General features: G+C 42.6%; 2 protein-coding genes and 2 long non-coding RNA genes across 5 annotated transcripts in view; 3 read left to right on the top strand and 1 right to left on the bottom strand.

Moving 5' to 3' along the window:
• Positions 1-1213: 1213 nt before the first annotated feature.
• Positions 1214-3172, top strand: EGR2 (early growth response 2; the record flags this gene model as incomplete). Its single annotated transcript, XM_084632845.1, has 2 exons — positions 1214-1391; positions 1977-3172. The coding sequence occupies 2 exons, from the start codon at positions 1214-1216 to the stop codon at positions 3170-3172; spliced, it is 1374 nt and encodes a 457-aa protein (XP_084488971.1).
• A 4189-nt stretch (positions 3173-7361) lies between these two features.
• ADO (2-aminoethanethiol dioxygenase) lies at positions 7362-11456 on the bottom strand. The gene has a single exon (XM_084634103.1). The coding sequence runs from the start codon at positions 11180-11182 to the stop codon at positions 10454-10456; it is 729 nt and encodes a 242-aa protein (XP_084490229.1). The 5' UTR covers positions 11183-11456; the 3' UTR covers positions 7362-10453.
• A 14-nt stretch (positions 11457-11470) lies between these two features.
• Positions 11471-34709, top strand: LOC311523771. Of its 2 annotated transcripts, none has more exons than XR_014712416.1 (5): positions 11471-11748; positions 13175-13319; positions 14276-14824; positions 30929-31038; positions 34047-34709. It is a non-coding gene; the product is annotated as an uncharacterized lncRNA (long non-coding RNA). The 2 variants fall into 2 exon arrangements; XR_014712417.1 differs by lacking the exon at positions 11471-11748 and adding an exon at positions 11784-11904.
• Positions 34710-58125: 23416 nt separating this feature from the next.
• LOC311523697 overlaps positions 58126-60948 on the top strand; it is a 6143-nt gene continuing 3320 nt past the window's right edge. The window contains exon 1 of the long non-coding RNA XR_014712407.1: positions 58126-58236. This is a non-coding gene — a long non-coding RNA (uncharacterized lncRNA). The remainder of the gene's footprint in view (positions 58237-60948) is intronic.

The raw sequence follows: 60948 nt of genomic DNA, 5'->3' as shown, positions 1-60948 counted from the left end.
TTATGTAGCATGTGTTTCCCAACTGCAGTTACCAGAGAAGTATACAGATTTATAACAGTGCGAAGGCTTCTCAACTAGTTACAACTAAGAGAAATCTATTACTTCAGAGGACGTTTGGAGGAGATCATTCCGGAGAATGACCCAGAGTCCGAGTGGTCCATCTCCTAAAGAAACTGAGCACCCCTATCTAGGACACGAGCCAGATTCATTGGAAATACAGGGATCCTATAATTGCACGGTTGGGTTAAGAGGCCTCCGCTCTTTCTGCTGGGACAAAACTACATTAAGCTCAGCCTTGTTGTTATTCTGTTACTCTCCTTCAGTGGCAGCCACAACAACAACAAGAAAAAGTTCCGTTTTCGCTACCGTATAAATAGATCACACACTTTCCAAAAAAGCAATACCACATTCACTCTTATCAGTGTCTCTTTCCACCAGCAATTCAGAAAAAAGAAGTCAGATTCCGTGAATGTAGCTATTTTCTGATTCGTCGCTTGCGGTTAAAAGCTGCTAAGAAAGTGAGTAGGGGTTTGACTGTACTGTCTCGGCTCCGCTCGTTTTCTTTCCGAAGTTTAATTTTCCGGAACGACTCCTAAAAAGGCATGGAGAGGCGGAACCCTCAGGGACCGGATCCTCGCCTTTTTAGGCAAGAGCCTGAGAAACCGGAATATCCCTCGTTCGGTGCTTCGTGCTCTGCAAGTGAGACAAGCACCTCCCACAGGCTTTCCCACTTTGCGTGCACTGGATCTATTACTATCTTTATAAAAAGTTACGGTCTGTTGCCGAAAATCCGCGGCCAAGCACCAGCCTGCCTGTGAGAGGAGCAGCTGCAGCGGGCGCGGATGCGACTACAGAGGGACCGCATGCTAATCTTCCATGTGATGATTCCGCCCGGCTCGCCCGTCCCTGTTCCTCAGTCCTTATATGGGCAGTGACGTCCTGGGCATTCAGGGCCTCCCCATAAATACTTACTGCAACACTTTCCATCTACTGAGAGCTGCAAGTGATTAACAGCTCTGCAAGGGACACTGACTGTTACAATAACACTACAGCAACTACTGGGCTTTTACAGAGCAACACAGAGGCAGTGACAGAGTTTAAGTATAAACTTACTTGATTTTTTTTTAGAGTGGAAGAAACAAATAACCCTCACCCTATACAGTATTAACACTACAAGCAGCGAAAGTTGTTTTCAAGGTTGTTTGTTGACCAAATGATGACTGCCAAGACCGTAGACAAAATTCCAGTAACTCTCAGTGGTTTTGTGCACCAGCTATCTGAAAACATTTATCCTGTGGATGACATCGCTACCACATTGCCAACTTCGGTCACAATTTTCCCCAATGCTGACTTAGGAGGACCGTATGACCAGATGAGCAGTGTGACAGGAGGTAAGCATCACTTTTTAACCTGTGCATGTGCAGGGTGTTTACTTGTCTGACTTGCGGTCCGATTGCACATTGCTGATCACATTTCAGCGAAACAGAAAGAAAACTAGAAAGGAATTTTCTGATTTGGACAATGGCAACATGTGTTAATGTATACATAAATCTGAGTGCTTCTTTCTAATTTGATTAATGTCTGAATGCTGAGAGATAACAGTGTAAAGGGACTACAGCAAGTTGTCCGCTGCAATGTGGTTAGGCTAGTTCGGGGCACGACACTCTAAGGCATCCTGTATTCATTGTGTGTGTGCATTAAACTAAGATAAAGTTGGGACTGGCGAGCCTTGAAATTAGTGCAATATATGTCACTTGTAAATTAAAGCGTCCAGAGAGGGAGCGAGAGAGAACCCCCGCCCCATATAGGCAGGTGGACACTGGGAAGTGAACTACAAGACAGTATTTGGCCATGTTGATAACATGCTTCTTAGTAGGGCGAAGAACTTGGTGAAGCCATAGTCCTGAAAGCAGCCAGGTGTCCTTGGGAGTAGAGGGTGGCCGTGCACTGACCGATCGCCTTTCTTTAATTCCCAGATGGAATGATCAATGTTGACATGAGTGACAAGAGGTCCCTGGATCTGCCTTATGCCAGCAGTTTTGCCCCAGCAGTTTCTGCTTCCCGCAATCAGACTTTTACCTACATGGGCAAATTTTCCATCGACCCTCAGTACCCAGGAGCCGGCTGCTATCCGGAGGGGATCATTAACATCGTGAGCGCTGGGATCTTGCAGGGGGTCAGCACCCCCTCTTCATCGGCCACTTCTTCCTCCACGGCATCTTGTGCCTCCCCCAACCCGCTGGCCAGCAGCGCCCTGAGCTGCAGCATGGCTCAGAACCAGCCCGGGGACCTGGAGCACCTGTACTCACCTCCGCCTCCCTACTCGGGCTGCGGGGAGCTCTACCAGCAGGACCCCGCCTCTGCTTTCCTGCCCGCCTCGGCCGGGGGCTCTCTGCCCTACCACCCGCCCCCGTCCTACCCTTCCCCTAAAGCGGCAGCGGACGGCGGGATCTTCTCCATGATCCCGGATTACCCGGGCTTCTTCCCGCCCGCCCAGTGCCAGCGGGAGCTGCACGCCGCGCCCGAGCGCAAGCCCTTCCCGTGCCCCCTGGACTCCCTCAGGGTCCCGCCGCCGCTCACGCCGCTCTCCACCATCCGCAACTTCACCCTGGGCGGGCCGGGGGCCGGGCCGGCGGGCGGAGGCGGGGAAGGCGGCCGGCTGCCCGCCAGCGCCTACAGCCCGCACAACCTGCCCCTGCGGCCCATCCTGCGGCCCCGCAAGTACCCGAACCGGCCCAGCAAGACGCCGGTGCACGAGCGGCCCTACCCGTGCCCGGCCGAGGGCTGCGACCGCCGCTTCTCCCGCTCGGACGAGCTGACGCGGCACATCCGCATCCACACCGGCCACAAGCCCTTCCAGTGCCGCATCTGCATGCGCAACTTCAGCCGCAGCGACCACCTCACCACCCACATCCGCACGCACACCGGCGAGAAGCCCTTCGCCTGCGACTTCTGCGGCCGCAAGTTCGCCCGCAGCGACGAGAGGAAGCGCCACACCAAGATCCACCTGCGCCAGAAGGAGAGGAAGGGCGCGGCCACCCCCTCCTCCTCCAGCGGGGCCAGCGCCCCGGCCGCGCCCCCGCCAGGCGCCGCGTGCGGCGGCGGCAGCAGCAGCAGCGCCGCGGGTGCCGGGGGCCTGGCTGCCTGCGCCTCCAGGACCAGGACGCCCTGAGGCAGCCCCCCTGCGCGCGCACTGCCGCCTGCTCCCCTGGCGCCACGGACTAGCGCCGAGCGCGGCCCGGCCCTCACACCTCCGGAGCCTGCCGCCGGAGCGGGGCGAAGAGGGGCTGGGGACTGGCTCTGCAGAGCGCGGCCTGGCCAGCAGGGCGGGTGCCGTGGGTGCTCGGCTGGCTGAACCGCTGTGCACTTTATGGCTTCGTTGGCTGCTCCGAGGCCGTGAGGAGGAAGCGGGGACGGGCACACGCTCTGGGGCCCTTGACTAATAGTCCAAGCGGTCGTGTGTCAGGCTGAATCCTTTCAGCACTATCAGTGCAACTAACGTGGAGCACAGAAGTGCAATCTGATGGGACGGGCCAATGGACAGGTGGTTTCCAGAGTTTTAAATGGCTATTTTTCAGCGTCTACTCACTCCGATTTTGTGTATTTTTTGATGTGCACTGTTGAGTTCTCAGCCTTTGGGGAGGGAGAGGCAAAGCGTTTATGTGCTCTATCAAAATGAGCGTCAGAGAAGTTAATTTATTGAAGGTGGGATGTACGTATATTCTCTGCTGTTAGGATGCATGCAAACGTGTTGAAGTGTCCTTGGTGCCTTGTGTGATGTAGACAATGTTTCAGTCTGCATGTAAATGGGTTGCCTTATTAATTACGACAGAAACGTGTTCAGTCGCTGATCTTAGTATGGCTGTACATTTCTGCCCATTAATATTTGGATTTTTTAGAAACTATATTTTTGTACGCACTGTTTTATGTGACTTCAAAGTGTTACATTTGTAGTCAGATTTCAGATGAGGATGTAAATAGTCTTGCTAGAGCTGGCACATCAATTGTCCGTTCGGAACAACAGCTGAAATAGAAATGGTATAGTCTAATAATGCACAACCACTAACCAGAGCTCAAAGGAGAGATGGTTTCTTTATGAGTATTCTGTAAATAAATACTTTTCCAACAATAGGTTCGGTGCTTAAATCGTTTATAAAAGAAGAGGAGAAATATCTTAATTATGCTAAGTTGAAAACTGTTTCTTTAGACCAAAGCACTGGTTAGTCACCTCCAATAGGTATAGAACATTTATTTTAGGTGACCCACAGTACAGTCCTATTGTAAAATACATCACCCACTCATCTGTATTTTAGATTTTGGGTGAAATACTGGCCCAGTTGAAGCCAATGACAGCTCCCCCCCCCCCCCCCCGTGATTCCAATGAAGCCAGGATTTCACCCTGTATGTCTGTAGCTCTCCCTCTTCAAAAGAGCACGGGACGAGTGGTTTGGGTACGTACACTTTGTACTGATTGTGAGTTTCCTGGAGTCGGCTCAAATAATAGACGCTATTTCCGACTAGGGAGACTCGCCAGTACAAACCGCCCCCCCCCGCCCTTTTTTTTTTTTTTGCACTGTGCAAACTGTCCCTTACGGAAATGCAAACACTCCCCCGTCCCCAGTGTACAAACAAGCAACTGGTAGAGCGGTGGGGACTTCCCCTAGGAATAAATAGAAATGCTAATCTAAACCGGTGAGCTGTATTTTGACTCATTATTGTTCCGTGATTTAAAGCAGGCTAATTAAAACTCCCAAAGTGGGCTCTGGAAAATAAATACCATCATCTCAGTGCCCACTCGGAGAAAGCTACTCTCAGAGCTGAGATCCGAGTCAAGATGCGTGCGGCTTTGTGGAAAGTGCTCAAGAGCGGTCACGGTGTAAAGAGCTTTCAGTTTCCACAAACAAGTGCGGCAACCGAGTAGCATTTGTTTAGAACAAAGTGCGCTGGTATCAGCTACGGCAGGCCTGAATAATAACAAACTTGAAAAGATTAGCTGTAAGTACCACTGTTAAACACTTGCCAAGTTCACCCTGTGTGTAAAGTCATTAAAAGTGAAATTGCACCAGGGCAGAGCTTATAGATACTGATGGCTTAGAGATCACCTGTTTCGGTGGATTTGTGGCACCCATCACTGGCACAGTCCATCTGTGGGCTACATTCACCAAACACAGCCAACCTGCAAGTCCCTATCCAATGGTCACATAAGTGTTTCTTAAATTCTCTTGCCATACTGCTGGGTAGAGCGTGGCTACAGAATCAAAGACCTGTGATGGTTCTCCCCAGTATTTACTCAAATAATTGCCAAAGACTCACACAACTTCATACACCAGGCAAGCATGTCTAGTACTTATTTGAATTTATTCAGGTGACTCAAATTTCAAAACCAAGCTGATATTGTTCAATCAGAATTGAGCCTTTTGCTGTCAGAGGCAGCAAACTGCTCCTGAAAGTAACTCTTAGCTGTATGTATATTCATGTGTATGATAGTGAAAATCTTGATGTAGATCTTTGCAGAAGGAAAATCACATAACATTTAAGGCTACTATGTAGTTTTTCTTCTGTTATACAGATAGGTTAGGTTATACTATATGCTTGTTGAGGCTGATCTTAAGAGATGCTGACTACCCACATCTCCCATTTACTTTAGCCATCTTTAATTTCCCTATCCCAAAGTTCTGTGTGACTGCCTCCATATGTTGGATACATACTTAGGTGGAACTGAGTTCCTTTGGCATACATTATGAGGTCCTAATTCAGCTCTTTATGCTGGCAAACCCTTCAATTTTATATGGGAGTTAGCCACAGTGGGAAGTGCTGAACTGGGTGTACTGGGTTCAGGTGATCAAGTAACACGCATAATACACAAAGCATATCTTTATATGAAATGTGTTGCTGCTATGTATTTTCTCTGATTCAGGGAGATATAGATTTGTAAAAGCTGCCAAAGATGCAGTAATTCTGCAAAAGTTAACAGAATACATTATAGCCAGGCCTACCAACTTCACTTATTTGCTTGAAGTATATTAAGAGTTTAAAGTGCGGGTGGGAAGAAACAGGACCACTAATTGTTTTACACTCCAATACTTCAAGAGGTGGTTAACAGAATAGATACTGTATAATTGGTTTTTTAAAAAAACCTTGCTTAAAAGGCTCTACCACAAGACAGATGTATGCAACTTTCAGCTCAATGCAGCTTTTTGACACTGTAAACTGCTCAGCATATCCCAGAATAAAAAGGCTGCTGATCTCCACTAGAACAGAGCTGAACATTGAAAGATGTTTCTTTTTCTCCTGAGACTGGTCTTTTCCTTAGCAGCTCACACCATGCACCTGAAAGACCAGGACCTCTTTGTGTGTGACTTAACAAAATCAAACTTATTTCATGTTCAAGTTTTCAGCTTTGACTATTTACAATCAGTTCTCTATTTGCTAATAACTGAGAACAACTACACAGCTGTAAGAAAACATAGCTGCCACCATTAAGTACCAGATCATAGGTACACAAGAGGGAATTCATTTTTCATTGCTCCATGGCTCTCAGTATACTTCAGCATTGCTATCTTTTACCATATCCAGGTGGTTTCCAAAAGACTGTTTAGTGACTGATTTAACATAGGAGCTCCAAGATCTGTATGGATGTTGAATGCCGCCGTATGGGAAACGAAGCTTTCTTGTTTAGCATCAGTAGCTCACTGTATTAGAAATGGTCAGTTATCTGGTTCTTTCAATGTGCTAAAGTTCCAAAGTCCCATTGATTCATGGTCATGGCAGGGCAGCTCTCCTACTATGACTGCAGCTCAGCAATGGCTAGTTTGTCCAAAACGTACCACAGATCTAACTGCAGATGTATTAGTGTAAAATTATAAACTCTTGAGTAAGAACAATTTAACATGTTAGAAAATTACATTCCTAGTTAAAAGGAGAAGAGAGGCATAGACCTGACAGAAAAAGGATGCATAATAAATAGGTTGATTTAAGAAAATTACAGATGAATCAATGTGGCTACAATAGAAACTTTAAGACAGCTGACACTACATTCTTAAGTCCATGTCTTTGACTTAGATTTACATCTGTCTTCAAATGTCAAAATATTGAGATTGGACAGCACTTTGACTATATGGGGAGCGTAGAAGGTTTATGAAAGGAAGCCACAGATACAGCTAGATTAATGTCACAGTGGCCTGGCATTTTCACTGACATAAGGAGGAGTCTTTCCTGTTATATATAAACTATACAGGAATTAATTTAAAAATAATTCATAAGAGGCCTTTGTGTGACTACAAAAGAAAAAAAAATTTCTTTTCACCCAACTGGGTTCATAAGACTTTTACACTTAGAAGGGAAAATAATCAGAGGCCAACTGTGAAATATCCTGTATTTATTCTATAGTTCATCAACAGCACTAATTTTCCTGTTATGAAAACACAATACTCAGGCTGCAGTGGGAAAGAACAGCAATACAGACTTGAGCCTTTTGTTTAAAGATAGTAAATTCTAATGATTAAGTATATGAAAGTTCAAGCAAAAACTGTTAAACAAAAAGGCTTTTCTTTAATGCATCTTAGTTTGTTTTCTCCTTGTAGTAGAACTTGTTTTGATACTGGTCCTTTTAGCTCCACTTTATTAAAGATTCTTCTGTAATTGTTGTCAGAACATCCTGCAATGTAAGGGACCACTACCATTAAAGATGCATTAAAGTCACATCCCATTAAACATCCTGACTAGTTTTTACATATGGTGTAAAACTGACAGCAAAGAGAGAGAGTAGAAAGACTAAAACAGGTTAAATAAAAATTCTCTTTGGAGCAGTTTGTATTTCCAGTAGAGCTGCTTGCATCCTACACGCTGTTTTCCATAAGGAATTCTGAAAAAAAAAGGTCTTCATTAGTGTTACAGACAGAGAATTAGACTCAGATATTAAAGAACTGCATTACAACTAAATATAATAGAGAACATGTGATCTCACTGCATAATTATTTATTTAAAGCTGAGCTGTAGTGGAATTCCAGGAGAAGCAGGTATGGCAGCTGTAGAAATCAGGCACTTTGAAGTACCAAAAAATAAATGCAAACTGCATGAAATAACTTCTTCCATTTTTCAGAAAACTGAGATTTGAAAATGTAGTGTGTGTACTTTATATCCAATCTTCTGCAGGCAAGAACAAGCTCCTTGAAGTATTGTTAAACACAGAGCCACAAAATGATTATTTTAAAACTCACACACAAGCAACTATGCAGGAAAAACAAATCTGCTTTTAAAATGCACAAAGCAAAGAAGAAATAGTCAAGGGAAAACTTCCAGAACAGGTTGGTGTATCAATTATGAAGTGGTTAAGTCAATATTTTTTCTGTTCAAGTCACTACTACAAGACGAGGAGAGTCAAGGCTACCCAAGTTTGGGTCTCTGGTATAAAGTGTGTATTAAGATATGCAGGCACATAAAATCTTTCCCTGTCATATAAACAGAATATTTCACTAATAGAAAAAGTACCTCCATTGTTAGAAGGGTCATACCCTCTACCATAGGCAAATTAAACCTCAAGATTGCTTACACCAAAGCAAAGTAAAATTCACTGTTTTCTTTACACTATGTTTATGAAAACCTTAAGAAAAAGCAATTTTTATAAATAGTATAAAGAGGGAAAACAAGGCTTATAAAGCCTGTAATGTTCTGTTATGTATCAAAATGTAGGCCTCACTTTCAAGGGATGGCCTCAGGTCAAATCTAGTCCCAAATTTAGAAGATTATGTTTATTTATATACAGCTCTAAGACTACTAGAATAATTCCCACAAAACATTTAAATAGCAATGAAGTTTTAAAACAACAACAACAAATTCTGTGCAGTGTTTCCACCTAACACATGGCTGGCTGAGCGTTTTAAAGTGAAATTGATTAGAAGTTGACTATTCTATTTTCATTAATTAAAGAAATGTATAAACATAAACAAAGAATTTTCCAAGTTTTCAGTTTTAATTTTATGTTTTATGTAACTTAAGAAAAGTTTAAAGTAGTTTATCTGACAGTGTCCCTTTATAATGTGACAAACCTTAATTTATAATTAACTGTAACCCTAGAAATGGCTAGTGTTAACTCTAGGAGCATTTCCTGGCCCAAGAGTTGTTCCGTGTCTTGCTAGTTCCATATAGATCTTCTTGACGCTCATTTCAGGGACAATCCCCAACAAACATGGAAGATTCCCCATTTGTTTATTACCTTGGGTTGTGGGGACAGACTCCCTATTCCTACCCACAAGCTGGGTTTGAGGAGACACTGTCAGTGGGACTAGACAGGCTGGAAATACCACCTCATGAGTTTTCAGAGCACTTACAAACGTGCCTTATTGAAGAGTGAAGTGTTTCTTATTACATTTATTCTCTTAACTTTAGGAAGGAGGGGGGATAAAAGAGGGGTGTCAAACTAAACAGTGGCCCTAAGTGGTTAGACAGAATACTGGTATTTACTTTAACATTCAGTTGTGTGGAAGTTTAAACAGCGCTACTCTTCCATGTCTTCACATCAGTCAAAAGGAGAAAAAAAAACCACTTGATTGTTTAGTGCCCTCAACTCAAAAAGCTTGGCAGTAAGCACAGAGAGGTCTTAGTTTTGTAGCTTTCCTGCAAATACAGTCTATGTCATTAACAGCAGTAGTTCTGGCTGGATATTGCTATTCTTGTTAGCCAGGAGGAGTAGATGCTCAGCCACCATAAAGTCTGTATAACTGCCCTGATCAAGCACACCAAATCACTCAGGGTTATGATTTGGGTTCCCTGTGTGAGAGTTAATTGGCTGCTGTCTTTCTGATGATTTGGACAGGGAAGTGGTACCTAATCTGCCCCAGAAACTGCTCTCCTGTGTGCATCATTGGCAGAAACACACAAAAGATTTTTCCACCCTTAGTTTAGCAGCAATCAGCTCCTCTGGGGCAGAGTGTGTGTATAAAAAGTTGTTTCTACTGCAATTATCCATTGGTAGAGAAGCAGTACCCTAGAAGAGTGCAGCCCATGGCACCAGCAGATGGATGCTTCATTGTCAGAACTGATGCTCTGAACCAAGAAAAGGACAGCCCAAGACGTGCACACAAATACTCTCCCAAAGCAGCCGGGGAGGGCTGGGGAGTGGCTTTCCGCACCCCGAGACTAGGAGCTGGGCCTGCTGTAGTGACTAGCATTACTTCAAAGGCGGCTGGGAAGGGAATCGTAGCTATGGCTTTTGTACAGCGAATGTAGCCGCTGCGACATCTCGAGTGAGCCACGGCACAAGCCAGATCCTCCAGTCCCGCTGCTGGCGGCTCTTTGACCTTCCGCTAGCGGAGGAGGAGGAGGAGGAGGAGGGCGGGCCCCCTACTCCAGCGGGCCCCACACGATCCCTGCAGGGGAAGAAGGGGGACGGGGGGGACGGTCCGCCCTCAGAGGGCTCTGGCGCAGCCTCGCCCCGAGGGGGGCCGCGCCGGCTTCAAGGGGAGACCTTGGGCCCGGGGTAGGGCTCTCCGCCGCACCAGAAATCCGCCGCCTGCGGGGTCTCCAGCAGCCACACCTCCCGGGGCAGGGCGTGGGGATCGGCGGCGGGGCCGGCCGGCGCCTCCAGCAGGCGGTAGTAGTGGCAGTCCCGGCCGTTCTCGGGGTCGTAGGGGGGCGCCAGGATGTCGAGGAAGGCGGCGGGCCCGTCCACGGCGTCGATCTGGTGCAGGTTGTCGGCGTGCGGCGAGAGCAGGCAGGGCGGCGAGGCGGGCGTGTAGAGCTGGCGCGAGCGGAGCAGGGCGCGGCGGCGGGCGCCGGGCGGCGCGGCGGGGGGCAGCGGGTCCAGGCAGGCGATGCGCAGGCTGCCGTAGAGCACCTTGAGCATGCCGTTCATGCCCGGGTGGTCGTGCAGCGGGATGCAGGCCCCGCTCCGCAGCAGGAACACGCCCATGCTGAAGCTCTCCGTCTCGCAGATGTGCATGTAGCTCACCGGCGGCACCGCCCCGGCCCCGGCCCCGGCCCCGGCCCGCGAGCAGCCTGCCCCCGGCACGGCCGCCGGGCCCCGCGGGGCGAGGTGCAGGTCCTCGGCCTGCACCTCATTCAGCAGCTGCTGCAGCCGGTGCAGGTTCTCGCCGAAGCCGGGCCCCGGCGCCGGGCCCCGGAAGGTGATGCGGGCCTGTTTGGCTACCCGCTGGATCAAGGAGGCCATGTTGTCCCGAGGCATGGTCCCGCCTAGGTAATCACGCTCGGCACTGCCCGCCCGGCCACTGCTCTCCGCCGCGCTCCAGGGCAGGGCAGGGCAGGGCGCGCCCCTCTGCGCCGGCGCGTACGGCCCCTTGCATCCTGGGGCTTGTAGTCTCCCCCCGCCCAGTAGGCTCTGCCCAGTACCCAATCCTGTCCCTGCCGGAGGGGCAACGCTGGGCTAGGCCGGGGGCTGGAGGCTGGGAACTGCCTGGCCCTGCTGAGCTGCCCGCGTTCGCAGACATAGGCACTGCCAGGTATGGAGGCTTTCAGGGTGGAAGAGAAAACTACATCTCCCAGGGGACTGGGGCGGTGCGTTTCCTGCTGCGGAAAGAGGGCTGTGGCGCTCATGGTCCTCAAGGGCCTAGAAGGCACTGAAGCGCTGAAAGAACGGGCGATGCAAGCGCTTAGCCGGGGGTGCGGCCGCCTGTGTTCCCTGCTGTTGCAATCGGGACACGGCAGGGCTGGGGGTGCAGAGCAGGACACGTGCTGCACAGCACAGCAAAGGTTCCACCGTGAAGAAAAGCTCTAAAGCTGGCTGCGTGCGCGGTACGCCCTTTCTCTTGATGTGTTGCAGCCTGAAACATATGCAGACATAAATAACTTCAAAAACTCAGGAGGAGAGACGTGGTTCAATTTTTTTCAATAGCCCCGGGAGCTCTACAATCCTACAGTTGCAATGCCTGGACCTGTTCTTTCAGTCAGGTGATGGCAAAGTCAGGGATTATTGGACATGCATAAATATTTACAATACTGTATATACATATACATGCTCTTACTAAAGCTGTGTTTTTCTGTGAGCAGCTCTCTGTTCTCCCAGTTAGGAATTCGGCATTTTTTTCAAATGCTTAATATTTGAGACACCCAAAGGCCTGATTTTTATTGTTCAGGCCCTAAATATCTCAAGATAGGCACCCAAAATTAGGGATCTTTATTTAAAACTTTTGGCAGTAAACTGTTTTTCTCAGTTTTACGATCTATAAAATGGGGAAACAGTATTTATCTATCTATTTCACAGTGGTGTTATGAGGCTTAAATTCTCAATCTTGCAAATTCTTGTGTGCAACTGTACCTGTGCAGAGTCCTATTGACTTCAAGTCAGAGATCTTCTTGTGCAGTTACTTATAAGATCAGGGCCTACTTCATTAAAGAGACGACAACAACTTAAAAATCACATATGTCTGAACTTTTTTTTACCTGATGTTGTTATAGGTAACACCTAAATTGACTACAAATAAAAGATACAACAGAACAAATATTCTCTCTTTTCAGTTTATGTACTCTGTGCAATGCACAACACTTTATGTACAGTCACTTGCACTGTTTCCTCTGCATAGTCTGTCACCAGTCCTGCATTGTGATCAGTTTTTCTAATAGCAGACTCCCTTTGTGGATCACAATGTAGGATCAAGAGTCCAAACAAATATGCAGATGAAAACTTGATACATTTTAAAACAATTATTCAGGTGAATAAGTTTTTGCAGGACTGGTCCCTTAGTTACTTCCCCCTTTTGTTTATGTCGTTCTTTCTCAAAACAATGGGGGAGAGTATTCTTTTTAAACATAAGAAAATGTAATTGTAAATCTAGAAAAAATTGGCAAAGGGCTTAGGAGAGGGTGCAGTCCCTGAAACTACTTTTTATTTCATTTTTGAAATTTAATGACTTAAAGTTGATATGTCATTTAATGTTTGCAAATTGCTGTGATTCTGCAAACCACTAAGCAGATATTATTATTAGTCCCTATTCCTTTGTTATAACTAAACTATTTTATTCTATAAGCTTTATTGCTAAGAACTTCAGGTTTGTTGCTTTTTAAAAAATCTAACACAGTTTGTCTTCTTTTAGAGAATCTGATTGTCTGCTTAGTACAGCTAGCTGGCAACTGCAACATTTTTTCTTTCTTTTCTCTTCATGGGTGTCGCTACCCTCTTTTTTATGTCTGATTGGTTAAATTGTTTGCCTGTCATTAACAGAAGCTAATCATCAAGAGCATCGATTCCAAATGATGACCTTTGAAGATTCTGAATATTGTCGAATGGGGATGAGTGGCAATCCTTTTACCCAGTCATGGCATGGTGGTACAGAAGTGGGACAGTCTCACAAACTGTTGTAAAACAGGTACAACTTGATAACAGGCAGAAAGTATATGTGTTTTCAGTGAACACATTTACACTAATATTTGTTTTATTACCTTCTTAGCATTACACGTGCACAGGAGAATATATCTTCTGCCTAGAGAATATTGTAAAGTTCTTTGAATGCTTTTGAACTTAAAAAAAAAAGATTATTTTTATGTTTAGAATATAATAAAGAAGACAAGCTGATTTTGATTTGCTGCAAAGATTGGCTGAATGGTAAAAATTTTATGAAAGTTAATGTTAAAAAAATTATATAATATATAGGTTGGGGAAAGAGTGTCTGTACATCTCGGTATGGTGCTTAGATTATCCACAAATACGAAGTTTGTTTTTAAGAGTCATTATTACATTGAATAAGAACCCAGTGGATACAGCTTGTCAAATTCAACTATTTAATTTAAAAATGAACAACATGTTTTGTGGGGGAATGATACACTTACACAATGAGATATGATTTTAGCAATAAGTTATATGATATCTGTCCTGCCTGGGGTATTGCATTGTGCATGGTGTAAAGTTAGGTACAAGTCTGAAGGCCAAGTATTGCAGGCTTGCAATGACCAAGAAAGGTAAGATACTGTTGTGTGCACACAAATCATTGTGTTAAAAAATTCCATCAAAACCACAATTTTATTTTTCCTTGAGTAATTCAGTTTATTATATAGCTAAAAATACTTGCCCAAAGTTAATGAGATATTAAATCCTTTACTTTCTTAGTTAATGTTCTGACAGCTTCCTTTTTCGTAACTAGCAGCATTTGCCCTCCCCTCTCCTTTCTCGTCTGTCCTTCACGGCTAGGGTGTGAGAGATTTTAAAGTGTATTTTTTTATTCACAGTATCTCACCTAAAGTTTAGAAGTACTCTGATTCCAAGGTGTTTCTTAACCAGATAATGTGAGTGAGTTTTGAACATGTTCCTCTTCTCTCCAATGTCAAGTAAGTGCTGTTTGAGGCACTGGATGGAGATCAGGTGGGCATATTCCACATCTTTCCATTTAGAAGAGAAGGAGCTGCTGACAGGATATTCTGCAGAAGGCTGCTCGACTTTGGAGTTTGCTCATGTCTTACAGGTCATGTTGCAAAGCCCTTTTTTCTGAATTAGGCTCTGGGGTGGGCTGAGGAATCTGAGTTTGGTGGGCTTTGGGATTTCAACTGAAGTTGAGTGCTTCGTGGGAATCGAGATGGGATGTTTTACTTATGAATTTACTGATAGGTTGTTTTGTTGTTGGGGAGGGGGAAAAGTGGTCACTAGTTTGTTGGTGCTTGAATTGCTGTTATGGATGGTGAGTTTAAATATCCGCCAGAGTGCCTACAGCCCATGAACAGTCATCTTTCTTTCTTTGTGTTTAGGAGATGCGTGATGGCAGGCATTAGAGGCGCTGGATCCTTTCTGTCTGTATTCATAGTATGTGGTTTAGCAAGCAGACAATCCATTCATCAGAAAGTTGGTTGGCATATGGAACTCTGCTAGAAGCCAAAAGGGTCGGTACGTGCCATACTGAAGCCCCCCTCCTACTCAGCTCTATTCTGCAGGACCAAACAATTATGGAGGTGTAAAAGCAATTATTATTAGAAGTTACTCCAACCAAGAGCACAGTATTAATGACAGATCCTTTCAGTCATAGACATGCTAACTCAGGACAAACATTTGTTTGGACATTTACGCTCTCAGCGATCACATGTTATGCTCATAGATAATTGCTTGAATGCTTATTCTTCTACCCACCAGTTCCTATTGTGTGTGGCCAGGTGAAACAGTTTCACTGGAGTAGAGATGCCAAGTTTGTAGGGTCATTTTAGAAGTCTGCGTAATGTGTCTGGTATAAGGAAGGAATTGGTTAGCACAGACATCCAGGACCCCTGGGTTCTAATCTCAGCTCTGCTACTGATTTAACTTTTCTGTACCTCACTTTATCAGTCTGTAAACCTGTGTATAATACTTGCCTACTGTGATGCTTCTCAGGGGTACCTAAGGCTGTGAGGCACCTTGCTACCCCTGCCCTTAAATCAAGGAAGCCTTGTCCTGTGTCTGCCATAGGTCAGCTCCGCAACTCCACTGTCCACAGGCAACACAAGCACTTCCCTCTAGGTCTCGCAGGCCCTGCTGTCACTCCACAGGTTAGTGATGGGCACATTCCAACCCTCAAGCCCTCTGAACGTCTGGAGTGTCCAGCCCCTGGTCCACTGGATGCTCACAGTATTCACAGATTCACTTCTTCCAATGAAACAATACACCTCAGCTTACCACTTGCGCCTCAGATCACTGCTCTGCTTTACACACAGCACTTAGATCTATTTATAGTGAAATCAAGCCTCAGTTTATTTAACAGAGCATAGAGAATCAAGTGTAGCAAGTAGAAGTATGCATTGTGGAGCCTATACTTAATTAACCAGGTACTCTCATGGCTTGTAGAAAGTTGCTCACCCAAAATTCTTGCAGCGCTTTTCAGTCAGGCTGGCTGTGATTCTCCTTTCCTGAGACAAACTCGCTGTCGGTTTGCCTTCTAAGTGAAGAATTCATTGTGTCTTATTGCACTCCAAGAAACAGCAGACATGTCCTTTGTCTTTATTCATATACAGGACACCCCCTGGTTGTTTGTTTGTTCCTGTAGATTTCTTCTTGTAGATTTCACATTCACTCAGTCCACACCTGGCTGCGTATACAAATAGGCATGTAGTGTGAGGCACACAGTACACAAATGGCCAGACAGGGAGATGGGTGTCAGTTACCTTCTGCCTGAAAGGAACATTTCAGAGGTATGTCACCTCCTGGTGACCTGCCTTAACTCCAAGACCTTAAGACCATAATTTTCAATATAGATACATTACTTCTTAAATATTATCTATGCCTACATTTCATAATGTTTATGATGACCAATGGGATCTTGGCTCTTGGTAGAGACCTGGCATGCCCCCTTTTCGTGAACTATTGTGCAAATATCCAACCCATGGAATCCTTGTAAAACCCTATGCACCTTCTGTGTCCTCTGCCAAATTAATTTGGCATCAAGTGGTCATTGGGTCACACCTACTTTACAGAGAGGTTGTGAACCTTAAGTGATGTTTGTAAATTTCTGTGAGCTCTTTGGATGAAAGACGCTACAGAAGTGTATATTATTATTATTATTATTTAATATTAGTTTATTATTGTTACCATTTTATAATGCCTCATCTTTGTAGCAGCAGTTGTATTGGATTCCCAGGCCATATTGATGATAAATTTTACTTTCTACAATTGACCACCTTTTGATGCTTAATATTTTTATTTATATATTTATTTCAGTTTCTAACAAAGCCATGCAGTGCCTTTCCAATAGTTTATTGGAATGTGCATGTACATCAAATAAAATATATCACATACACATTTTCAGAACATTAATATAAACGTCAAACCCATAACAAAATCAAGCCATTCAGCTAAACCAATGGAATAAACAAATCCCACTTTCTGCTTCAAAGCTGATTTCTTCACCTGTCCTCACCCACCTTGAATGTGGGGGGAAAAGAGAGACTTTGAAGCCTACTTTTATGGAATGCCCAGGGCACTTAAGGCTGCTTTGCATTGTCAGTGTGATGGCCAGGATCTGTAAAACCAGTGTGGGTCACGTCAGACTCAGGCACCAGTCTTGGTTTCCTGCTCTGTTCTTCCTCCATGAGACCTAGATCGTGCTTAGACGTGCAGTGCATGCTTTTATGGCTGTCATCGTCCTTTTTCTGCATTTTCCCATCCTCTTTCTGCCATTCCTCCTCTATTTCTTCAAAAAGGCCGTCCCAAAGACGGCCAGTTTTTCTCTCTCAAATTCTCTTTTCCAAACTGCCACCTTCTTCTAGAACTTCCCCTGTGTTCCTAAAGCATCACTCACTGACTGCTACTGTTTTCTAGGACCACCTTCCCAGTTCCTGTTAACTTGTTCTGACACTGATTAACTGCTAAGGGTGTAATCAGGTCATAGAAGTTATAGATATGGGTAATGGTCAGGTAGATTAATGACCATGAATAATATCAGTTGTTAGCTATGGTTAATGAAATGTCAACAACATTGGATCATCTCACAAGATATTAAATCATTGGATAAATAATTTAAATTAGACAATTTTTCACATTGTTGAGGATTGCAGATCTGTGTTTATACACAGCAAAGTGATATCTGTTTAGAAAGCTGAGCTTTTTTAGCAATATTACTGTCAATGAATTTGTAAGGCAACACAACTTTTTAAAAATAGCAACCACCAGTTGAATGGATTACTATGAACACTAGCCAACTATGCTTCAGATTAGGAGATCAAGACTAAAAAGAGAGAGAGCCAACAACATTTCCATAATATTTGCTGTCTCTCCAGTAGCAGCTTACAGAGAAGAAAAACAGCTCTTTGTAGCTGGAAAGCTTGTCTCGCTCACCAACAGAAGTTGGTCCAATAAAAGATATTACCTCACCCAATCTGTATATCAGAATAAAAGAAAGTCAGTTATCTGGCTGCTGAATCTTGCCCATATTCTCAGGGTTTAGCTGATCGCCATATTTGAGGTCGGGAAGGAGTTTTCCTCCAGGGCAGATTGGCAGAGGCCCTGGAGGTTTTTCGCCTTCCTCTGTAGCATGGGGCACAGGTCACTTGCTGGAGGATTCTCTGCTCCTTGAAGTCTTTAAATCATGATTTGAGGACTTCAATAGCTCAGACATAGGTGAGAGGTTTTTCGCAGGAGTGGGTGGGTGAGATTCTGTGGCCTGCGTTGTGCAGGAGGTCAGACTAGATGATCATAATGGTCCCTTCTGACCTTAATATCTATGAATCTATGAATCAGTTATTTTTAGGAAAATGTACATCACACTGGAAACACAGAGAAAATTAACCAGGGGACATATTTATCCCTGATCTAACTGCACTGAAATCAAAAGACATGAATTTGGTTCATAAATCAGACTTCAGACAGATTTTACATATATATCAAGATTCCCACACGCCTCTTCCACTGCCTCACTGATATACATCCTGCATATCATTAGCCACATCATTCACACTTTGTTATGCTCATCATTTGTTGTGACCTCTGAATTAAAGGCGCAACTAACTTCTATATAAAACACATCAGTAGTGAGAGCTATGTTGACAGCTTGTTACTGAACAGCCTACAGCAGGAGTTATGATTGAGAGGAGGAAGGTGAGTGCAGCTGGATGGTCCTCAGTGCATGAGTTAAGAGAGAGAATGGGTCCCATTGTGATCTCAGATAAGCTTGGATCCATTGATTTCACTGGAGAAAGTCAGATCAGAATCAGGAGTAGTATCTCTGATTACATCAGAGAACAGTGTTCGATTCCTGTGATATACAATAAGGCAATTGAGGTCCTGCCCCACCTTCTGCACTGTGACTGTCCAGGGAAGGGCATGCTCCTTGGAAAGTATTTAGCCATTGCTGCATCTGCCTCATAGGTCCTGGAGGTGTTCTGCTTGCAGGAAGAAGGTCTCCAGCCATAACAGCGGGTGTGGTGTCTGTCCACCAGTGCTGACACAATTTGATGCCTAAGCTTTACGAGGTAATGCCTTATCTGAATGAGACAATGAATAGAGAAAACATGTGAGAGAAAGGGGGGGAAATACCCCTCTTTCTTTAGGGAAAGAACTTTTAGTTGAAGTGCTGTCACTTTCAAAGGGTTGCTCAGTGTCCTTTTTTAGTTAAAGATGGGCAGATTACATAGGTGATCATAAATATGAGGTGTTTAGATATAAAACTTGGGGCCTGGAGAATATTGTTGCATTGTTCAACAAGATATTTCAGAGGACTTCTAGAAATAGGAGTCGCTTTGCCCCCATCACTGCTGTAAAGATGAACTCAACTCTGTAGTTCAACAATCTTTCACAGCACTGCCATTATATGCCCAAGAACTACTTCCTGGGAAAAGACTGTCTAATCTTTACTCACGTGAGTATCCTTGTAACTTAGTGGACCTTTATTTCAACAGGACTTCTCACATGAGTAAGGGCTGCTTTCATGAGTAAAGGTTGCAGGGTCAGTCCCCGTGGGCTATATTTTCAAAAGAGCTCAGATCGCATTTAGGCACCAAAATAAACCATGTTTTCAAGAGTGCTCAGCGCATTGGGTCCTTATTTCTTTTGAAAATTTGTCTGCAAGTGTCACAGTGGGAGCTGCTGAGAGCTGAGCATCCTTGAAAATCTGGCCCTTACTTCGGTGCCTGTATGGGAGCTGATTTCTTTTGAAAATCAGGCCCAACATGGTTAGCTTGTTACAGCACAGTAAAAATCTAAAATGAAGTTAAAGAAATGCTTCTATTTTGTGTGAAATGGATGTCTGCACATCCAGAAACTCGATATTTAGTGGATTTTAATCTCACACAGTTAATATCAATATATCACCCTGATGAGGAATCCATGTTCTGTTGAAATCAGAGCAGAACAGAACTAATGCAGAGGTTTTCTCTGGCAAACACTAAAAGTCCTGTGACCTGGGAAAGCCATAATAACAAATGCTAGGAAAATATGGAAAGAAATTTGCTATGAAACGTACACGGCCCCGAAGATACAGCCGGGAGCAGATATGTATCTAGTCAGAGGTTTGGATGCTTAGTTAAGGATATATTAGTTCTTCCAAGATCTGTGAACATTGAGTAAGTTTCATTTTGAATCTTGCAGCCTAAACCTGTGGCATGCATCCATGGAGTTAGTAAAGTGTTCCTTTAGTTGACATTCATTTTACTGGGTGTTCAGATACAGTCAGGGAGTTCGGAAACTATCAAAATTAGAGAAACTTGCATGAATCTTGAGGCCATAAAAAGCTATATTCTCCTCTTTCCTTACTACTGCATAATCATCTAAATAAAAAAATATCAACAGGAATGTGTCCAGATACTCGTTTTTGAAGAATGTAATCAGAAACAAATGGGAATTCATCTAATTAAGTTGGATCGTCTTGCAATGTACTGCACACCATAATAATGAGACACACTTTTTTAGTCTTTTAATTGCCAGTAGTAAAGACACAATTAATAATAAAAAAAAAAAGTACTATGTCGGCTTTTGATTTTTCCCTTGTGTCTCTTTATCGCTGGCTGCGTTTAAACCAGATGATACTGAGTTTACATAGATGCATTCAAAAGTAATGTAATGTAGAGGAGTCATTTACATAAATAGATTTTATGTACAAAAGCTCTTAATGCAAATCCTGGTGATATATGTACAGTAATGACACCTTTTTAGCATCGGGGTTTATTCAGGCTGTGAAGGTAGGATGGGTCGGTGAGGCTGTCTGAGTACAATGTGTTCCGCAGTGGTGCTAACCGCTGCTTCGAAAAGGAAGAAGCAGCATGAGATCTGTGAACAGCAGACCTACAAATGGGCTGAGAGGCTGGCCACATCTGCAGGTTTCTAAGCCAGGCCTCCTTAGATGTGACAATTTCATTCAGCAGCTTTATTTGGTGGGTCCCTCACCTACTTCCCAATCTTGCACCCATTAAAATCAATGGGCAAACTCCAGTTGGCTTTGATGGTGCAGAATCAGATGCTAATAAGAAAGCATTGCTCCGTGAGTGAGCTGGGGGAAAAGCAGCTCTCTGCCCTCTCCCCCACATCTCACCTTCAAATGACTGGACAAGATTTTGCTCTCAGTGTCCAAGGAAAGAAGCCATTGTTCACTCACTGGGATTTGCTTCTTAATTGTCATCAACTGCCAACATTTACAGTCTGACTTTTATATTTGTCTCACAGTCCATGTATGTTACTCCCATTAACACTCATGTCAGGAAGAGAGCGTATACAGTACTTTGCTTGCTTTCAGAGACCTGCAATATAGAAATACATTTGTGTTACTGTAGGTCATGATTCTACTCCCGTTGACGTCAACGGGAGTTTTGCAATGGATTTCAGTGGCATAGGATCAGGCCTGTAGGTTTTTACATTTATTCTTGGTTTATGAAAAGTTTAAGTGCAGGGCTACCATTGCTTCTGCTGTGTCACCTAGTAGTTGTAGGATTTAAATAAAGGTATTATCCTATTCCTTTATTCAAGTGAGAATTCCCTGCTTTAAAAATAGTGATCAGATTCTCCTTACTCACACCAGAGTCACACTAGTGAAACTCCACGGACTTCATTTGAGGTACTTGTGATTGACAGTAGAAGCGAATCAGGCCCTGGGCCTCATTTATCCCATGTCCCAGAGTATCATGACCACATTTGTACTGTAGTTGGTACATACATCTCTCACTTAAAGCTTTGAAAATATGCCTCTTAGGAACCAGAATCTCCTGTTTAGGGAAAATAACGGCACAAATTCTAGTAGAAAGATGTATGAATTCTCTTCAGGAAGCACTGCATTGCAAGGTGGCAAGTTTTTCTCTGAAAATCAGTTATTACTTGGTGTAAGAATGGTACAATTGGGCCCTTTGTAGGAGAGCTGGTACTCTACAGCATTCAAGGGTCTGGATTCTCTACTGCCTTGCGCTGTGTAGAGTCATTTGCCTAGTTGACGTTATACAGTGTAAAATGCTGCTAAATCAGAACGGTCAAATTTTACCCTCCTTTTGTGCAGGTGTAAATACAACTACATAAGGTGCAAGGCAATACAGAATGTGACACTGGAAGTTCTGCAACTGATCCCACTGCAGGGGATTGCTGTGAGCGTTGTGGGCCGTTAGTCTGCCAGCACACTGGGTGCATCATGAGTGTGGAGGCCAGCACTGTAGGTACTTCAAGTACTCAGCTCTACCTGCCGTAGCTCTCGCTGGGTTCCCTTAAACAGTTGCACCATTTTTTTTTCTGTAAGGGGGTTGCTCTCTTAGGGCTGCCAGAAATAAAAGGCACACATACCCTATGCGCAGTTACAATCAATGACCAAAACAATTGTTCCTAACCCAGCCCCTGTGGGCAGCTCAATCCTGGGGTCTCAAGGCAAGAGTTTTGTCTCTTGGAACCTGTCTCATGCTGGCCTCCTGCCTGCAGGCCACTGACCTGGATTCTCCTGCTGTGCTTTCTTAGCCCTTTAGCTCTCATGCTGCTGCGGCAACCTGCAGTCTGCTGTTCTTGCTCTCACCTAGCTGTCAGCTCTCTCGGGACACCTTTTCTTTTCCTGGACACTGAGGATTAGAGGAACCCTCTACTGGCTGGATGTTGATATGGAGGGTAACACAGTGCCCAGTAATGAATGCTACACTCACTAGGTCATTACATTTGTAATAAATGAGTGACACACAGGAGTGCTGGTTAGAGACTCATCTTTATTTTCTGTCATCAATCACTTGACTTGGGCCAATATCACAGAGGTTAATATTCCTGTCATATGACTGGGGTCCGTGTCCACTGACAGTAATATATACAGAGGTGACATTGGGAGTTGCCATGGAAACTCTTCGCTTGCATTCATATATGCCTTTGAGTTCTAGAATTGGGAGCTGGTGGGTGGCAGGTTAAATTGGCCAGTTGGTAGAGCTAAAGGTGGATTTTGCTTTTAGCTCAGAGAGTGAGCTCTGAAGAAAGTATTAGAGATCTGTGAATCCCCCAGATCCTATGAGCGCCACTGAGGTAAATATCTTGGAGAAAACGTGGCTTGAAGTTTTGAGGACAGAGTAATTGCTGGAGAGACCAGGTTATTTATTACACAAGCCTCTATCTATTAGCATTGGGAGGACTGAAGAAAGGGATTCTCCTCTTTGTTTTTAATACTAGGACATATTTGGTACATTATGTTTGTCTGCTATTGGATTCTTTTCATTTTGTTGTGTGTAAATACTGGTTTGAACACATTTCTCTTTTGTTCTGTCTTCCCTAGTCGGAGTGCTGCTTGTTAGAAAAATGAACTAATGGGGATAAGTAACCTGTTTTGGTCTGCTGCTGAAACAGGATCCATTTTAAATGAAGGCCTTGGAGGGATACAGTGGAACTCTGTTTGCAAGAGTTATAACAAAAGTGAGTGGAGCTGGCAGCATATAAATCAGCAAGCAAACCCTTCAGTCCACACTTGTTACTCACAGAACCAGTAACTGCCAACACTATTTATTTTGGTGAAAAAATTACTGGACCAGATTTTGCTCTCATTGCTCTGGTGTAGATCCAAAGTATCTTTGTTGACTTCAGTGGGATTGCTCTTTATTTAAACCAGGGCAAATGAGATCAGAATCCAATCCATTGATAATAGTTCCTTCTTGGCCTGTGTGTATTGGGACTGAAATCAGCTTTTATATATATGTGTGATTTATAAAAGGTGAATTTAATGTTTTATTGGTGTTAATACAGGTCGTTTGGTACATATTCTCTAGTCTGGCCAGGGTCCAGTTGTGAGTTAGAGCAGCCTCAGATTGTTACCTACTTTGTAATCTGGATTTTTTATTTTTTCATATAAAAATGTTTGATTAATTATTTTGCTTTTGTATCCATTATCTAATATCAGTCTGAATTTGTGTGAATTCTAGTGATGTTTAACTGCAACGGGGATGAGTTGTAACCAGAAAGGGAAAAGGGAGTTGACTAAAAGAAAAAATTGCTCATTTATGTCACAAACATATTTTAATGTAACAAAAATTATAGAATTCTTTAGTATTTATGGGAAGAAGCTGAAAATTTCATTGGAAGCCTAGCTATATTAAACTCTATTCCTTCATAATAGAGTTTCTATTCCATAATTCCTTCATAACTCTATTCCTTTATGACCATCTTTTCCCATAACATATTTTGACCATCACCACAGAAGAAAATGGATGATCCGTTTGGAGGACATTAGAAATTTATTCATCCCTGGCTTAAATAATTTGGGGACAGGGAAGTTACACAAGAGTGAATTTGGCACTTAAGGTCAAATTTTCAAAATGCTTTCAACCTCTAAAACTTCTTTCCACAGTTTGACAAAGATATTTTCTACTTTTGCAAACAGAATTTTTACATGCAAAACTAGTAGTTAGACAAAATGATGTTAGTGCAGACAGATCCAGATTTTTGCCTGCACAGATATGCAAGTCCAAACTGACAGGGTATGTTTGAAAATGTGCAGAGCATGTTCTGTCCTTGAGCCAGAAGCACCAATCCTAGTGGCCCCATTGGAAAGTGCACATATAAAACAGTAGTCTGTGGCTTTTAGGGTTCTGCTTCTGTGTGAGCTGAGGTTTCAGGTTATGTGGAATAACTGAACAATGCACTTTTCTGTGTAATTGACATTATAGTATCCTCCATAGAATATAATTTGTACAAACTGGAACAGTCATCTATTACTGTATGTAACAGGAAAGCATCGGGTGTTCAACAAGAGGGAAGGATTTGGGAAGAAAATATAAGGCAATAATATCTGAACAAAAACTTTTACAATTTTCTTTTAAAAACAGGTGTTATGGTTGATACTACCCAGGCCTAACTAGCATTATCAGCATTAGATAATAGAAATAACTTGAGCAAAAGTACTGGACAGTTGTTTCATCAGGATGAAATATTCTCTGTGAATTTTGCCTACTTGCAAGACCTATGTTTATCAACTTGAGACATAACTATCTTTTTTCTAAACCAAGCTATGGATCTGATTTTCCTCTCATGTATATTTGTGTATGTGAACGGGTTCCCCCTTCAGCTTCTGGAAACCCGGATAAGCCGTCCGAGTGAGTTAACCAGTATACACAGTAGAACCTTCATCAAGTGTCATTGTGATTTATGCTCTAGGTACGTCACCACATAGGAGCAGTTATGTGGCCTTTTATACTGCTTGCTGTCTTCTCAGGGCTATCCAGCTGGTGAGCTAATTACCTCCATTAGCTCATCAGGCTCCCTGGAGGTACAAGTTATCCCTTCACCTCTTCCAAACCCAAACTACCTGAGTCCCTCCTGCTCTAACAAAACCCAGTGCCCTGAGTGTTCTAAGTGACCAGGCTGCTGGCTTCCAAAGGGCTCAATTTATAGATACTAACAGCACCCTCTCAAAGTGTACATCAGGAATAACTCTGTTGAAGTCAACCGAGTTACACTGGTATTAAATGGACGTGAGTGTGTGACAATTCAGGTTTCATAGTAGCAGCCGTGTTAGTCTGTATCCACAAAAAGAAAAGGAGAACTTGGGGCACCTTAGAGACTAAAAAATTTGTTAGTCTCTAAGGTGCCACAAGTCCTCCTTTGCTTTTTGTGACAATTCAGGCTCTTAGCTTTTTATTGAGAGAACATATATATTGTAGCCAGAGTAAGGTTCAGTTTCACTTTACACTTGTGACTGAGTTCCTTTTTGATCACATACAATATATAGAGGTAGTTATGACCAGGATGAGGGGGAAGGATGATCTTGTGGTTAAGATACTGCACTGGAATTCAGGAGATCTGGCTTCAGTTCCTGGTTCTGCTACAGAGACTTCCTGTGTGACTTTTGCAAGTCACTTAATCAGCCTGTGTCTCAGTTCCCCAAATGAGTGTTTGAGGAGAATAGTTTCCTACCCTTTGGTAGTCTTGTCTTTTTAGATTATAAGCTTTTTGGGTCACGGGCTCTGTCTCTTACCATGTGTTTGTACAGCACCTAGCACAACCAGGTCACTGGGAGCTACTGTAATACAAATAATAATTACTGACTTTTCTTTGGGTCTGTAGTCAGGTATTGAACTGAAAGGATAGCTTAGTGGCTAAACTTGCTTCAGTAGGTGAAATTGATAACATGGACAGTTCTCATGAGAAGTTCTAATTCCCTGTGTCTGGCACCAGATGACACACACTGAGATATCAGAAACATCTAAAACACCAGTTCTAGATCCATTGTTCGTCAATCTGATCTGTGTATTTCTAAAGCACCGATCATCAAGAAATCTAGATGCCAAATATAAAATTAATAGTTTCACTAAATGGGCCAGATCTTAGCTCAGCTCAGGAGCAATGGGTGAAGAGATAGATTAAACCTACCTTTACACCACCTGCTCTTGTGCTTCATGAGTTTTGGGATAGTGGCCACTGGATTTGTGTAGCAGCAGATCCATCAGCCCCTGCTTCCGTTCCTCTCCTGGCCCACCCCTGCCTTGGCTCTGTCTATCTCCCAGGCCCTGGTGCTCAGAGTTATGCAGGGTGTCCTTGCAGAAGTTGGTGGAGCACGGGCGGAGCAGACGTTCTTGTGAGGTTTCCCCAAATCCTGCCCCTCGCCACCTCTGGTGACAGACCAGGCACTGGCAGCCATGGGGAAGGGCAGGGTTATTTTCCCTTGTGTGTTTTAACACTAACAATGCTGACATAAGATATTGTGCCGGCATGAGGGCTGGTAGGGAAAGTGTGTGAACTAGGCATGAGTTGTGCAAATAGATGAACCTATAGGATTATATGTCATTACCTTAGCATCTCTGCACATGGGATCAGAGAGATAAATAGGCACCCAAGGAAAAGCTACAAAGAAGGAATAAGAAGTTTTACTGAAAGAAAATCGCAGTCACTCTGGGCAATGTCTGCCTGTCATCATTGATACAGTAGCTATTCAGCAGTACATATATTGCTGTCTGCTTTGCAGAGGGAAGATCATTAATTACAAGGCATGGCAAACTGCAGTATACTTAGGGCTCACGGGTGATGACAGGCTGACATCACCCAGAATGACTACAGGGTACCTACATACGGCTTTAAAAACTGATAAGAGCTGTTACCCAAAATGTCAGCCTCAAAGAGAGCAGTTGATGTGTACATGGAAACCTAATAATTTTCTCTCTCTTTGTCTGTCTCTCATAATTATTTAGCTTTTGGGTAATTTAATTTCCGGTATTAAATTAAATGCCGTTTTCAAATCTTAAGTGCTGTGGGGATTTCCCATGTCAGCGGGATGCAAGACAATCCTGTGCACTTCTGCCTTAGGGAAGCCCTGGAGCGCACATAGTGTGAATACAGTAACAGCTGTGAGTCTAGTTGAGACTGCCAGAGAACCTGGTGATCAACAATTTCGGGGAAGATTGGGGGCTTGTTTTGGGCTGAGGGGACACTATTGTGGATCCGGGAGATGAGAGGGCTGACCTAGGAAAATGGTGTGTGTCAGTGGGGCAACACTGAGCAATGGGTCCAGCTGATCTTAGGATGGTGGGATAATCGACTGATTGTAGTTGGGAGAGTAGGCTGCAGAGCCAGGGCGAGAAGGGGTCACCCAGGGCATGGCCCAACCACTTTTTGACCTGCCACAGCCCAGTCAGGGCAACCAATCCAGTGGCACCAGGGCCAGGAAAGGAGCAGGATGTTATGTGGGAAGGGCCCTGTCTGCATGTGGCGGTGAGAGCGAATGGGCTGGAGCAGGCCAGCCATAAGGGACAGGAACTGCTGTGGGATAAGTGCAGTGCGGGCTCACTCTCCAACCCCTCCTCCTCCAGGGTCTCCCATCTGGGCAGGACCTGGCCTCTGGTGAGTCACCCCACAGTCCACCCACTTTAAATCGTGTCCCACAGCCCCTGAGTTGGAGGGAAAGAGAAAAGCAATTGTGGATCATATTGGGCTAGACAGATGGGGGTGAGGGAGGGAGAATCTGATTGGGTGGAGACAGTTGTAGTAAGTATTCAGACTTTGGGGTTTACCCCTAAATCAGAGCTGAAATGTTTGAGATTTCTCCACCACTGCTTATTAATACTTGAGAATATCTTTATACTCTCCGAGCTGGAGTGTCTGTGAATGCTGCAGATCCAATGTACTACCCATAGCACTGGAAATTTGCCCCTTTAGCTTGTAATGACCCCCTGTAGATCTAATACTTTCGTTTGGACATGGAAGTGGCATACAAAATTATACTGTTCAGTGAAACAGTGGTTTTCCTCTGCTGTTTTTATGGAAATGCAAACTGATGATATCACTTCATAACTGGGGTGGAGGGAGAAAGAGGGGGATGAATCACCTCTTTGCTGTTCATGAATTGCCTCTTTGGTACTAACTACTGTAGAGGTCTTAGTACAAATTCTAAAACCCAAAATCATAATTTCAGAAACTTGTTAATGTTGCTAAGAGACAACGATGCGATCATCTGTCATACAATTTACTAAATCCAAGCACCAAGTAAGCAGGCAAGTGAATAGTTAAGGACATCTTACACTATCCACATAATAAACATGAACATAAATACTCAGAGCTCAATTCTCCTCCAGCTGCCTTGTGCATTCCAATAGTGCGCAGCAGCCAGAAAGTTGGATTAACTGGCTCCCGGAGGATTTCCATGGTGTAAAGGGAAGTCTTCAAGTGGCGTGGAGCCGGTGTAATGACTCATTGAAATCCAGTACAAGGGGCATTTTTGGGGTAAGAGGGTATTGTGTGGCCAAGGCACCTCTATGCCCTGATGATGACCAGAGCTGGACTGATCTCTTGTGGGCAGCAGGGTGTAACTTAGAGAAAACCCAAGGTTGCTTTCCACCATCACCAGCCTTTAGCCAGTCAAGGAGATACAAAGGAGGCTTAGAATAGCCTTTGCCCATCTGCTTCCTCAGCTGTGGATCCAGGCCACTACTGTTATCAACCATAAAGAAACACATATTTCATCAAACACAACAGCCCTTAATTCTGATATGTGGAGTGTGTTTTAAGCTATAATTTGTGTATCTTGATTTTAGTAACTAATATTTTCTTTTTAAGGCTTACAGTAAAATGTGAAATATTATTAGTTAATAGATTTATCATTGGAAAGTAGATATTTTAGAATTAAGTTTCTTATAAAGACTGTTTCCTGAGAGTGATGTACCATGTATAACATTGTCAATATAAGATTTCAGAGATTATTGCTCCCAGAATTATTGGACAGTTTGTCACAAATAGTAGTGTCTGCTCATGGAAGACAGAGGGCTGTAATAATATGATATTGTTAGTCAGACTGGGAAGTGTTGATCGTGTTATAAACCTTATGTGCATATGCATAACTCTTTAATACAGTGATGAATACAGTAGGAATACCTACACAGATACATTATGGTCTCGTATAGCGAAACCATAGTTCAGATTGCATCCAATTTTTTTTAACTGGGTCTGTAACTCAGTGTTGCACCTTTATTTTAGAACCCATTTTTGTACACACGCCATGGGGAATTTGAACCAAATTTCAGTCACTAATTAATATGTGTATGGAATGATCTCCACTGTGTATTTTGTGGTGTTGGTTTTTTAGGACATTTGGGAAAACTGGAACACTGAAAAAGCCTGATTTTTCTACACAGTGCACATTTGCTGCCTCTGCTGTTGTCTGAGCAGTATTATTGTGACATCAGAGATAATCAGCCACTCCGCACTCTCTCCCATCACTTCATTTGCCCACCTGGGGAGAGTCACTATTGGCCTGGTTGCCCTGGCAATGGCTGCCTTTGATAATTGATTTACCTCTGACTTCCCAGAACATGATTACAGGAGGGACTATAAGGAAAGCAGGCTGAGTTTGGCTAAGCGCCTGCTGTGCTCCTCTGGGTTTGTACTGGGTAAGAAACACCGTACAAAGGGTCATTGTGTGTTACTTTCCTCAAAAGGATTATATGAAAAATAAGATACAAAATTCCAGCTCCTTTTCATGGATATAGTTTATCTGCTTCTTACAAATTGGGGGCTCCAGCTGTCTAAATACCCATTTTTAAAGGTAGGTATCATAGTTGTGAGTCCCTACTCCACTTTCTCTTACACAGTTAAAACAAAATGTCATTTAGAAGTTGCAGTAAAACTGACGTTACATTTTTGAACAACATGTTTTGTTTGAATATAGTTTCATTGCTTTCAATAGATTAGTCAAAATGGTATTCAGTGGTGAAATATGAAACTTCACAAAGATAACAATAGCAACAAATTACACACTGAAGACAACAAATGTATAAGTGTTTTATTATATTAAAAGATTTTCTTTCTTTTAAAAACTAAGGAAATCCACAAACAAAAAGCTACATTTAACACTAGTTAAGGTTTCTCTCATCTATAAATTAAACAATGAAAAATTAGGAAATACAAAGTTAAGGATTTAAAAGGATTAAAAGGTTGCATAGTCAAACACTCTCAAATTAGGAAATGACTGAATGAATATTGCCCATGCCAGTGCCCCTGGTGCGTATGCATTATGATAACAGCATTAATTATATGATCCCATATTATTTATTTTACATAGGACCCCTCTTGCTCTTCCTGATATTCCCTTTTTAACCATAAGTATTACATTCAGTCCTTAACTGCTAATAATTCACTTGGTCCAAGGTCAGCCTCCTGGTATAAACTCTGCAAGTCTCCAAACTGATCTTTTTTCTCACTTAGTTTAACTTGACACACTACAGCTCAGATTCTGTACATGCACTCAAGCTTCAAATCAGGTTGGTGTTAAGGGACCAAACACCTGTGAGAGTTTACTGTTTGGAACTGTCGGCCTTTATTTTGTAATTACTCTAGGACTATTTGGTACCCCACATCCCAATTGCAAATGAATGACTGTGGAAATGTGTTGAGTTGATTGTTTCTTTTTCACTTGCAAACACTCTGAGAATTTTAATAGCAATGTTGCATTATGTTTGTGTTGTACTCAGAAGCATATCTGAAATTGACTAAATAACCCCCAGAACAGGCTTCTATTAAGCTTGCTGTGTTTTTTTTCCCTTGCCTTTTCTGTAATTTAATCTATCTCTAATGTGAAGGTAGTTATGGTTTCTGAATATCTACACTATTTTTCAGGTGTCCATTAAAGCTGCAAGAACCAGTGTGTGACCCCCACGCCCCAAAAAACACTCACTCTCGCTCTCTGTCTGCCACAACTCCTACCATCCTGGGGGAGAAACCTGCAGGTTAATATTGTTCTTTTTTTTTTCTGCTGTCAGTGCTTTAATCTCCATCTAATCATCTCTTTCTGTTATTACCAACAATAGTTCATATAGCACAGTAGTTTATCACAGCATTTACAAACACAAAAAAGCCCCATACTCTGAAAAATGTACAGTCTAGATAAGGCAAGAATGACAAACACAAGACAAAATAGCCAGTAATGGCTAAGGAGTTGGGGGTCTGGTGGTTACTAATTATGAGCAAAAGGCAGGGAGAGGTTGCCTGAAGAGATAGGAGGAGAGAGAGGATGCTTGGCAAATAAGACCAGGACCAGATTCAATTTTACATCCAAATAGCTTCATTGACAGAGATGTTATCCCAGATTTTCAGTGATGTGAGATCTGAATAAGGTCCAGGAATAGTGTTCTGGGCATAGAGGGCAGCGTCATATATATGGCACATAGCTGAGGATGGGAAACAGAGACAAAAGGAGCAGCTGGTAAAAAGGAAGAGCAGAGGGAGCTGGAGTGTGAGTAGGGGGAAATGAAAGCAAAGATGTAGGTAAGAGCAGGATTATGTATGGTCTTGTAGATGACTGATCCAAAGCCTGTTGAAGTCAGTGGAACTTTTCCCACTGACACAGCGGGCTCTGTATCAGGCTGTAAGAGCTTGAATTTGATGCTATAAAGTAGGGGTGGCTAACCTGAGCCTGAGAAGGAGCCAGAATTTAGCAATGTACATTACCAAAGAGCCACAGTAATATGTCAGCAGCCCCCCGTCAGCTCTCCCACACCGCTCCCAGCGCCTCCCGCCCACTGGCAGCCCCGCCGATCAGTGTCTCCCCCTCCCTCCCCACACCTCCCAATCAGCTGTTTTGTGGTGTGCAGGAGGCTCTCTGAGGGAGGGAAGTGGGAGAAGCGAGGGCACGGCAGGCTCAGAGGAGGGGGCAGGAAGGGGTGGAGTGGGGGCAGGGCCTGTGGCAGAGCCAGGGGTTGAGCAGTGAGCACCCCCCGGTACACTGGAAAGTTGGCACCTGTAGCTTCAGCCCCGGAGTCGGTGCCTGTACAAGGAGCCGCATATTAACGTCTGAAGAGCCGCATGTGGCTCCGGAGCCCCAGGTTGGCCACCCCTGCTCTAAAGAGTAGGAGCTACAATATGTCTGTGCTACAATTGGGGCCATATATGAAATAGTTGCCTTGTCTTGTCTCAGGGTCCTGAAGTTCCACCAAATCCATGGGTCATCAGTGTTCTGAGGGAGCTACTGATCACATGAGAGCAGCTGTCGGCAATGTTAGTGTTAGCCAGAGCTCCCGACACTGGACAACTGCAGGTCCTGCACAGTTTTAATGGGGGGCAATCAAGGGAGCAAGATTTTCCCTGAGGTCAGCTGGTGCACTCAATGAATATTCAGTCCTTCTGCTAGAGTTTATCCCCGTCCTAACCTTTCACTGGGGGCAGCATAAGGTTAATTTTGATGGCTCCCAGTGGACCTGCCCAGACTTTGCTATGGGTGGGACGAGGTCACAGCTTTTTCCCCAGACAAGCACTTGGAATGTGTATCGAGAGCTCTGCCTGACAACATTTAAGCAGTCCTGAAGGCAGACAAACCGATTACTCAGCTGCTTGCAGCTCTGCTGGATAAATTTGAGGAGTGTCTTGCACATATGGGGAAAAAGAGACACATTGGAAATTCACTAATCAAATTGCACCTGCTAAGAAAACTCCAGCGTGATGCTTTAAAAAAATTAATTTACAAAACAAAACCTAGGACTGGCAGTAGCAATAACAATAAATTCTTTCAGAGTAACAGCCGTATTAGTCTGTATTCGCAAAAAGAAAAGGAGTACTTGTGGCACCTTAGACACTAACCAATTTATTTGAGCATAAGCTTTCGTGAGCTACAGCTCACTTCTCCTAGCCATGGCGGCCTCCCAAAATCAGACAGAAATTAGACATGACCTTACAATCACTCTAACAGCTGCTGGTTAAAAAGAGATTCACAGCTCCAGAAATTAATTAGAATTAGCTGCTGAGGAATAAAAATGTGTAGGAAGAAGCCACTTTCCAATATAATTGTTTGGGAGCATTTTGAGGATCAGTCTTTCAGCCCTGAAAGATTAAAAAACACATAGTTCATTAGCTGATAAAAACATTAAAACTAAAATACTCAAGTGATGGTCCAAAATAGGGACTCGCTATGTCCTGGATTCAGGAAAGAATCACTAGTCAGGAAAACAGCTGAGCATGTACTTAAGAGATTCCTGATTAGTGTTAGATTTAAGCACATGATTAACTACTTTCCTGAATTAGGGCCTAAGACAGATCTCTCTGCTAAATACAGCTACCTCATATGTGACAGGAGGATGGCTGGGCTGGACCACCTCCTCAGAGGGATTTGGACTTAACAGTTACTAGTGTCATAATGTGCTAGGTGTTTTGTCTGAGTGAGCACAACTTCAGGAATGGGCTCTATGTTTGGCTCACCAGTTCTAAGGGACTGATTTGCCTCATCATTCTTAATGTTTGTTTACAATATAGTAGCACCTGGAGGCCCCAGCTGAGGTCAGGACCCCATTGTGTAGGCACTGCACAAACACAGAGTAAGAGTTCTTTCTCCGAAGAGCTTCCAATTTAAACAGAAAAGATAGAGGGACAATAGGTGGAAGAAAGGAACTATCATCCACAGTTTAGAGATGAGACATAGAGAGGCTGAGAAGGGAATCTGAAGCAGCGCTGGGAATTTGACCCAGATCTCAGAATCCCAGTTCAGTGACTCATCAATGAGACCATCCTTCCTGTTTACTCAGAACTACTAAGCACCCATAATAAAGTCACCATGAGCTTCAGGTGCTCATTTTCCTTGTAGCCCCAACTGGTTTTTGGGTTGTGTGCATTTTTGCTGTAGGAAGCATGGTAGCTGTGATTTGTTAGCTATGTCACTACTCTTGTAAAGATCTAATTATTTTTTCCCCAGATCTTTCAGAAATTCAAGATTATTATTATTATTTTATTTTAATTTCTTGAGTTTCAGAAGTCAGCCATGGACACAGGAAGAAAGGAAAGAACTTCAGCGGGAGTTTACCTGAGTGAAGAGTCAAGCCTGGACTCTCTGCATGCTGTTTCTGTACTAGTTTAATGAAGTATGGGAATTGATAGAATGTGTTAGAAACTTCAGACGTCTTACTTCTTCCTGCCGCCCCATCCAGGTCTCTTCCCACCTTTTCCAAGTCATTATCCAAGAATCATCAGAGAAAGCCCAAGCATCCCTTTTGCTCCCACTTTTGCTTCAATGTGTGGGGGAACAGCACCACTACACAAGATTCATGCATTCCCCTTGGATGAGTCTGATTTATCCATTGAATCTGTGATCAGTCAGAAATCCACAGCTCCATGATATGGTGTAGAACTGATGATCACTTTTCTGTTCTTCACACTACTGGAAAATTTGATTTGGGCAACCTTGCATTACAGAGACGCATGCTCTCCATGGGGCGGAGTGGAATACTAGGCAGTCATGACAGTACCAGCCATCGTCTCCAGAGACCTTTAATCCCTGACAAATCTTTTCTTCTTGAAAGAACCTGTGGGTGGTCTCCCTTTTTTCTAATTGCAGTACATTTGGTACATCACTTTCTAGTTATGCAGCTGATGCTCATGTTTGTATGAATAGCTATTAAAAAAGGGAAAGATCAGATGTTTGTTGTTTCATTTCCAACATAAATCAAACTTTGTATTCACATTTCAAATCTAGTTTAGCCCCAGGAATAGCTTTAGTATTGCTAAGTGTCTGGAGACTATTGACTACAGAGACATGTTTTTAAGCAGGCTATAATAGTTTCTACAGCTGTTAACAGTTCACAGAAGAATGGCAGCATTATTCGTCAGTGTTTAAAATGTGCATGACTTGCATTGCACAGAAGTCAGATTTGGAGAATGTCAGAATTTTTTTTCTGAAACTCTGCCAGGAAAGTCTTCAATAACTAGAGAAATTCTTTTCACTGGTGAAATCAACATGCAGCACATTGTGTTATTATAATTGCTTAGAGCTCACCATGAAAGTTGTCTTTGTATGTGTGGATGTACGGCTAGTACTGTTTTGTTTTTATTTATTCTGCATTCTTTATTTTAATGTTCTTTCGTTTTTTCCAGACCAGAAAGATTGTTATTGAGCTCTTCACAGAGCTGAAATAATGCTGTGTGTTAAAAAATGTTAACAATTTTAAGAAGTTATAAAAATTTATAAGTTGGCTGAGTACTTTGGAAATTTCTGCATATTTTAATACAAATAGGTAATGCAAATGTTTGTTCTTTGCATTTAGAGGTGGGTCTCAGTTTTCTAAAAGGTTTCATATTTAAATTTGATTCTTTGGATTACATGAAACCAAAACCAGTATTTTTCCATGTTGCATAACTGAAAAACATGTAATCACAAAAGATACAGTGCTTACATAGTTAATAGTGAATGCAATACAGTCACAAAGTTTAACATTAAAATGTAGCCTGTGAATAGTATCACTGTTCGAACAATTTCATTAACAAATTTAGCACCAAAATCAATACCCATTGAAGTCAATGGGAGTCCTTCCATTGACTTCACTGGATATTGGATTGGGCTCACAGAGAATAAGGCAAGCTGTACGCTTATTATAAAATTGCAACTGGACGCTTATTATAAAATTTTCTCTTTTATTTCAATGTTAAATGCCAAAGTCTGTTGTCAGATACACTGAAGTCAGTGGAGTTACTCCAGTTTTATTTTGGTATAACTGTGTCCCCAAAGTTTAGTAGTAATTTAAATCACAAAATAAAACAAAAGCAAAAATCTTTAAAAGAACAGAAGGAAGAGAATAGAGAGAGGAGAAGGGCAGTAATAAAGGGAAGAAGTGTGTAATTAAATAGAATGTGAGAATGCAGGCAGGGATCTGAATGATTATTGACAGGCTCAATAAATAATTGTCTGACATTTTAAAATGTGTTTCTTATCATGAACATACTATGTTGTGTTTGAAACAAAAGTTTAATTACAAGTGTGCATCTGGAACTTGGACTGGAAAGTTATGTTTGTGACACTGGCAGTATGAGTGCCCCAAATAAGTCTTAAAATTGGTTCTCAAGGTGCTTTAGAAGGAAAGGTTTAACTTCGTGAAAGTTCTTTGTATGTCTGTTAAACATAAAGAAGGTGATGATAGGTTTGCTGGGGTCCCATACTGCTCACATCATACATGTCTCTTTGGCAGGATTGGTAACTGACAGCAGGAGGCTCAGAACAGACTTTTTCATCTCAGATATACAATTTACAGCCTGTAAAATGCTTCTCCCTAGACAGGGTTTCAATCTCTAGTGCTGAGTAAGATGGGTTCAGTAAACTTTCTTCTAAAGAGCAAACATCTGGGACTCTAAGAAGCCTGGGTGGGAAGTGGTTAGAATGCAGGAGTTCACCTAGATTGTCTTACTCAGTCCTACTAGAGATGCAAGCAGCACTTAGGGTATGTCTACACTTACACTGCTACAGCATCACAGCTGCCCTATTGTAGCCCTTCAGTCTTGACCTACTGCTGCCTGCACTAGGGTTAGGTTGGGTTAACTACACTGCTCTTGGGTGTGGATTTTTCACTCCCGCAGCAACGTAGTCAAACTGACTTAATTTTTGGCCTTAGAATTGAGAGAAGTGGAAACCAAAAGGAATACGATGGGCAAAGAGGTCATAAGGAGAAGTGGTGCAGAGAAAGCATCACATAGTCTGTGGCTGAAGGAGAATAACAAATGTTGTTGCTGCAAGGCCGTGTAAGGGAATTGTTTTTTAAAAGAAGAATTTCTGATTTGTAACCAGACGCTGTCCCTATACTTTACAAATCAGATAAAGCAGCAGTGCGTGTTAATACTGAGCTGATGATAGCTTTGGCATATTGGCTGCCTCCTATCTAGCAGCAAAGGCAGGTTTAGGGTGAGGTTTTGAGAAGTGGCAGCGGAACAAACAGCTGTTGGGAGCTAACTGGTCTGCAAATAGTTGAAGTAATACTTACAAGAAGTGAAGTTAGGTCATGTAGAGCTGACAATATAGTAACTTTGTTTTTCTCATATGTGGAAGGAGAGAAATCAACATGGTTGGTCAGGGATTTTTTAGGAGGTTGTGTCAGGGCCACCTTGCCTAGAAGGAGTACAAAAGAGGGGGAGGTAGCAAGGACTGATTTAGAACATTGGGTGGAGGAAGCTTCATAGGGACAATTAAGGGATGATTTTGTCTTACAGCGGGGGTGGGCAAACATTTTGGCCTGAGGGTCACATCGGGTTTCTGAAATTGTATGGAGGGCTGGTTAGAATCATAGAATATCAGGGTTCGAAGGGACTTCAGGAGGTCATCTAGTCCAACCCCCTGCTCATAGCAGGACCAATCCCCAACTAAAACTTTTAAGGAAGGAGATTCCACCACCTCCCTAGGTAACGCATTCCAGTGTTTCACCACCCTCCTAGGTTTTCCTAACATCCAACCTAAACCTCCCCCACTGCAATTTGAGACCATTACTCCTTGTCCTGTCATCAGCTACCACTGAGAACAGTCTAGAGCCATCCTCTTTGGAACCCCCTTTCAGGTAGTTGAAAGCAGCTATCAAATCCCCCCTCATTCTTCTCCTCCACAGACTAAACAATCCCTGTTCCCTCAGCCTCTCCTCATAAGTCGTGTGTTCCAGTCCCCTAATCATTTTTGTTGCCCTCCGCTGGACTCTTTCCAATTTTTCCACATCCTTCTTGTAGTGTGGGGCCCAAAACTGGACACAGTACTCCAGATGAGGCCTCACCAGTGTCGAATAGAGGGGAACGATCACGTCCCTCGATCTGCTGGCAGTGCCCCTGCTTATACATCCCAAAATGCTCTTGGCCTTCTTGGCAACAACGGCACACTGTTGACTCATATCCAACTTCTCGTCCACTGTAACCCCTTCTCTGCAGAACTGCTGCCAAGCCATTCGGCCCCTAGTCTGTAGCAGTGCATGGGATTCTTCTGTCCTAAGTGCAGGACTCTGCACTTGTCCTTGTTGAACCTCATCAGATTTCTTTTGGCCCAATCCTCTAATTTGCTAGGTCCCTCTGTATCCTATCCCTACCCTCCAGCGTATTTACCTCTCCTCCCAGTTTAGTGTCATCTGCAAACTTGCTGAGGGTGCAATCCACACCATCCTCCAGATCATTTATGAAGATATTGAACAAAACCGACCCTTGGGGCACTCCACTTGACACCGGCTGCCAACTAGACCTGGAGCCATTGATCACTACCCATTGAACCCGACAATCTAGCCAACTTTCTATCCACCTTATAGTCCATTCATCCAGCCCATACTTCTTTAACTTGCTGGCTGTGGCCAGCAAACAGCCAGGCATGACGTGGCCCCTGCCCCCTATCTGACCCCCTCCCACTTCTTGCCCTCTGACAGCACCCCCCAGGACTCCTGCCCCATCCAACCCCCCCTGTTCCCTGAAAGCCCCCCGGGGACCACTGCTCCATCCCCCCCCGCTCTCGGTCCTCTGACCACCCCCGGAGCCCTTGCTCCTAACTGTCCCCCACCGCCCCATCTAACTCCCCCCTCCTTCCTGACTGCCCACCCGGTACTCCTGTCCCATCCAACCACCCCTTCTAATTGCCTTCTATGACGAGATAACTGGCTCTGTGGATGAAGGAAAAGCAGTGGACGTGTTGTTCCTTGACTTTAGCAAAGCTTTTGACACAGTCTCCCACAGTATTCTTGCCAGCAAGTTAAAGAAGTATGGGCTGGATGAATGGACTATAAGGTGGATAGAAAGTTGACCAGATAGGATACAGAGGGACCTAGACAATTTGGAGGATTGGGCCAAAAGAAATCTGATGAGGTTCAACAAGGACAAGTGCAGAGTCCTGCACTTAGGACAGAAGAATCCCATGCACCGCTACAGACTAGGGACCGAATGGCTCGGCAGCAGTTCTGCAGAAAAGGACCTAGGGGTTACAGTGGACGAGAAGCTGGATATGAGTCAACAGTGTGCCCTTGTTGCCAAGAAGGCCAATGGCATTTTGGGATGTATAAGTAGGGGCATTGCCAGCAGATCGAGGGACGTGATCATTCCCCTCTATTCGACACTGGTGAGGCCTCATCTGGAGTTCTGTGTCCAGTTTTGGGCCCCACACTACAAGAAGGATGTGGAAAAATTGGAAAGAGTCCAGCGGAGGGCAACAAAAATGATTAGGGGAGTGGAACACATGACTTAGGAGGAGAGGCTGAGGAAACTGGGGATATTTAGTCTACGGAAGAGAAGAATGAGGGGGGATTTGATGGCTGCTTTCAACTACCTGAAAGGGGGTTCCAAAGAGGATGGCTCTAGACTGTTCTCAGTGGTAGCTGATGACAGAACGAGGAGTAATGGTCTCAAGTTGCAGAGGGGGAGATTTTGGTTGGATGTTAGGAAAACCTTTTTCACTAGGAGGGTGGTGAAACACTGGAATGCGTTACCTAGGGAGGTGGTGGAATCTCCTTCCTTAGAAGTTTTTAAGGTCAGACTTGACAAAGCTCTGGCTGGGATGATTTAATTGGGGATCGGTCCTGCTTTGAGCAGGGGGTTGGACTAGATGACCTCCTGAGGTCCCTTCCAACTCTGATATTCTATGATTCTCCCTGACTGACCCCTAGCCCCTAACTGCCCCTGCCCCTAACTGCCCCCCACCAATCCATTCAGCCCCCCCTCTCCTTCCTGACTGCGCCCCCTGGAACCCTCTGCCCCATCCACTCCCCCCGCTCCCTGTCCCCTGACCACCCCCGCCATCCCATCCAACCCTTCCTTTCCTTCCTGACTGCCCCCCCAGGCCACCATTCAACCCCCGTTCCCTGCCCTCTGACTGCCCCAACCCCTATACACGCCGCTGACCATCCCCCAAACTCCCCTGCCCTCTATCCAACCCCCCACTGCTCCCTGCCCCCTTATTGCGCTGCCTGGAGCGCCAGTGGCTGGCAGCGCGGCTGCACCAGGACAGGCAGCTGCCCCCTGCAGCACAGAGCATGGGTCAGGCCAGGCTCTGCAGCCCCGCCGCCCAGAGCACTGTGCTGTGCAGCGGAGTGGCTGCGGGGGAGTGGGGACAGTCTCCCAGGGGACAGCCTCCCCTGCCTCAGGGGCCGGGCAGGACAGTCCCACGGGCCGGACGTGGCCCACGGGTCGTAGTTTGCCCACCTCTGTCTTACAGAATAGTTGACATAGGTGAGCTTAATAGGGAACATAAAGGGGATGTGATTTTTATACTTTTTTAAACGGAGACAATGACAGTTCAGCTAGTTAGAGACATGCAGTGTCTGCATCCTCCTAAGGATTAAAACCCCTACGAAAAGTTGGTTCCTGGCTAAAGATAAATGTAACTAAACAGTTAAGGCCAGATTCTGTCCTGATATGCAGTTCAGGCAATCCCATTGAAGCTGACAGGGCCAAAAGAAATCTGATGACCTAGACAAATTGGAGGATTGGGCCAAAAGAAATCTGATGAGGTTCAATAAGGATAAGTGCAGGGTCTTGCACTTAGGATGGAAGAATCCAATGCACCGCTACAGACTAGGGACCGAATGGCTAGGCAGCAGTTCTGCGGAAAAGGACCTAGGGGTGACAGTGGACGAGAAGCTGGATATGAGTCAGCAGTGTGCCCTTGTTGCCAAGAAGGCCAATGGCATTTGGTTGGGCCATTTCCAGTACAAATCCAGGTTCTCTCACCCCCTCACCCCCCTCCCAAAAACCACACACACAAACTCACTCTCCTGTGTGTGTGGTTTTTGGGAGGGGGTGAGAGAACCTGGATATGTGCAGGAAATGGCCCAACTTGATTATCATGCACATTGTGTAAAGAGTTGTCACTTTGGATGGGCTATCACCAGCAGGAGAGTGAATTTGTGTGGGGGGGTGGAGGGTGAGAAAACCTGGATTTGTACTGGAAATGGCCCAACCTGATGATCACTGTAGATAAGCTATTACCAGCAGGACAGTGGGCTGGGAGGAGGTATTGTTTCATATTCTCTGTGTGTATATAAAGTCTGCTGCAGTTTCCACAGTATGCATCCGATGAAGTGAGCTGTAGCTCACGAAAGCTCATGCTCAAATAAATTGGTTAGTCTCTAAGGTGCCACAAGTACTCCTTTTCTTTTTGCGAATACAGACTAACATGGCTGTTACTCTGAAAAATGATTAGGGGTCTAGAACACATGACTTATGAGGAGAGGCTGAGGGAGCTGGGATTGTTTAGCCTGCAGAAGAGAAGAATGAGGGGGGATTTGATAGCTGCTTTCAACTACCTGAAAGGGGGCTCCAAAGAGGATGGCTCTAGACTGTTCTCAATGGTAGCAGATGACAGAACAAGGAGTAATGGTCTCAAGTTGCAGTGGGGGAGGTTCAGGTTGGATATTAGGAAAAACTTTTTCACTATGAGGGTGGTGAAACACTGGAACGCGTTACCTAGGGAGGTGGTAGAATCTCCTTCCTTAGAGGTTTTTAAGGTCAGGCTTGACAAAGCCCTGGCTGGGATGATTTAACTGGGAATTGGTCCTGCTTTGAGCAGGGGGTTGGACTAGATGACCTTCAGGGGTCCCTTCCAACCCTGAGATTCTATGATTCTATGACAGCCCAAAGGCTCCGAGTTCTTGAGAAGCGCACAAGACAGACCTGTGTGATTTCCTAGCCTTTTCTTGGAGCAGGCAACACTGGCACATGTTACAGTGCTTTAAAAGGCCTGCTCAGTTTGTACTGCTCAGTGTTAAGATAAAACACTATTGCCCCATTGTCAGCTAATGCAATAGATAACTGATTAGGGTTTTGAAAGAATATCCTGAAAATTAGGTTTCCATAATAAATGAGGCCTTTAAAGTTCGTGTTTATAAAGCTGAACTTAATTCAGATAGATGATTTATGAAGAAATTGTATTGCTCATTCAGAGCTTTGTGAGTAGTCTTCAATGTGACATCCACCTTAGGAGTCAAACATGTTGAGTTTTATGGAGTCCAAGGCCCAAAGAACCATTGTGGTCATCTAGTTTGACCTTCTGCATAACACAGGCCAAAGAATTTCCCCAAAATAATTCTTTGACCTTATTTTTTAGAAAAAACAGCCAATTGTGATTTAAAAATTTGTCAGTGATGAAGAATCCACCACCACGCTTGGTAAGTTGTTCCAATGGTTAATTACTTTCACTGTTAAAAGTCTATGTCTTATTTCCAGCCTGAATTTGTCTGGATTCATCTTCCAGCCGTTGGAGCACGTTATATCTTTCTCTGCTAGATTGAAGAGCTCATTATTAAATATTTGTTCTCCATGTAGGTATGTACAGACTGTGATTTATAGACTCTTAATCTTCTCTTTGTTAAGATAAATAGATTAACTTCTAGAGTTTATCTGTAAATCACGTTTTCTGATCCTTTAATCATTCTCATGCTCTTCTCTGAACTCTCTCCAATTTATCAATATCCTTCTTGAATAGTGGGCACCAGAACTGGACACAGTATTTCAGCAGGAGTTGCACCGGTGCCAAATACAGAGATAAAATAACCCCTCTACTCCTACTTGAGATTCCTCTGTTTACACATTCAAGGATGACATTAGCCCTTTTGGTCACAGTGTCGGACTGGGAGGTCATGCTCGGCTGATTATCCACCCTGACCCCCAAATCTTTTTCAGAGTCACTACTTCCCAGGACAGCGTCCCCACTGTGTAAGTATGACCTGTATTCTGTGTTCCTATATGTACACATTTACACTGATGTATTAAAATGCATATTGTTCGCTTGCACCAGCTTAACAGGCGATCCAGGTTGCGCTGTACTAGGTTGCTCTGTCCTCTTTTTTATGTATCACTCTCCTGATCTTTGTGTCATCTGCAAACTTTATCAGAGATGATTTCCAGGACATTGATAAAAATGTCAAATGATGTAGGGCCAAGAACTGGTCCCTGTGGGATCTCATTAGAAGCACACTCATTCAACGGTGAATTCCTGTTTACAGTTACATTTTGAGACCTATTAGTTAGCCGTCTTTTAATCCATTTAATATTTGCTTTGTTAATTTTATATCTTGCAAATTCTTTAAATCAAAATGTCATGCGGCTACCAAGTCAAATGCCTGTCAGAAATCTAAGTATACTGCAGAAACACTTTTACCATTATCAACCAAACGTATAATCTCATGGGAAAAAAGTTAGTATGACAGGATCTGTTTTCCACTAACCCATGTTGATTGGCATTAATTATATTACCCTTCTTTAATTCTTTATTAATCGAAACCCTTATCAGCTGCTCCATTATCTTGCTGAGTATTGATGTCAGACTGGGAGGCCTGTAATTACCCGGGTTATTTTGTTTACTCTTTTAAAATATTGGCATAACATTAGCTTTCTTCCAGTCTTCTGGAACTTCCCTTGTGTTCCAAGGCTTATTGAAAATCAACATTAACAGTCCAGTGAGCTTCTCAGCCAGCTATTCTAAAATTCTTTGATGCAAGTTATCTGGACTTGCTGATTTTAAAATGTCGAACTTTAGAAGCTGCTGTTTAACATTCTCCTGAGCTACTAGTGGAATGGAAAGAGTGTTGTCCTATGATCTGCGTCATCCGTTCTCCCCCCACCCCATATGGAATAGATATATTTATTGAACACTAACAATTTGTTGTCTATAATAGGTAATTACAATGGAGCTGGGAGAATCTACAGTCCTTATGTGGCCCCTATCACCATAGTGTCTGGCTAACTTATTCTTTAATCTCAGAATGCCCCTGTGAGGTAAGGAAGTTTCATTTTAGAGATAGGAAACTGAGGCATAGAGAGACTAAATGACTTGCCTAGGGTCACACAGGAAATCTGTGGCAGAGCAGGGAACTGAACCTGGGTGTCCTGAGTCCCATCCTAGCACTCTAATCATGGGACCATCCGGCCTTTCCTCCGGTAGTTTTACTTTACAGTGTATCTGCAAAAGAGTTACACTCCATTTATTAAGGCTCTCAGTTGTATCGTCAAGCATTAGTATGAACCGTAGCAGACATAGAGATCTGCTGAGTGCAAGGGTCAGCAAAAAATCTTCCTATGATAGTTGACAGTAATATAGCAAATAATTGGTGTATATATAATGATTAATTTAGTAAAAGAAAGGATTACATTCCTAGAAGATTGTTTGCTTGGGTGAGTGTACCATAGTTTGAAAATTATCATGGCAAAAAATTATGCAAAACCAGATCTTGCCAATAGCAGTTATTACCTTTCCTACAAGCCACGAGCATACGAAAAAGTTTGGCTTCTGAAGCTTGCTACGGTTCATAAGCAGAATACAAATGTATTTTACTAAATTTCATTACCATTTGTTCAGATAAATCTTAACAATCATATCAAAGAAATTCCCAGCCTCTTTTGAAATGACTGTGTGCCACTGCTGGATGATCTGCTTGTTGTACTTGTTTATACAAGAACAGTGGGCTATATTCTCAGCTGGTATAGCTCCCCTGAAGTAATCACACAGCAAAAAGCAACTCGGAGACTACTGAAGGAAGCTCTTGATGGAAACTGGGCATGCTGAATAACTAATGTACATGGTCTGGAGGGGGTAAGAGAAGGTGCAGGTTTGTGAAGGGAGGTGCCAGCATCACTGCTCCTCACCTTTCTCAACACACTGATTCTTGACTAGAACGTCAAAAGATCTCTTATTACACCCTCCAGAAGGAAAATGCCATGATGAAAGTGAAATAGACTAGATGTGCTTCGAGATAGATCAGGAGAAAAAAGTTGATGCACAAAATTAATACGTAGATATTGCCCATGTTTCATGTGTTGGGGAATTTACCAGCAAAAGTCAAAACCAAATTAGTGGTATATAATTTTTCTTTTAGACACCAGATAGTTCTGGGCTCTTCATCTGTAGACCTGGTGGTTTTACCTCATGATGATTCAGCCAGCGTGGACTGTGTGGATCATATCCAAGCTTGTTTTCTGGTTTTGTTTTTTAATTATTTAAAAAAAATGTTTATAGGCCTTCTTGATGTGTAGAAGCTTAAGGAATATAATTGTGCCGTTTTTACTGGTTAGTTGTCTCAAAGAACAATATTCCATGTTTCTTAAATTCCCTCACATTCTCATTTCTGGGAATATCACAGATTCCCACACCTGAGCCATTCTTTTTAGGTGACAAATCTAAGGAACTTTCTGATTGAGATGTCAGTAGAGGAGGTTTTGGAACAAACTGATAGATTAAACAGTAGCAAGTCACCAGGACCTGATGATATTCACCCAAGAGTTCTGAAGGAACTCAAATATGAAATTGCAGAACTACTACTGTGGTATGTAACCTATTGTTTAAATCAGCCTCTGTATCAGATGACTGGTGAATAGTTATTGTGATGCTGATTTTTAAAAAAAGCTCCAGAGGTGATCCTGGCAATTACAAGCCTGGAAGCCTAATTCCAGTATGTAGGCAAATTGGTTGAAAATATAGTAAAGAAAAAAATGATCAGACACGTAGGTGAACATGAGATGTTGGGGAAGAATCAACATGGCTTTTGTAAAGGGAAATCATGCCTCACCAATCGATTAGAATTCTTTGAGGGGGAATCAACAAATGTGGAGAAGGGTGATCCAATGGGTATAGTGTATTTGGACTTTCAGTAAGCCTTTGATAGGGTCCCGCACCTTAAGCAAAGTAAGGAGTCATGGGGTAAGAGGGAAGGTCCTTTCATGGATCAATGACTGGTTAAAAGACAGAAAACAAAGGGTGGGAATAAATGGTCAGTTTTCACAGTAGACAGAGTAGGTTCCCCCAAGGCTCAGTAAAGGGCCCGGTGCTGTTCAACATATTCATACATGATCTGGAAAACAGGGTAAACAGTGAGGTGGCAAAGTCTGCAGATGATACAAAATTACTCAAGATAGGTAAGTCCAAAGTAGACTGCAAAGAGCTACAAAGGGATCTTACAAAACTAGGTGACTGGGCAACAAAATTAAATTCAGTGTTGATAAATGCAAAGTAATGCACATTGAAAAACATAATCCCAACTATACATACAAAACGATGGGGGTCTAATTTAGCTGTTACCACTCAAGAAAGAGACAGTTCTCTGAAAACTTCCACTCAATGTGCAGCAGCAGTCAAAAAAAGCTATTAGGAACCATTAGGAAAGGGATAGATAATAAGACAGAAAATATCATAATGCCATTACATAAATCTACAGTATGCCTACCAACTTGAATCCTGGGTGCAGTTCTGGTCATCTCATCTAAAAAAAAAAAAATTAGAATAAACAAAAAGTTGATTCTCTAATGACTAAAAAAGTCAATATCATTATAACCATTTTCACAGAAGGACTGAATCTCCAATAGATATGATTCAACACTCAGCTATGAAAGGGAATAATAGGAATAATTGTCAGCATGGAGAGAGCCCATCTTGAAGAATTCAAGTGCCAAATAAAAGCGCAGCAAGGCAAATGACAAAAGACAAAAAATGTCTTCCTCTGAAATCATACCCTATCTATTATCTATAGTCAAGTAACTTGAAATAAATCTAAACAAGCTACTTATGCAGTCACAGGTATGTTGTCCCACAGAACATTTCAGACAGGGTATATTTCTCAAACAGAAATCAGACTACTCATTAAACCTCAAAGTAAATTCCACATAAATATACAACTACAGTCTGAAAGCATGCAAACATTCTTTCTTAGCTTCAGTCAAAAATCTGTAATTTGTCCAGCAAGATTCCTCTAACAGCTCTATTTCATTTTTAAGAATGTAAGAATGGCCATACTGGGTCAGACCAATTGTCCATACTGGGCTACATGGACAATTGGTCTGACCCAGTATGGCCATTCTTACATTCTTAAAAAATGAAATAGAGCTGTTAGAGGAATCTTGCTGGACAAATTACAGATTTTTGACTGAAGCTAAGAAAGAATGTTTGCATGCTTTCAGACTGTAGTTGTATATTTATGTGGAATTTACTTTGAGGTTTAATGAGTAGTCTGATTTCTGTTTGAGAAATATACCCTGTCTGAAATGTTCTGTGGGACAACATACCTGTGACTGCATAAGTAGCTTGTTTAGATTTATTTCAAGTTACTTGACTATAGATAATAGATAGGGTATGATTTCAGAGGAAGACATTTTTTGTCTTTTGTCATTTGCCTTGCTGCGCTTTTTATTTGGCACTTGAATTCTTCAAGATGGGCTCTCTCCATGCTGACAATTATTCCTATTATTCCTTTCATAGCTGAGTGTTGAATCATATCTATTGGAGATTCAGTCCTTCTGTGAAAATGGTTATAATGATATTGACTTTTTAGTCATTAGAGAATCAACTTTTTGTTTATTCCTGGTTTGCTGGTCATCAAAAAGTAATTCTGTGTATCCCTTGGTTACCCAGGACTGGATGTTCTTTTGGTAGATTGGGGCACTGTAGTTGGCTTAATAATTTGTAATGCCCCACTGTTTGGTGGGATTTGTTGTTTCTTTGTTACAAAAATGAAATAAGAATCTGAATAAGTCTTGATAAGAAATCAAAAAGTCCAGAAACCCACACAAGAACTACAGCACTGAAGACAAGAAGAGTTAAAATTATGTTTGTTCCAGCCTTGGCTGAGTCCCCCTTGTGGATGGTCGCCAGCCTGCTGTATTGGACCCAACCTTTGGATCCCACATACAAGTGCAAGCCCACTGGGTCTGAGCAGCTTCCAGACACTGTCTCTGAGTCTGGCCTATTAGGTACACTCCTGCGGTGCACTCTCCTTGTCTGGCAACCCCTTCTTTCAATGGAGTATCCCAGGCTCTAGCTGCCTAGGCCCCAAGATCAGTGCTGATCTCCCAAGTCTCCCCCTATAGCTTATGCACACTACTCAAGAGCTGTTCTCATGAGCACCCCTGTGTATAGCATAACTCTTCAGAGACATGTAGCAGATAAAGTAAGGAACACACACTCTCTCTCTCTCTCACTCACACACATGTTATTCTTAGACAGTAGAGATACGCAGATCTATATAAAACCAACAAACACCTATTTGGTCTCCTCTTGAGCCTATGCTTACCTCTTCTCTGAGTCCTTAGGCCCAATTTTGTGTGTGAAGTGGGTAGGCCTTCCATCCCTCTTCTTCCTGCAGTTCTTCTGCTTCCTGGCAATGTTCAGCCAGTGAGAAAGCGAGACTGGAGCAGACCCTGGTTTCAGACCCCTCTGTCAGGTGACTTACTAACTGGCTTCAAAGCTCTTGTCAAATGGCTAAAGTCCCAGTCCCCCAGAAGGAAACTGGTAGAACCAGCTCCTTTAGCCTGATCCTTCTTTTTAGCAAACCCATTGTTCTCACAGGGGATTCACTGAAAGATGATGGAGCTGTTTCAGATTCACAGACATGGTCTGTTCCTGCCATAATATGGAACGTCTAATCCACACTGAAAGCTGCAAACATAAATAGTATTCATAAAGCAAAAAAGAAATGGTCAATTTACATAGACATATTCCCCAAACTGTCACAACATCTCAGTAAACTAAATACTGTGCATTATATTGGATTTGAGAGTTTACATAGCAGGAGAAATTACTTTTACACCCACTTTAAGTTTCCATTTGCACTGAGTGGTGTAAAGGTGTTTTGCTATACATGAGAATCAGGCCCTAGTTGTTCAGCTTAATCCAGATTCCTGTAAAATGTACACACTTCACTCTCATTCTCTTGTCCCAACTTGACTAGTTATAAAACACTGGTATCTATTTAGTTTCTCTGAAAAATCCACTTAATAGTAGCATATGATTCTCACTACTGTGCCAGATTACATGGGATCAGCTTACTTTTTACAAGCAGCTTCTAAGGGACTTTTCAGTTATCTCAGACTAAACAAACAATAATCAATTGTTTATTTTCTCCAAAACCTACACCCTTAGCAAACTGCTTCCTCAGAATTCTACAAGATTTATTCCTTCATATATAGCCTCTCTGTCCTTGCTGATAGGGTGAGACGAAAAGAAAAGAGTAATTATTTGAGCTGAGTGAATAATTCACATTACATGAATAATTTATCCATTGAATCTAGCCTCTCTTTCTGCTAGTAGAATATCTGTGAACAGATCACAATTTCCCAACATTTACTTACTCAAAAGTAATCAACTATTTTTTTTAAATTCTGTGGATTGATTGTGAACTATTTGCTGCAAGCAATCAGTACTCACACTGTGTTTGGTTAGTTTTGAATGGTCATATAAGTAATATGGTATTGTTTCTGTTTCCTGATTGTATGAAAGCGCAGTCACTTCCAGAACAAATACTTATGAGCAAATCTACAGTTTCCTGAAAACTCAAGTGTGTAACTTTGAAATTTGCTTTCTGCAAACATTCATGCTGCTTCATCTAAATTGCACAAATGTTTATAGATAGTGTAAATGAAAAGGGAAACAAGATGGGGTAAGCTAATTCATTAAAAATGGAATGGAGAAAATTGTTTATAGTTTTTTTGCTTAGCTTTTAAAGTTACTGGGGGTCATCATGGATGGTTCTCTGAAAACATCCACTCAACGTGCAACAGCAGTCAAATAAGCTAACAGAACTTTAAGACCCATTAGGAAAAGGATACATAATAAGACAATAAGTATCATAATACCACTATATAAATCCCTGGTACGCCCACACCTTGAATACTGCATGCAGTTCTGGTCATCCCATCTCCAAAAAGATATATTAGAAATGGAAAAGGTACAGAGAAAGGCAACAAAAATAATTAAGGAACAGCTTCCATATGAGGAGCGATTAAAAAGATTGGGACTGTTCAGCTTGGAAAAGAGAAAACGAAAGGGGGACATTTTAGAGGTCTATAAAATCATGATTGGCATGGAGAAAGTGAATAAGGAAGTGTTATTTACCTTATCACATAACACAAGAATCAGGGGTCACTGAAATTAATAGGCAGTAGATTTAAAACAAAAGAAAGTCCTTCACACAATGCACAACCAACCTGTGGAACTTCTTGCCAGAGGATGTTGTGAAGGTCAAAAGTATAACTGGGTTAAAAAAATCATTGGATAAGTTCATGGAGGATAGGTCCATCAATGGCTCTTAGCCAGGATGATCAGGGATGCCAACCCCATGCTTTGGGTGTTCTGAAGCTTCCGACTGCCAGATGCTGGGACTGGATGGCTGGGGATGGATCACTTGCTCTATTCTGTTCATTCCCTTGGAAGCATCTGGCACTGGCCACTGTCGGCAGACAGGATACTGGCCTAGATGGACCATTGGTCTGACCTAGTATGGCCATTCTTATGTTCTTAAATACTCGGCCATGCTCTATCTTCATTCTGTGATCGGAACTCTCATTGATGTCAATAAGAATAGTACAGAAAGATAGAGGATAAAATAGCCTTATATGGTTGATGCCAGGATCTCTGGTCTGAAATTTGAATAATTTCTTCCACCCTGTATTGCTAGCAAACTATTTCCTGCCATTTACAGTTCTTTTACCTGCTGGAGCAGATAAGGAGAGAGTAGAATACTGTTTGTATTTGATAATTATTCATTGTGGCTGGTCCCCACCTGTTTGTACCCTAGGATAAACGTTTTCACACTTCTCTACTTCCCTCACTGAGCCAGGTTTAAATTTCTAAGACTAACTGTGTTTCTCTTCCCATCTTGCAAAGTCAAGGATTTCTTCAAAGAGCCACTCCAGGCTGCTTTAGTTCATGATTGTTGAGGTGAGCCCAAATCAGTTACACATGAGATATTATTGTACTGACTGCCTGAAAAGAATACTACCTGTAATCAAAATATTAATGGTAAAATACTGGTCCTTATGAGTTGGAGGGGCACAAATGTAGGGGAAGCAGGTGGTGGTGCTGAGGATAGTACAGTGAGCCTCAGAGGCAGCCTGCTTTACACAGCAGGATGGCTCAGGTGGCTGAGGGACTTCCTCTATAGGCGTTAAGGCCCAATTTAGCAAAGCACGTAAGCATGTGCTTAACTTTAGGCACGTAAGTTCCACTGAAATAAATGGGAGTTCTCATCAAAGTTAGGCATGTGCAGAAGTGCTTTGCTGAATTGAATCCTCCTTGGTGCTGCTGCAAATAGGAATAGCATGCCCCTTCCAAAGTGCAAGCTGACGATTGCAGCATACTTGCAGCATACATGCTGGAGGCTATGCACACTTGGGGGCCATGGAGGCATCTATTCACTGTAGCTGCTTCCTCAGCCTGCTACCAAAGGGCATGATAGGCTGGTATCCCACCCACATGTACTGAGGAGCCACCCTCAGCTTGGTGGCATTTCTCTGTTTGGATGTCACGCGGTAACTTTTGAACACTTCATCCAACCAATTCCAAAATTTCCAGTAATGTTCTAGGTATCAATGGCCAGGCCCCTCCTAATGTTGGTGAAAACTGGAAAGCCAAGAGCCAGCAGGAAGTTAGAACACACGGAGATCATGGTAACTGGTTAGCAGATCCAGCAACTTCAGCCAGGTATGGAATTGTCCATAGATCAAAGCACCAGTTGATGGCAGCCATTAACACCTTCCAGCACAATAATATCCCCCATCTGAGCTTGCCCATCTTCCTAGTTGAGTTTAACATATGGACACACTGAATGACTTATCTTCCAGGCAGAAAGAAAAGAAATAATAACTGTGAGAGAAGCATAGAGGAATGGTGGGGGGAGGGTGGCACACAGAGGCCCTGGTATTGGGGGAGAATGGGGGAACGAGGTAAGGGGAAAATGCGGAGGCATAGAGAGCCCCTGGCTTGGGGGAGGAGATTGGAAAGGAATGGTGTGGGGAAGGTAGACATGGCGGACACAGAGACCCTTAGCATGTGACAGAGGAGGAAATGGGGGAACACACAGAGCCCCTGGCATGGGGTGACTATAAGAGGAATGGAGGGAAACACAGAGTCCTGGCCCTGAAAGGGGGAGAATGGAGAATATTGGTATGGGGGAGGAGGACATGGGGGACACAGAGACCCTGGCATGTGTGGGAGAGGTGGTTGGGGAGTTACAGGGAGTTCCTGAAATAGAGGAAGCTGATACACAGGGAGCTTCAAGGAATTCAAGTAGCTCCTGGTGTGTGCAATGAACTCTGCTTATAGAAGCTATGACGTGCGTAACCACCCTCTACCACTCCTTCCCAGGTATCTGTTCCTCCCACACATACATGCAAGGTTTTTTCCTCAAGAGACCGTGTTAAAATAACCTTTGGCTCTATCTTTTTGAAAGCGTCCGCTCATTTTGGGTGCCTCCATGGTTTGATGCCAGATTCAGTCTGTATCTCAGACTGGGCACTCAAAATGAGCGGTTGCTTCTGGAAATGTGAGTCTTAACTTCTGTTTGTATATATGCATATATAGAGAGAAGTCAGAAGAACTATTCTGATTTACACTAGCTGAGGTTCTGGCACATAGTCTGAAAATAAATTTTGTTTAATCTATTGGTATGGGTGCATTTCCTTCCTTTCTAACTTCACAATAAAGCATGCACACTCACTCCCACCACTTCTGATGTTTTTTTTTCCCCTGTGAATTTTTTGTTGTGTCTTTCCTCCCATGTAATTTCCTAATAGTGAACTAGTGACTGAGTGGGCTGCTTGTATTTCATCTTGTGGCTGCAGAAGGTCAATCTGCTTCTGATACAGACAAACATGCACCATTACAGTAAACTCATAGAAAGTTTCCTTTCCAGCATGAGAAGGAGAAGGAAATGAACTCTTCGCCTGAGGTTTCAGTAATTATGTTCTGGACCAGTCTCATTCTAAAAATATAAAAGGTTTTGTAATATTCTCTGCAGAAAAAAAGAGGAAGAAATTTTTTCTTAATTTAGTGTGTGTGATTAATATGTATTCATCTTTTAACAAAGTTACAATCATGTAATTAATCAATGGAAACTGACAAGAGTCACCAGAATCTCTACATTAAAGATTACAAAAAAACTGAATAACTCTCCACCCCTCAAATCCTAAATAAGGCAACTAAGTAGGATAGTGTATTAAGCAAGTATGTTCCTTTAGCGTAGTCAGTCTGAATTCAAATACTACACACATACACTTCTCACTGGGAAATTCAGTTCTGTTGTCGGTCAATTCATCTTGACTGAAATGGAGATGCGCCCACTTGTACCAGGTTTGAATTTGGCCTTTTGCTTTAATTGAGGGAATTCAGCCCAAAGGGCTTTACTTCAGGACCATGAGTTTTTTTTTTAAATTGGGTAAATGTCCAGGAAGGTTTACAGTGAGATCACAAAACTCATGTCACCTGTACCCTAAGGCAGGTTCTATTGCACTTAATTATTCTACAGTAAGTATTGTGTTAATGTATTGCACTGCCTAGTCCCCTGGCTCTTAACAGTAAACTAGTGTATCTATGCTTGTATTTATAAAACTTCTTCCCCTTTCTTAGAACTTGGTGAGAAATGCATGTGCTTCTGAGACCACAGTCTTGACCGGTACACAGATCTAATATCTAAAATATCCCATATGAGCCCTGCTGACTTGCATGTGTTCATCTTTTATTATTTACTGAAGTTGTTATGAATGACATAATAGAGGTCCTATTAGTATCTCTTTCTATTCATTAGAGTAATGTTGTATACAGAAATGACAATACTTTATATGACTAAGAAGCATATGAAGGATTGTATTCTCATCTGAATGTGCCAAGATAGTGCTAATACTTGTTACATGTTTAATGAACTTGTTGTAAGATGAGGAATGTTATTTAGTCTGTGGCTGTGTTTCTATGGTTCTATTAAGTAACCATAGAATTCTATACACAGCATTAATATTGAAGTTCAGTCTAAATAGCAAACATGGAAACTTTGTGGCAGTGATACAGTTTTTAGAGAGTTGTACAGTGAGAATTGTCTGGATTGTGCCATTTAAATAATATTTTATTTACTATCTGACTGGAAGCACCAAAATTGTAACCAGCCATCCCTGCATTTCAGTGATAAGGAAATCTCCTTTCATGAACTCTGGCTTAAGTGTAAAAACCACGGTCCTTGCCCATCAATTTGCAGTTTGATTCTCTTTTATTAGATTAGTGCAGGCCAACCAGACAGACATAATTACTAAATGTACAAACTATGCTGAGACACTGTGTACTTTGATATAGCAAGATTCCTCATGTATTTAGAACTTGGTATATAAAATGTCCACATATATTTCTGAGGAGAAGGACAAATGGAATACACTATTGCTACTGTACATTGCTTTTGTTTAGTTGGGCTATTCTTTATTAGCAGGGCATTAGTAAAATGCAGATTTAAGTTGCTGAAAGAGAAGGAGTTGTAAAATTATAAAGTTATGTTATAAATGATAAACTCATTTCTATTCTCTTACTGTAAAATTATTATCTTGAATACAATAATATAGATCCTGATTTTTAAAGAGGCTGAAACCCTAGTTACCTGATTTGTGGGCACAAGGTTGCTTTAGCATGTTCTATGGCAGTGGCTTTCAAACTTTTTTTCTGGGGACCCAATTGAAGAAAATTGTTGATGTCCGCGACCCAATGGAGCTGGGGATGAGGGGTTTTGGGTGTGGGAGGGGCTCAGGGCTGGGGCAGAGGGTTAGGGTGCGGGGGGTGAGGGCTGTGGGGTGGGGCTGGGAATGAGGGTTCAGGGTGTGGAAGGGGGCCCTGGGCTGGAGCAGGGGGTGGGGTGAGGGAGGGGGTCTGGGCTCTGGGTTGGGGGTGCAGGCTCTGGGGTGGGGCCTGGGATGAGGAATTTGGGGTGCAGGAGGGGCTGTGGGTTTGGAGAGCTCAGGGCTGGGGCAGGGAGTTAGGGTATGGGAGGGGGTCAGGGCTCAGGGTGGGGGCAGCGCACGGAGACCCTCGGCCCCCCTGCCTAGAAGCCAGGCCCCCTGCTGGCCACTTCCAGGGCACAGCGCTTTGTTGGAACGGGTAGGCTCTAGCCTGCCTTAGCTGGGCAGCACCGCTGACGGGACTTTTAATGTCCCAGTCGGCGGTGCTGACCAGAGCCGCGAGGGTTTCTGGGTGCTGAGCAAGGTGACCCAGTGCCTTACATGCCACAACCCAGTACTGGCTCATGACCCGAACTTTGAAAAACACTGTTCTATGGTATCTTGAGCAATTCTTATGCTTCCCTGTTCTACAGAAAATGTAGTATTGTATTTGCTTGATTTCCTTTTTAATGCAATCAAAAAATCCCCTGTTTACTAAGTTTAGAAACAAATAAAATACAAAAAGGAATCAACATCCACTTAGCTAGTTTCACTGTCCAGGCTGTGTGGTTAAACTTTGACTTATTCTATCCATAACCATATATATATATATAGGCATCAAATATACTAATGTTTTTGCTTCCCTGCCCTCCTAATATTACATGTACAGGATATGAAATAGCTGGGGTTCAGTACTATGGTTTGGTTCACTTTAAAATATGGGGGTATATTTTCAAAAGAAGTGTTCCACTGGAAAGATGACATCAGATTCAAAGCCTTACTTCTTTGTTACATTTCCTGCTACTTAAAAGGTGTCAGGTAAAATTTGGGCCATGTTAAAAAATAAGTTGGTAATAGAATTGTAATAAACATATTTTATTCACTTCTCCTATGGTACTTTTTGTCTTTGATTGTAATATTTTTAGGGTAGAAACTGAGTCCTCCTACTGGTGTGAGATTGTGCAGCGACTGGCATGATGGGGTCCTTCTCCTGGCTGAAGCCTGTGTATGCTAGTGCACTACACACATAAAATTCAGGCCAAGCAGTTAAAGTTTAGCAAATCTGTAAGCAACTGAAAACAGGATCATATAATGGGAAGTGTCAGGCAGTCTTAACTATAGGTGCCTCTAACCAGCTCCACCTATACTAATAATAAACGATCAGCATATCTCACATATGTGACACAATTTTAAAAGTAATTGATTCCCTTTTTCACTCTGTACAGATAGTGATATTTTCCTGAACTTTAGATAGCTGGAGTGAAGTTGAAGGGTAAATTCCAAACCCTAACTGTCTGATGCACTCAGCTGTGACTGGAACTAAAAACCTTCACTCATGGCCTATTTTGGCACAAGTCACAGTACAGTTACAAGCCTAATCAGATCTTTATTTCACTTTACTAAGAGGAATCAATATTTAAAAGGTTTGTGTTTAATCTGGTCAAAGCATATTTTTAAGAGAATAGTTAGAATTCTTTCTGAAGGAGAATAATTGATGAGTCAAGCATGTGGCCATAACTTAAGGACAATATGTCTTTCATACCTCACACAGAGCCAGCAGTAGTGGACAATTTCAGTAGCTGGCTGAGGTTTATTCTGTCTCTCATCATTAGTGGTTACCTGCTTTAGTAGTTAAGGCTAACAATGAAGTAACCCACTCATCCCATAAAGGACATAAAAGGCCCTTTCGTGCCCCTCAGTGGGCTACTTCTGTAGAGTGGCAGGGGTATTTGGATTTGCACAGTTTCTTGGAATTCTTTCACTGGGGGCTCTTTGTGTCCCTGAAGGGAATTGCGGGAGGTTCCACCTCTGAAACCAGCCGCTCCCCTGAGATTGTTAGAGGCACAGGTCATCTGCTTGGAAGTCAGCCAGAATGGTGTAAAGTGGACTTAGTGTAGATAAGCATCAGTAGCAGAGTGTGAACATTGCCCTTTGAGCCATGCGTGGGATGCTTTTTCTCAAGATCTGTGTCATCTCCTGTTCAGGCCAAGTAGTTTCTAGTCAGAGATTTGAAAGCAGCCTCAGGAAGTTAAAGGTGGCATCTTTTGAAAAGAATGAAAGGATCTTCAACTCAGCTGTAGACTGAAGGGTAGGGTTTATCAACTCCCCGTTGGCTGCAATTATTATTATTACCTAATTATTATTCTATGTGGGTCTGCTCCTTGTACTTCTATCAAAATGTTATCGTCTTTAAATTATCTGATTTATCAAAATTCAAGCACACTTTAACTAGTTTATATAGCTGTCCTTCAAATTAATAATCTGATTCCTGCTCTACGGATGATTTAAGGCTAACTGCAATGCTGTATAATTACACAAAATGCTCAGAAGACCTCTCAGTTTTTAAAGGGACCTGTTTTACATTATAATCCTTCCAGATATATGAATGCATCTGAAGCTCATTTTCAGGTACAAAAAGTTAACATCCACTCTGCTCACTTTATATATTTCATTATAATTTAATTAGCTCCACATATTCGGAACTTTGGTCAAAGCTGTTTCTGCGGGGCACAAGCACAACCAGAGGCAAGATGGCAAATGTAAAGAAACAACATTAATCTTTGTGACAAATGGATTTTGTACCCTCCCGTTCATCTGAATAGTGATAAAATTTGTTTCAAACTTCTTTGCTATTTCTGATTTTCTTGCTATGAATAAACCCTGCCCACAGAACATGTTAGCTGTGCTGTGTGATAAGTCAGATCGAGTGATCATTATGCTCTTGGGTACATTTATTTGATCTTCAACATTCCTTTCTTTGTGTTCTTCTACTGAGACTCAAGAAAATCCTTTTAAAAAATAAAAACCATGAGCGCTATGCTTCCTCCATGGTGTGGAGGAGAGAAAGGGTGCAGTAATGACATAGAAATGATACCAAATTTGTGGAAGAAAGGGAGGGGAGTGACCATACAGAGCCCACATTTGGGGCTCCTAACCATGTAAGATCTATCAGTGGTTGAACACACACCTTTTGATTAACTCCTTCTGATTCTGTGGGATTTTCCACAGAAGGCAATAATTTGGTCACAGGATATTTTCTTTCTTACAATCTTAATGCTGTAGTTGGGAAATGGAATCCAAATTGTTTTCTTATTCATTCAAAATAAATTTTTTGTTAAATCTAAATTCTTTCCTTTGAAGAGGAGGATGAGACTCTTAATGCAGGAGAGGGAGACTCCATCAGCACAGTGAACTAAGGAGTGCTAACTTGTTCTGTACCCAAAGACTGCAGCAGGAGGCTGATGACTAGTAGAGGAAATGGGAGGCTGGGTGTCTCAAAAGGGAGATACTTTTCTGTCAGATATAGGGAAACTATTTTTGGGGGTGTGTAAAATTTGGTTCTTTAAACAAATGGAACTTCTCTTTCTGGGAGAACTCAGAGGTGTAGATCCTTGGTTGATATAAGATGTGTCATAACTCCATTGATTTCATTTAGGGTCTCAGAATTGGCAGGGAACTGTTCTTCATGGGAGCGGTATTTCGGGTTGAAGAGATCTGCTCTTTGAGCCGGATTCTCACTTTACCTCACCAGCTTCAATGAATCTGGCCAAGCATATGTGCAGGTGGGTGAAAGGGTGGCAATAGTATAGAGAATTATTTTTTGCAAGAATGTCTCTGTTTCAAATTTTGGGGTGCTGCTATTTGTATGAAAATTGGGGGAGGAGTCTTTCATGGAGAAGGTGGCCTCAGAGGCTCAAACTATGGAGGATATCCTCTGTTCATGGAAAAAGTAGTGGTCCTCCATTAGCATTCTCCCTTCCACTTTGTTATCCTGCTATGTGGGTAGGGCTAACAGGCTCTTAATGGGAACTAGGCACTTAACTTACAGTTAGGTCTGGAAATCTCCCCCCTAATGAATTCAGTGGGAGCTATGGATGCTCAGCAAATAGAAAATCAGATGGTTTCTAATTAGGTGTCTAAATAGGCAGCTAGAGATCCAGAATTGAAAGGTTTGCATGGTTATGTCAAGTTAAAAAAGGTAGTTTATGGCATTTAGGGAGACGTACAAGGAGACAGCTTTAAATAGATGGCATTTCAGATGTTTCCCGCCCTTCTCACTATCACTGTCATGAATATGGGTCATATTTTATGATCGTTTTCTTGTTGCAATCTTTCTCACTTGAAAGAAATATCATAGTTACTCTGCCCACTGTAAACTGTGGTAGATAGTGAGATCATGCTATATTATTAAACTTTTTAGCTCTCTGAATATCATTTCCTGGTCACTCCTTTTCTTCCTCTTAATTGACCCTGTGAAGAGGGAGGATCAAGCAAGCAAACTATAGAACTTTGTCTTTCACAGAATGCACAAGAATATTAACCACACTTCTCTTGTAACCAGAGCAAAAAATAGGAGCTTGAGTTACTTCGTGGGATGATGATTTTAGTGAGAAGTGGGAAATGGTACACACCACTCATTCCTGTTACAGCCTCACGAATGGATGCCCAGTAGTCTTGCTTCCTTCTCCTCAAATGCTGTAGCAGTTGACTAATGTCAGTGTGACTTGGTGCCATCCAATTGGCTCAGCAGAGCATTCTTCTAGTTCTCATGATTAGTTCTCACTTCCCATCATGTGCAAACCATGAAATTATCAGCAAAGTATTTGCTTGCATATGATGATTTTACATTAGGTTTCCTTCCGTTATGTTCTATGAAGTAGGCATAAAGCTACTGGATCGCTTAAGCAATATGTGTGAAGTTCATATCAGTATTTTGATCTCTCTCTGTAATATGTTAGGACAAAAGATTTATTTTGTTAAATTAACTATATTATATAGGCTTTTTAAAAAAGTAAGATGCTTGTAGCAGATGGTTTACTGAAAACTATCAAGTTTTGTGACATCCGTTCTTTCTAGAACTCATTGTAATACTAAGATATATTTTCTATTTCTTCTGCACCCATGTTTTTGCATTCATAGCAAAAAGGTAGAACACTGAATTATTCTGTCATAATGGTCATATGTACTAGAGTTGTTTGGGAATTTTCTGTTCCTACAAAAAAGTAAGTAAGTAAGTTTCCACAAAATCAAAATTTTCCAAAGGAAAGTTTCAATCTTGCTGAATATTTTTATTATTATTATTCATCAGAAAAATCTAAAATATTTAGTTTCAGGTTAGTTTGACCCAAATTGAAACATTTTGGTTTGTTGAACTGAACTGAAATATTTTGTTTTGAGTTAGCTGGATATTAAACTGCATCTGCCTGAGCTACCACAGTGCTTCATGGTAGTTGCTGTGCGGGTACTTGGTGCTTTTGTTCTCTCCTACGAGCCAGGCTCCTTCTCTGGGCTCCATTTCCCACGATACAGTGCGGCTTCCCCTCTGAACAACCGATGTAATGCATTATGGGAGTCACATGGCTACAGTGCATCATGGGAGATGAAGACTGGCCAGGGAGCCCAACCCTTAGGAAGAAATAAAGGCATGTGACACCTGAACTACAATTCTCATGAGGCATGATGGCACCATAGGTAGAATGTGGGACTGACTCCAGATAGAACATACTGATTTGGCTCAATACCCTGGAATGAAACATATGGATTTAGGTATGTTGAAACATTTTATTTTGACAGAAACTGTTGAAACAAAACATGCAACGCCTGTAAAACAAAATTTTTGGGAACTTTTCATTTAGCTACATAGAACTTTATTCTAATAATTTCCAGAGAGACACACCTTGGAAGGCTAAAATGTTACACATCAGACAGATATACTCATTTTAAGTGAATACGGCAGAATATTTGTGAAAATTATTTGCAGAAACCTGATTCTAAGAGTTATGCTCATGAACTGGGGAATCAGAAACAGGCCATGTGATCTACACGTTTTTACTGAAATCAGCTGAAATTTCTGTTATCAATGAACTGTTTGTAAACAGGTCGTTAATTATATTTGTGAAGATTATTTAGCAAACAATTTTAAATAACAAATGCATTCAAGAAAATCATGCTCTGTTCATAGGCAATTGGTGAACGGAAAAAGAGGTTACTCTAATAAGTAGTTAATTACTTCTTTGCCCGTCTTTAGCCCACAGATACACATATGCAACTGCTGCACATTTCAGTGGGAATTTCACTGTGTGCTTACATGAGGAAAGAGTTTGGCCTCATGGGCTTGATCCTGCATAGACTGCCATACCCCAAACTCCCATTAAGTCAATCGAAATTTTCAATGCACAAAAAATTCAGGACTGAGCTCTGATAGGGGGGGATTTTCAAAAGCACTCTACGTTACCTAACTGTATTGACTTCAGTGAGAGCAGAATTAGGCCAAT

Source organism: Lepidochelys olivacea (genome assembly GCF_965140295.1).
Source record: "Lepidochelys olivacea isolate rLepOli2 genome assembly, chromosome: 7".
NCBI lineage: Eukaryota > Metazoa > Chordata > Testudines > Cheloniidae > Lepidochelys > Lepidochelys olivacea.
This window is presented reverse-complemented; position numbering and strand designations above follow the sequence as displayed.

Excerpts from the sequence above, each read along its gene's own strand:
- ADO (XM_084634103.1), bottom strand. The coding sequence starts at position 11,182 with ATGCCTCGGGACAACATGGCCTCCTTGATCCAGCGGGTAGCCAAACAG.